We start from the raw sequence: 62,123 nt of genomic DNA, 5'->3' as shown, positions 1-62,123 counted from the left end.
AGGTGTTGCTGTAGAGAAGCAGAGCTACAGCTAGAGGGAGGTGTTGCTGCAGAGGGAAGCAGAGCTACAGCTAGAGGGAGGTGTTGCTGCAGAGGGAAGCAGAGCTACAGCTAGAGGGAGGTGTTGCTGCAGAGGGAAGCAGAGCTACAGCTAGAGGGAGGTGTTGCTGCAGAGGGAAGCAGAGCTACAGCTAGAGGGAGGTGACTGTGACTGTTTTACACAATTGAACCAAGAGCTGGAATATACTGTTTAAAACACTAGATACTGAAACTAAAAGGAAATCTAGTTATACTATATATTAAAGTTAACAAATGTAACATTTCGTAGTCACATTTGGATTTGTGATCACAGCTCTAGAGAAATGCAAAAATCTAATGGGACATACAGACTGATAGACTGTTGGATGGACAGACAGACTCCATATATCCCATATTATGATATCCTCAATCATTTCTGCTGAAGAATATCTTAACCAAGTTTCAATAAAAATGTAAAGAACATAAAAATAACTCACCATTCAAAGGGAGAGGACAATACTTATCCAAGATTGAGGATTTCAGGGACAGAGTCTCGTTCTCTTGTTTGCATTCTGATAGTGATGTATTGAGTCTGCTGCAGTTGCTCTGCAGTTCTGAATGGGTTTCATTGAGTCTGCTGTATTGACTGGTCAAGATGTAGTGCTTCGATTCCAACTGACCATAAAATAAAGAAACATTTCTCAGTTGGACGATATATTTTTCTTGGTCTTCTTTAGGAGATTTTAAATCTGAAATAAAAAAATGCAAAAATGTTTTTACATGGCAATCGATTCCTCAAGCAGGGAGTTCAAATCTGATTAGATGTAAACGGCATAAAAAAGTGTGCTGCTAAACTGAAGGACCTTGTCCTTCTCTCCTTCAATATGTGTTCTTCAGTGTCTTTCATATCCAATGGTGCAATAGATAGAACATTGTTTTTCGGGCAGGTGATGAGAGAATCCATTGTCAGGTGCCGAGTCAAATGACCCAGCTTTGAACTTGACCTTTGAACTGCGGTACAAGTACTAGGCTGTATAAACTGGAAAACTAACTGTATTATAAATCATTATCTGGACACAATAGATTACCTATGAAGTAGATATGTTATCTATGTAAACGAGAAGTACCAAACAGTCCTGTTTGGGAAGTGGTAATGCTGCTGTCATGTAAATCAGTAACTGTGCTCAAATTCTCACTTCCTCTTTGATAACTCTGCTGCACTGAATATAATGAATTGATATTTAAAAAGTAATAATACGTTGTTTCCATGTTCATGCATACTTTGCTTTTTTAGATATAAGATGTAGCGGGTATTTAGGTGGGGCTATGTATTTTGCTTTTTACAATAGAATCGCCGTTTTAAATGTGCTGACGTCATAGATTTCTCCAAAGCTGCTCCTTCTCTGGTCCAGCCTTGCAATCTGCTTCCGTGTTGTGCCTGTGCTTTATTAACCTGCGTACCTGTTGCCTCGGCAACCGCTAATACTGCTCTGCTATTGGCTCAACTGCAGGAAGCCTACTGAAGCTCGGCCTATCAACTTTGACCCGATGCATTTAAAACTGGAGAAAGAAAAGAGGGGCTAGGGGCTAGGGGCTAGGGGCTAGGGGCTAGGGGCTAGGGGCTAGGGGCTAGGGGCTAGGGGCTTTCACAATCCCTTTCTGTTTCGTGCTGAAACAATGCTACTCTAACTAGCCGGCATCCAGCGGAGTATCGCCTTGTGAGCCGCAGCACCGCACCCCAGTGCTGTTTGGTTACCGGTAGCCCTGTCTTGCGAGACGAGTACTAATGTCAGTTTGTTTGTTTTTTACAGTACTGCTTGCTCTGCGGAGCGCTTACTAGCTGCTGCAGGGTTGCACTGAATTGTACTGTATGGTTTGGCTTTAAATTGTTTTAGTCTGTACGGTAGACGGTCTATAAAACACCACCCCCTTGGTATACTATGTGCTACTGCCCTTTGTATTTTAAACTGATATACCAGACGCTGTGTATTTATTGTGGGTATTGTGTAACAGACTTTATAACAGATATTAAACTCTTAAATACGTTTTCTAGATAAATGTTATTTCTAAACTACTGGGTTTGCTTAATATATATTTTAGAATCAACGTTGTTAGATTGCACGTTTGGGATTTGATTTGTATTTTACTTTTGATTTGAGTATTCCAATAGAGATTCGTGTGCAGGTTGTTATTTTGATTTGACCCTGTGTTGGATTGTTATGTTTGCTTTCATTTGATTTGTGTACCATAGTTGCATTGAGTTTCATATTTATTATGCATGTGTGTGTGGTTTTATTTCTATTTAGTTGCAATTAGAAATTTCTCCACTCCTGTATAACTTTTGATGTTTAGTTGAATGACTGCTAATACAATATTGATACCCAGATTAACTTTATACTGAATATTTGTAAATCCAATAAGAACTCTTTAACTGGCTAACCCGTTACACAAGTTCCAAAAATAACTTTTGGGTACTTCTATAGACAAACCTGCTCATGCTACCACCTTTATTTAGCGACCACCTGCTCTAAGTGACCACTTTAAATTCCTCCCAATGATATCTGTGCTTTTATTTAACTGTATTAAGCGACCACAATTATCTTACCCAGCAACTGACTCAAACCTGTATTAAGCACCGTTACACAGGGCTAGTGTTTAAGAAAATGATGGTTTTAAATGATATGTCCTAAATTCGAAGGAATACGGTAACCATTTTAGGGTCTTTTATCTGTAATCAGTAAAACAGCGCTCTCTTGTAAAGGAAGAGAGAACGTGGAGAAACGAAAGGTCCTCGCTAAATGACAGAATTAAAGTTATTAAACTTGTAAAGACAGTAAGTGCCAGAAAAACTGCTGACAAATTCAGGGTTTTATTTTTGTTCACGTGACCGTGTTTTGAGCCGATTCAATATGTTAATTAAACTGTTAATTACTAAACAAAGTCGCTTCTTTTTACCTCGATGTCCTGATTGACTTGCTGATTCTGTTTCAATCATGATTCGAACACAAGAGCAAGCAATGACATTAATCACTTCCAGATGCTACTGTAACTTGCATTTCATTCTCGCAGTTGCCTGGGAACTAGGTAGCTTCCAATGTGTCCGTTTTGTGTTGTGTTGTTCTTTCCCGCTAATTTAACAGAATGTTCTCATAATTAGGATGTAGCGACTTAAGACTTAAAGGCAAACCGTTAAAAGGAAAATAAACACAGAAAAATTCAAGCCATACTTATAAGAGTATGAAAACAATGTGCGCGGTAATCAAAAACGATTATTATTATTATTATTATTATTAGTTTATTTAGCAGACGCCTTTATCCAAGGCGACTTACAGACAGAGTGTGTGAACTATGCATCAGCTGCAGAGTCACTTACAATTACGTCTCACCCGAAAGACGGATCACAAGGAGGTTAAGTGATTTGCTCAGGGTCACACAATGAGGCAGTGGCTGAGGTGAGATTTGAACCGGGGACCTCTTGGTTACAAGCCCTTTTCTTTAACCACTGGACCACACAGCCTCAACGATCTTATGCTTATGCTGGCGTTGGTTTGAGGACGCAATGAATCAACACCTGCCTGAGGCAGATTGAAATTTGCAAAGGATTTAAAACATTTTGTGTGACCTCAGACAGGCAATCATTCATTACTTTCACAAAATAATCTGTTTTGTAAATGCATGATCTAAATGAATGTTATTAAATGACATACCTCATTTTATTCATATTACATCTTCTGACTTTTACAGTGTATGTAAGACACACATAATTACAGGAAAGCATGTCAGAGACCAATAGAAAAATCATAAGTTATGGGCCCTCTTTTAAGAGACCAACTGTGTTAAGAGATCACTATTAGACTGTCCCTTGAGTGGTCTCTTAATACAGGTTTGACTATATATATATATATATATATATATATATATATATATATATATATATATATAATGTAGCATGCACAGAATTAAAAATGCTGCTTTTTTTTTATCAGTTCTTATTAGGATGGTACTGCACGTTAGTTTATATATCATAACCCTGGTTCCCTGAAATAGAAATGTTATCCATTACCGATTGGGATATACCTCTGTGTAGCCTGATTATCATGAGCAGGTGATGAGGCAATTACACAGTACCACTGCAATGTGGTGAGGCAATTACACAGTACCACTGCAATGTGGTGAGGCAATTACACAGTACCACTGCAATGTGAAGAGGCAATTACACAGTACCACTGCAATGTGAAGAGGCAATTACACAGTACCACTGCAATGTGATGAGGCAATTACACAGTACCACTCCAATGTGATGAGGCAATTACACAGTACCACTGCAATGTGGTGAGGCAATTACACAGTACCACTCCAATGTGATGAGGCAATTACACAGTACCACTCCAATGTGATGAGGCAATTACACAGTACCACTGCAATGTGATGAGGCAATTACACAGTACCACTCCAATGTGATGAGGCAATTACACAGTACCACTCCAATGTGAAGAGGCAATTACACAGTACCACTGCAATGTGGTGAGGCAATTACACAGTACCACTGCAGTGTGATGAGGCAATTACACAGTACCACTCCAATGTGAAGAGGCAATTACACAGTACCACTGCAATGTGACGAGGCAATTACACAGTACCACTCCAATGTGATGAGGCAATTACACAGTACCACTGCAATGTGGTGAGGCAATTACACAGTACCACTCCAATGTGATGAGGCAATTACACAGTACCACTGCAATGTGAAGAGGCAATTACACAGTACCAATCCAATGTGAAGAGGCAATTACACAGTACCACTGCAATGTGGTGAGGCAATTACACAGTGCCACTGCAATGTGGTGAGGCAATTATACAGTACCACTGCAGTGTGATGAGGCAATTATACAGTACCACTCCAATGTGAAGAGGCAATTACACAGTACCACTCCAATGTGAAGAGGCAATTACACAGTACCACTGCAATGTGACGAGGCAATTACACAGTACCACTGCAATGTGACGAGGCAATTACACAGTACCACTGCAATGTGGTGAGGAAATTACACAGTACCGCTGCAATGTGAAGAGGCAATTACACAGTACCACTCCAATGTGGTGAGGCAATTACACAGTACCGCTGCAATGTGAAGAGGCAATTACACAGTACCACTGCAATGTGATGAGGCAATTACACAGTACCACTCCAATGTGAAGAGTCAATTACACAGTACCACTGCAATGTGACGAGGCAATTACACAGTACCACTCCAATGTGGTGAGGCAATTACACAGTACCGCTGCAATGTGAAGAGGCAATTACACAGTACCACTGCAATGTGATGAGGCAATTACACAGTACCACTCCAATGTGAAGAGGCAATTACACAGTACCACTGCAATGTGGTGAGGCAATTACACAGTACCACTCCAATGTGAAGAGGCAATTACACAGTACCACTGCAATATGGTGAGGCAATTACACAGTACCACTGCAATATGGTGAGGCAATTACACAGTACCACTGCAATGTGAAGAGGCAATTACACAGTACCACTGCAATGTGAAGAGGCAATTACACAGTACCACTGCAATATGGTGAGGCAATTACACAGTACCAATCCAATGTGAAGAGGCAATTACACAGTACCACTGCAATGTGAAGAGGCAATTACACAGTACCACTGCAATGTGGTGAGGCAATTACACAGTACCACTGCAATGTGAAGAGGCAATTACACAGTACCACTGCAATATGGTGAGGCAATTACACAGTACCAATCCAATGTGAAGAGGCAATTACACAGTACCACTGCAATGTGAAGAGGCAATTACACAGTACCAATCCAATGTGAAGAGGCAATTACACAGTACCACTGCAATGTGAAGAGGCAATTACACAGTACCACTGCAATGTGAAGAGGCAATTACACAGTACCAATCCAATGTGAAGAGGCAATTACACAGTACCACTGCAATGTGGTGAGGCAATTACACAGTGCCACTGCAATGTGGTGAGGCAATTATACAGTACCACTGCAGTGTGATGAGGCAATTATACAGTACCACTCCAATGTGAAGAGGCAATTACACAGTACCACTCCAATGTGAAGAGGCAATTACACAGTACCACTGCAATGTGACGAGGCAATTACACAGTACCACTGCAATGTGACGAGGCAATTACACAGTACCACTGCAATGTGGTGAGGAAATTACACAGTACCGCTGCAATGTGAAGAGGCAATTACACAGTACCACTCCAATGTGGTGAGGCAATTACACAGTACCGCTGCAATGTGAAGAGGCAATTACACAGTACCACTGCAATGTGATGAGGCAATTACACAGTACCACTCCAATGTGAAGAGTCAATTACACAGTACCACTGCAATGTGACGAGGCAATTACACAGTACCACTCCAATGTGGTGAGGCAATTACACAGTACCGCTGCAATGTGAAGAGGCTATTACACAGTACCACTGCAATGTGATGAGGCAATTACACAGTACCACTCCAATGTGAAGAGGCAATTACACAGTACCACTGCAATGTGGTGAGGCAATTACACAGTACCACTCCAATGTGAAGAGGCAATTACACAGTACCACTGCAATATGGTGAGGCAATTACACAGTACCACTGCAATATGGTGAGGCAATTACACAGTACCACTGCAATGTGAAGAGGCAATTACACAGTACCACTGCAATGTGAAGAGGCAATTACACAGTACCACTGCAATATGGTGAGGCAATTACACAGTACCAATCCAATGTGAAGAGGCAATTACACAGTACCACTGCAATGTGAAGAGGCAATTACACAGTACCACTGCAATGTGATGAGGCAATTACACAGTACCACTGCAATGTGATGAGGCAATTACACAGTACCACTGCAATGTGGTGAGGCAATTACACAGTACCAGTGCAATATGATGAGGCAATTACACAGTACCAATCCAATGTGATGAGGCAATTACACAGTACCAATCCAATGTGAAGAGGCAATTACACAGTACCACTGCAATGTGGTGAGGCAATTACACAGTACCACTGCAATATGGTGAGGCAATTACACAGTACCAATCCAATGTGAAGAGGCAATTACACAGTACCACTGCAATGTGAAGAGGCAATTACACAGTACCACTGCAATGTGGTGAGGCAATTACACAGTACCACTGCAATATGGTGAGGCAATTACACAGTACCAATCCAATGTGAAGAGGCAATTACACAGTACCACTGCAATGTGAAGAGGCAATTACACAGTACCACTGCAATGTGGTGAGGCAATTACACAGTACCACTGCAATATGGTGAGGCAATTACACAGTACCACTGCAATGTAAAGAGGCAATTACACAGTACCACTGCAATGTGAAGAGGCAATTACACAGTACCACTGCAATGTGGTGAGGCAATTACACAGTACCACTGCAATATGGTGAGGCAATTACACAGTACCAATCCAATGTGAAGAGGCAATTACACAGTACCGCTGCAATGTGAAGAGGCAATTACACAGTACCACTGCAATGTGATGAGGCAATTACACAGTACCACTCCAATGTGAAGAGGCAATTACACAGTACCAATCCAATGTGAAGAGGCAATTAAACAGTACCAATCCAATGTGAAGAGGCAATTACACAGTACCACTGCAATATGGTGAGGCAATTACACAGTACCAATCCAATGTGAAGAGGCAATTACACAGTACCACTGCAATGTGAAGAGGCAATTACACAGTACCACTGCAATGTGGTGAGGCAATTACACAGTACCACTGCAATATGGTGAGGCAATTACACAGTACCACTCCAATGTGAAGAGGCAATTACACAGTACCACTGCAATGTGAAGAGGCAATTACACAGTACCACTGCAATGTGATGAGGAAATTACACAGTACCACTCCAATGTGAAGAGGCAATTACACAGTACCACTGCAATGTGAAGAGGCAATTACACAGTACCACTGCAATATGGTGAGGCAATTACACAGTACCACTCCAATGTGAAGAGGCAATTACACAGTACCACTGCAATGTGAAGAGGCAATTACACAGTACCACTGCAATGTGATGAGGAAATTACACAGTACCACTCCAATGTGAAGAGGCAATTACACAGTACCACTGCAATGTGAAGAGGCAATTACACAGTACCACTGCAATGTGGTGAGGCAATTACACAGTACCACTGCAATATGGTGAGGCAATTACACAGTACCAATCCAATGTGAAGAGGCAATTACACAGTACCGCTGCAATGTGAAGAGGCAATTACACAGTACCACTGCAATGTGATGAGGCAATTACACAGTACCACTCCAATGTGAAGAGGCAATTACACAGTACCACTGCAATGTGGTGAGGCAATTACACAGTACCACTGCAATGTGGTGAGGCAATTACACAGTACCACTCCAATGTGAAGAGGCAATTACACAGTACCGCTGCAATGTGAAGAGGCAATTACACAGTACCACTCCAATGTGATGAGGCAATTACACAGTACCACTGCAATGTGGTGAGGCAATTACACAGTACCACTGCAGTGTGGTGAGGCAATTACACAGTACCACTGCAATATGGTGAGGCAATTACACAGTACCAATCCAATGTGAAGAGGCAATTACACAGTACCGCTGCAATGTGAAGAGGCAATTACACAGTACCACTGCAATGTGATGAGGCAATTACACAGTACCACTCCAATGTGAAGAGGCAATTACACAGTACCACTGCAATGTGGTGAGGCAATTACACAGTACCACTGCAATATGGTGAGGCAATTACACAGTACCAATCCAATGTGAAGAGGCAATTACTCAGTACCGCTGCAATGTGAAGAGGCAATTACACAGTACCACTGCAATGTGATGAGGCAATTACACAGTACCACTCCAATGTGAAGAGGCAATTGCACAGTACCACTGCAATGTGATGAGGCAATTACACAGTACCACTCCAATGTGAAGAGGCAATTGCACAGTACCACTGCAATGTGGTGAGGCAATTACACAGTACCACTCCAATGTGATGAGGCAATTACACAGTACCACTGCAATATGGTGAGGCAATTACACAGTACCACTGCAATATGGTGAGGCAATTACACAGTACCACTGCAATGTGAAGAGGCAATTACACAGTACCACTGCAATGTGGTGAGGCAATTACACAGTACCACTGCAATGTGAAGAGGCAATTACACAGTACCACTGCAATGTGAAAAGGCAATTACACAGTACCACTGCAATGTGAAAAGGCAATTACACAGTACCACTGCAATGTGAAGAGGCAATTACACAGTACCACTCCAATGTGAAGAGGCAATTACACAGTACCACTGCAATGTGGTGAGGCAATTACACAGTACCACTGCAATATGGTGAGGCAATTACACAGTACCACTGCAATGTGAAGAGGCAATTATTATTATTATTATTATTATTTATTTCTTAGCAGACGCCCTTATCCAGGGCGACTTACAATTGTTACAAGATATCACATTATTTTTACATACAATTACATTATTTTTTTACATACAATTACCCATTTATACAGTTGGGTTTTTACTGGAACAATCTAGGTAAAGTACCTTGCTCAAGGGTACAGCAGCAGCGTCCCCCACTGGGGATTGAACCCACAACCCTCCGGTCAGGAGTCCAGAGCCCTAACCACTACTCCACACTGCTGCCCTAACCACTACTCCACACTGCAATATGGTGAGGCAATTAAAAGGGCAAAATATTACAACAGCACTCACATCCAAACCTGGGTTCAACACAGACAACACAGCAGTGTTTGAATACTCACGGTAGACAGTGAGGGAGATGATTGCAGCCAGTAAGAGACAGCACAGGATGAGGAAGACCAGTGCAAGCTGTCTGTATGAAGAGGCTTTGCCAGCAGCACTCACAGGCAGGGTGGGGTCTGAGGAGAGAGAACACAGCTCAGGATACACACACTCAATCAACAGGTAGAGGAAAGATTTCCACGTGTTCTAGTTTTGGTGTTTTACTGCCCCTCGTGTGGTTGTGATTTTTGCAATGATTCAGAGCGGTTCTTGCTTGCTGTTTAGTACTTTGTGGTGTGTCGGGTCAGGCTGTGTGCTGACAATAAGAGACGCGTCATTTCAAAGAGTTTCAGCAGCTCAGTCCCTGTTCAAGAGACACTTTATATCATCTGCATTTCATATTTATTAATATCCTATCATGTATGTTCTGTGTGATTGTTTGTAGCTGTTTCTGCTCAGGCCATGAATTGCTGTGCTTATACCAGCTCCATTATAGCAGTGTTGCTGTCTGGGTAGGGCAGTGCAACACTAATATGCTTCCCCATCTTCCCCACAGTCACTTGCTGGCATCGATATTATGCCAGGCAAATATTGATCTAGCAGGAACAGCAATAGAGAATCATACAATTAGATACTAAACAGGTCAGAAATTAGATGCAAATGTATAATTGTTGATATAAAGAAGTACTGATTTCCAAAGAGCCCATGCTAGGATCAAGTGAGTTCCAATCTCACAATCTGCTTGTTTGATCTGTAGAAATAATTAGATTATATATTATTGGGTTTTATTTAACTTGATGAGTTCCAATTAAAATATTATTGGCACGTAATGATCAAGGAATTAACATACACGTTACCCTAAAACATCACTCTTATCTTCCTGTCATACATTGTTAACTATTTAGCAAGTTTTCTTTAAAAAGCACTTCACATACAAATATTTGAAGGAGACTAACTTTATAGTTTATTCATCAAGGTCCCCTGTTCTAAATGATCTAAACAGAAACAACAGAGAATGATGGAGAACACACATAATAGGATATTCCCTTATAAAAGTTTACCATGGTACATTTGCAGGGTCATTGTGCAGTTTCCCCCATGGTTATACTATGCATTCACCATGGCTTACCCTGGTTTGTCATGTTTTGATCACATAAGAAATAAAACATAAAAATGTAGATGATATTAATTATCCCTCCTACTTTAACAAAACTATATTTTCCCTCAAGATTAAGGTGCTGAAAAAAGTACTGGAATAAATATAGCACATGTGAAGCAATATGTATTTCTTTAGCTTCTATTACTTGAAAAAAAAACCTTTCAGTGAATGGCTAAACTTTTAGCAGTAGTAAAGTGAAGTGGGACACGTTTAAATGTGACCCCTGGTACTTACCCCCTTGTTGTGCACCTGCTCTCTTGCCCTGGGGTTGGTTTACTGTGGAGTAGACATCCTCCGAGGGTTTCTGCAGCCCAGTGTAAATGCTGTCCATCTCCATTACTAGTGCTGTAGAGAAGTGAGCTAGAGAGGAAGTTCTGACTGTTATAGTAACAGTACAGACTCTGCAGGGCTGGGCAGGGGTTAGAGGAACTGGGGTTTCACAGTCTGTGTGATGCAGTGTTACTGCTGCCCATCTGTGACTGGGTACTCCCCGCCCCTGTGCTTATTTCATGTTTTGTGTTGGTTTGTATTTGTTGTATTATTATTATTTAAATGTACTGTTTTGTATGTAAAAAACATGTTTTTTTATTGTTAATTGTTTTGCAGCATGGCTGGGGTTAAACTTCCCCATTCATGCTAAACTCATGCAGAATGTGACTCTCCAGATTGATTAATTATTACTAATTTGGAGATGGTCACATGTATACAAACCCGCAGCTTTGGCTGAACATGGTTGGTGTGTTCAGGGAGAAAAAGAAAAACTGAAACGAAAATAACAATTGCTACTCGTGCTGGTGTCAAGCTTGTTTTATTTAGGGTTTGGTCAGTGTTTGTTTAGTGTGTGTTTGTTTTGGCCGCCATGCCTATTTGTTTCTGTGGAGTGTTTTGTTCAACCTTTTTATTTATTAAACACACGCAAGCCGTGCAGTCATACCCTGCAGTACTGTCTGTGTGTGCAGCTTCTTCCAGGTCTGACGTCACCACCAGCCAGCCTGTTCACACCATCTCTGTAGCTATTGTGCTGTATGAGGAGTGAGCTACAGAGGACTCAGATAGGGGTTTAAAAGGTATTGCAAGTGGAATCTCTCTGCCATTCACTTTCAATAGGGGATCCAAATCCTCTTATCCTGCGATTCTAACAGGACACAGCACAGTTTGGATAAACAAACATCACAAGGGGTCCCATTGGTATAACATTGTGGTCTTGCTGCTTGTACAGTGCTTGAACCCGGTATAATTGAGAAACAACCCACACACTCACACATTGAGGAAGGACTGCAATAAAACAAGCAGGAGTCCTTTAAAGAGATCCACACTTTATTATTATATAAAACATAGCAATGTTGATGGCAGTTACAATGAGAGAGAGTTTATACCAGATCACTCCGGTCTCACAAGCATTCAAGGAAAAACAAAAATTGGTAATTTTTAAATAAAGCTAAAACAAAGTGGCTTGGAAGGCATTGGTTAGCTCTGTATTAAATGTAAAGTTCAGAGTATGATACCGAGAGTATGATCTGTTTATATTTCAGCCTGTCTGCAGCACGAGGGTAACCAGGTGTAGATAATATTTAACCAGCGGGGATCGCTGAGATAGTTTCACAAACCCTTCTGACTGGCACAGAGCACAGTGTATCACCACAGCTCTGCAGGGAAGCTGCTCTGACTCTTTCAAATGGACAGACAGCGGGCTAGTTCAGCAGCCTCTCATTCATGCCTTTCACCTTCCTCTGGAGGAGTCCTGGGCTCCAGTCTTTTCACTTTCTGAACACTGGCACTGCAGCCTTCAATTCAGATTGAATGGTGTTGGGGTGTCGAGTGGTGAATGTAGCAGGGAGGACGCAGGACAACAGAACGACAATACAAACAAGGAAGTTGGGAACAGAACTTTTATAAATAACTATATACAACAGGAAATAAAGATAACAATTGGCAGGTGAAACACAATGCTGCCACAGAGGATCTACAAATCTTTTATTTTCCCTTTCTTACGTAACACTTGTGCAGTTTAATACAGTTTCATACAGTTTAACATCAACAAAATAAATACAATAGACAACTTTTTTCCATAATTTAAATGCGCTTTCTTTTCAGTTACTGTTTACAAGAATACAATATTTTAAATAATCTTTCATTTTCTTGTTATATACAGTACTGTGCAAAAGTTTTAGGCAGATGTGAAAAAATGCTGTAAAGTAATGCTTTCAAAAATAGATAAGTTAATAGTTTATATTTATCAATTAACAAAATGCAAAGTGAGTGAACAGAAGAAAAATCTACATCAAATCAATATTTGGTGTGACCACCCTTTGTCTTCAAAACAGCATCAATTCTTCTAGGTACACTTGCACACAGTTTTTGAAGGAACTCGACAAGTAGGTTGGCCCAAACATCTTGGAGAACTAACCACAGTTCTTCTGTGGATTTAGGCAGCCTCAGTTGCTTCTCTCTCTTCATGTAATCCCAGACAGACTCGATGATGTTGAGATCAGGGCTCTGTGGGGGCCATACCATCACTTCCAGGACTCCTTGTTCTTCTTTACGCTGAAGATAGTTCTTAATGACTTTCGCTGTATGTTTGGGGCCGTTGTCATGCTGCAGATTAAATTTGGGGCCAATCAGATGCCTCCCTGATGGTACTGCATGATGGATAAGTATCTGCCTGTACTTCTCAGCATTGAGGAGACCATTAATTCTGACCAAATTTCCAACTCCATTTGCAGAAATGCAGCCCCAAACTTGCAAGGAACCTCCACCATGCTTCACTGTTGCCTGCAGACACTCATTCATGTACCGCTCTCCAGCCCTTCGCCGAACAAACTGCCTTCTGCTACAGCCAAATATTTCAAATTTTGACTCATCAGTCCAGAGCACCTGCTGCCATTTTTCTGCACCCCAGTTCCTGTGTTTTCATGCATAGTTGAGTCGCTTGGCCTTGTTTCCACGTCGGAGGTATGGCTTTTTGGCCGCAAGTCTTCCATGAAGGCCACTTCTGACCAGACTTCTCCGGACAGTAGATGGGCGTACCAGGATCCCACTGTTTTCTGCCAATTCTGAGCTGATGGCACTGCTGGACATCTTCCGATTGCAAAGGGAAGTAAGCATGATGTGTCTTTTATCTGCTGCAGTAAGTTTCCTTGGCCAACCACTGCGTCTCCGGTCCTCAACGTTGCCCGTTTCTTTGTGCTTCTTCAAAAGAGCTTGGACAGCCCATCTGGAAACCCCTGTCTGCCTTGAAATTTCTGCCTGGGAGAGACCTTGCTGATGCAGTATAACTACCTTGTGTCTTGTTGCTGTGCTCAGTCTTGCCATGGTGTATGACTTTTGACAGTAAACTGTCTTCAGCAACCTCACCTTGTTAGCTGAGTTTGGCTGTTCCTCACCCAGTTTTATTCCTCCTACACAGCTGTTTCTGTTTAAGTTAATGATTGTGTTTCAACCTACATATTGAATTGATGATCATTAGCACCTGTTTGGTATAATTGTTTAATCATACACCTGACTATATGCCTACAAAATCCCTGACTTTGTGCAAGTGTACCTAGAAGAATTGATGCTGTTTTGAAGGCAAAGGGTGGTCACACTAAATATGGATTTGATTTAGATTTTTCTTCTGTTCACTCACTTTGCATTTAGTTAATTGATAAATATAATCTATTAACATGTCTATTTTTGAAAGCATTCTTACTTTACAGCATTTTTTCACACCTGCCTAAAACTTTTGCACAGTACTGTGTGTATATATATATATATATATATATATATATATATATATATATATATAGTAACAAACCAGGAGAGTGCTCCCGTGTGTGACTCTCCTTTTGCTTCCACCGACTGGCACAGACACAAGGAATGTTCAGGTAAGTAATTCTTTATTTACAATATTTACACAAGTTACCACTTTCTCTGTGTTGAGTAAAGCCCTGTACGGGTCACTAACTGGCTCACTTCTTCGCCCCTCACTAACCGATTCAGAACTACCGAGTCCAGCAGGCCGAGGCCTTTGCAAGTCCTTTCCCTGTGGAGTATTCCTGCTACACACGTAAGTATGGAACCGGTGCCCTCTGCTGGAGTCTCTCGGCCACACAGGCAAGAATCACGCAGCCTCCCTCTGCTGGAGTCTGGCTGCAACACAGGTAAGAAGAAGGAACGCCCTCTGCCGGAATGTCTCTGTAACACAGGTCAGGACAACGCAGACTCCCTCTGCTGGAGCCTTGTCGTAACGCAGGTAGGAACACAAAGACACCCTCTGCTGGAATGCCTCTGTAACACAGGTCAGGGTAACGCAGACTCCCTCTGCTGGAACTGGCTGAAACACAGACAAGAACAGAGAGATTCTCCTCCCCCTGTTGGAGTATCCTTGAACACAGGTGATAGGTAAGAACAACGTGGACACCCACAGCTGGAGTATCGCTGCAAGACTGGTAATAATCCACAAGAATGCAAATGGAATTGTATCCTGGTTGTGGGGGTGAACCCCTGCAACCAATGTCCCAGTGCTTCACAGGAACACGGGGGTGTCCCAGAGTTCAAACACAATATCCTTGTTTGTTTACACCACCTGTGGAAACTGTAGTTCCTGTCTGTACAATAAAAGCCACGTCCAAAACTCCAGACCGTTGCCTCCGTTCTTATTATTTCAGTTCGCTAATTGTGCTGCGTCTTCATGCGCGCTTCCCTCTGAGTCCTGAGACAAACATACATCCATATACAAACGGCAGTTGTGACGGTCCCCAACCGTCACGGAAACTGCGGAATTGTTTTAAATTCGTCACCGGTAGACAGCGTCTCTTGTCCGGTATTTCATAAAAATAAATTAAACTTTAACAAAACAAAAGACTACCTCACAAAGAGGATAAACGCCCACAGTAAAACAATATCCAGCTTTACTCAAACGAAATCAAACGTTCGCTTTACCTTCCAATAACTCGTAATGAAATTTCAATTCTCTGAGCCCTGTTCAGCAGTACACACCGGCGGTGCTCCCCACGATCACCCCCTGCTGTACCGCTCCACTTCCCTTTATACCCAGAAACCCCGCCTTCCCTATTAAAGCTAAGGTTCCTGGGTTGTATAGTTTTTCAAATGGCGTCGCCATTTCTTAAAGGCGACGCCGCTCTTTCTACAATATATATATATAGATAGATAGATAGATAGATAATGTTTAATCAGCAGTACATGTATAATGGGGCAACATATTAAGTTTTTGTTTTTTTTAAAGTAAATGCACACTCGTATATTACATCTACACTATTACTTGTATTTGCAGTTGAACCTCTGCAAGCCTGTTCTCCATTCTTACACAGTACTTGTGCAGTTTAATACTTTTAATGGACAACTTTGTTTCCAATTTTCTTTCTTGTCATATTTTTTTATGTTTAATAAGCAGTACAAGTATACTTGTGAAAAATATACAGTTCAGTTTACAAAGAACATGCGCAGTTAGATCTATTTTGTTAATTTATTTCAAGTATGGGGTTTATTTTAAATACTAAGGCATTGGTTGATGTTTGAACTGCTGGCTCCCTTAAAAATGCAGTCTTGCCTGCCTTCACTTCCCCTGCATCCTAACAAAATATGCAAAATATCCATTTTTTAACATTGTCAAACTTAATCCAGGGAAAATCATTCAGCCACTGTTGGTTGAACTTGCATGTTCTTTTTCTGCTGTCCGTCGACTGTGAACAGGTTGCCTCTAACTGAGCTCTTTTCAAAGTTTTCTGCTCACTCATCTTCTGACAAGTCCTCATTGCTCATTTTTTGTAGCAGCTGACATATCTGAATTTTGTTCACCTTCATCATGGTTTTCTTTTGAAACCTCTCCAACCGCATGAAAATAATTTGTTATTTTCCTTATCTTGTTTGAGACAGAAAAGACACCTTACCAAATGACAGGTTTTCTAACTGTCTGGAAACTAATAGCGATCACTTTGATAAATACCAGGCATTTGGCAGGGTATGGGATTTGTAGTTTTTAATGTGTGATTAACAGTGGGCACCAATAAATTACATTCTCAGAGTACATTATGAGTGAGCCATCAGAGTTTAGATCTGTGAGGTTTTTTTTTCACATTTATTTTTTAGTCAACCTTTAGGAATTTCTAGTCACACACGTTGTTGTGTCTTAATTTTAAAGATAATGTAAGTTTTTAGGAAAAACCTCAACAGAGTCCAGAGATTGCAGAAATATCATAAAAGAACCTTCTCCTTACTTAGCCAAGTCAAGACTGCGCTGCAAGCGCGGGACCCTCATATATAATCAGCCTGTGAACCAATCACAACACGTCTCACTCTGATTACGTAAGCCATAAAGGAATAACATATTAACACCCTTTATGCTATTTTGTATTTAACTTGTGGAGTACAATACACCACACACATACTCAAAAATTAAAATGTATGTTCACTCAAGCAATTTTTTAGTCCCATTTGAGACCAAATTATACACTGTAGAGCCCTGCTTTATGCATTATTTAACATCACATAAACAGTAACCATACATAACAGGGATCCCCCTGCCCCACATGAAAGTGTGCGCTGCCACACCCTTGATATCAGGACCTGTGTTACGCGTGTGCCGCTTTCACATCAGGGAGGCCACTGCAAGACCTGCTCCCGGGTCAGCAGACACAACTTACACCTGAAATACGGTAAGTGCAATTTCGAGTTCTTTAATTATTTTAAAACGTTAATATTATTCAATTATTTCACACGGCTTTTGTATACAGGAAACCGAGTAATTACTTTGTGCTGCACTAATCTTGTGTATCTAGGTGTCTCCTGGAATAATCCTGGGACCAGACGCTCTCTCAATTGTTGTTGCTATATGTCTGAGCGATGTGTCAGTTCCACTGGCTCCAGGTTCACCCTCTGACAGAAAATCTTGCTCCTCAATGGCTAGCACAAAGAGTTGCAGGCTCTCAGTCTCAGGGTGAGGCCTCCATTGTTTAAGCAGATTCATATGGACGGTCTGGTTGGATTTTGTACGATCAGGCATGGATATCTGGTAAGTCAGTGCACAATCACTGAATATGGTAAATCTTTTATCAACCCAACTGTGACAAAAAATGCCTGTCCTTGTATGACTATGTACACATCGGCAGTAGGACACATTTTCTCATCTCCATGTATACATCTTATCATAATTTGTGATCTCCCATTCCACCAATCCCTAGGATCCAATTTTTCCTGCACTAATGTTTTATTATTATTATTATTATTATTATTATTATTATTATTATTAAACGTGCACACCAGAACTTGCATTCACTGCCTCTGAGTCTCTTCCTGGTTACAACAGCTTTGCCTGTGACTTCATCCTTGCCACAGTCCTTGACAGAACGCTGGTGGGGCTGAATCCATTTCTTGAACAGTTGTTTTAGCCGCGCGTACAGCTCTCTGGGAGTTTCACTTGGCCGTGCCACTTGGCTCAGAACCGCTGTCCATAAGTCTCAGAGTTTATCTCATACTTAGACAAAATAGCCTCCTCACCTTCTCATAGTCCATGGTGTCATTAATGCCCATACGCACTGCAAGCTTGTCCAGTTAACAGTGGAACCAACCGGATCGCCCAGTCCTCCTCTGGCCACCCACATGCATTTGACATTCTCTCAAATGAGGTCATCATTCTCTGTAGCTTCTGCAGTTCTGGTTGTTTCCATGCAGCGGTCTGTTCCCTTCTACTCACATGTGCTGAAGCCGGACGCCTTAGATGGCTGTCATCCCCGTCATCTGTTGTGCAAGCGACCCGCTGCTTTGACTAACCTCACTGTGGCGGAGTGTCCCGCCCCTTTGTTTATTATTTATTTATTTATTATGATTTATGCTTATTACGGCGAAAGACAATTTTGTTATTTGTTATTGTTTTTATGTTTAAAAACCTCGTGAGGATGCGTGACTGATCAGCTAGCGATTTATTTAACTAGCTGACAGTCACGCATCCTTACTAAACTCGTGCAGACTATGGCTGAGGGGTATTAATGAATTAATGGCTAGTTAACCCCTCGGCCAGAATATAAAAGCCTCCAGCTGTCCGCGCTAAAGCGGAGAGTGTACAGAGGAGAGTACGAGAGAGAGAGAGAGAGAGAGAGAGAGAGAGAGAGAGAGAGAGAGAGAGAGAGAGAGAGAGAGATTTAAAAGTGAAACAACTGCTAAGCGTGCTGGTTTTCACCAGCATGAGACTTATTTGTTTATTTGTTTGGCCAACGTGCCCTTTTGTTTGTTTTGTTTAAACCTTTTGTTTTTGTTTATTATATAATAAAAGAAGCTGAACGCCGTAGCGTTTCAGCTCTCATCCGCTACTTCCTGAGTCTGTGTTTCTGGTCTGACGTCATCACTGAAGCCATCCTGTTCACACTCACTCTGCAGCTGTTTGGACTGGTGTTGCATCGCCCTCTCCATTTGTGACCCCTGATCCTTGTTTCTTCTTATTGTTCTTTCTTTACAGTAAAAATCACAAACCACTGTTTCTTCTAATTCAATTCCAGCTGTCCCTAGACTTTTTTGCTATTTTCAGATTGAGTTTGCTCTCCTTTGCTTCACTGGATCGGAATGCCAAGGAGGCTCCATGTTTATTTTAGAGAGCCTACCTCTTGATAAGAGAGAGGCTCCAGACTTTCAGCATGCTAGCATGATGTTCCAGTAATGAACCCTCTACACAGACTCCATCCACTTCCACTAATAATATTGTTACTGGTTACAAAGAATATTTTAAACAATAATACAGATGATTAATAACAGGGTATGTCATATTATTGTAAACTAACATAAAGAATATAGCATAATCCATTTATAAGTAGGGTACTTCAATAATTTTAGATTCTCCCATTTATGTCATGCAAGTCAGCCCTGCTTCCAGCTGGATTCAGCTTCTCTCTCTGGTTCAGCTCTGAGTGGTTCTGTGAAGGCCACGACAGGACGAGATAGCCATCTTTTCACATCACAGGTATGAGGGACAATAGCCTTTACTTGATACCTGCAAGATATCTGGACACGTCTAGCAGGGATACCTTCTTTGCATTCCAGCTTACCCAATGTGCCTGTCTTACAGTATGATCAGTTCCACACCCCACACATTCGACTCGTCTTACATTATCTGGATCAATATTGAGATACGAGAATGACACACCTTCAGGACCATCATATTGAAATAGCATTCGACAATGCTTAATAATATGGCTACAAGCAGGGCAGGGTTTAGACCCTGTCATTGATGACTCACCCCTACATTTGTCACATCCAGTTTACCAGAGCCCTACTCCTAGTTCCTTTATTCAGAGTCATTATTTCACCAGCAACAATAGAACTGGATTGACAGCTATTTTCTTGATGCATTTCATGCTGCTCACAAAGGGTAACCTAAAGAGGGATTCCCTTCATCCAGAACACAGGTGTGGGCCAGAACTCAGTATTTTTCATATCATAGTAATGCTGTATATATATTTATATTCAAACTATGCAGGTTACAGGTTGTTTCTGCCAGCTGGTGCACAGATAGCCATTCAATTATATTACACAACAACACTATGATTACGTTCTTAACCCAACATGGTGTCCACGATAGTAGTAATAGTACTATAGCTTATGTCAAAAGGCTAATTTATGACCCTTTTGACCTTTTTTTGACCTTATAGGTATTAATTTATGAATATATAATGAGGGGGCGTGGATTTATGAATTTATGAATATATAATGAGGGGGGCGGGGATTTTATATTGGTATTGATATATATATATATATATATATATATATATATATATATATATATATATATATATATATATATATATATATATATATATATAAAACAGACCCTTTGTATTTTACAAGTGCTTATAAACATTAAATATTTATAAATGTAAAAGAGTATGAAAATAAAATAATTCGAACCCCCTCTGACAATTGAGTCAAAAGGATCTTAAGACCTTCGCCTTAACCACTCGGCCACAACAGTTTTTCTTAAAACATTAATAAATAAAAAAATAAGTATTAAGCTTACCGGGGGTTTCAGAGAATCAAGGTGGTATGGTGTTTGAGCAAAAGGTTGAACAGATGGAGACTACGATGGGTTTTTGTTTTTTTTAAAGGGGCATGTCTGGGCATGTTTTTCAGACCTTATAAAAAGGAGGAAAATATTAGGGCAGTTTATTAGAGTGTTACACAAGATGTCTCATACCGTTGTTAGTTGCTGCTCAGAGAAAGTGGATCTTGAGGATCGGAAAATGTCTGAACTTATAAAAGCCTTTAAAAAAATGCACATTAGCCCTTCCACAGATGCAAAAGAAACCACGGCTTGTAAAAAAGTTTCAAGAGAGAGTCCAAGCAAGGGACCTTCAAGCATTCTTCCCCAAGGATCGTCTGTGTACTGTACAACCTCCTCTGTGGACTGAACTGAAAACAAACATCAATGAGAGAGAGGGGCGGATGTATTAGGGTAACTCTGAAAACGCCCCTAGGGGCGGCGCCTCAAGGACAACCCATTCAAGGATCCCTGATAGGCCATCTCAAAGGAGCCCCCACGGTGCCTGAGGCGTCAACACCCTCATAGGCCGAAACCTAATCTTGGGGAGCATACTAAAGGGTCTCCCCACATGTCCTTTTGATTGAAGGAGTCTGACATCATGGCTTCTGCAAACTTTAGATACTTCTCTGAAAATGCCATTCTTGAACCTTGCGATCTTGAGATGGATTGGACCAGTGAAGAAATGACCCAGCTTATAAAAGACTTTGAAAATGTCCCGCTCCTCAACCCTGCAGAGTCTGATGACGTTGATGGGGGCTTAGGCATCTCTTTTGAAAAAGTATTAAAGATCTCTATGGGTCTCGTGGCTTCTCTATTGGAAGTGATCATTGACCGTGATATGGTGAAAAATTGCCGTGGTTGCGAAATTGACCACCCGAGCCAGCTGAGACACAGCTGCCTTTTTGAAGCGGCCCCCAATTATTTTGATCAACATTTTGAAGAAATACTAGAAAAAATACACGTCCCGTGGCTGAAACTTCTGGTGGCTAAAGCTCTAGCTTGTTTCAATTTTCATCCATCTTTGACAAAACTTCAGAAACTGGTGGAAGATATTTTAACAGAGCTAAGACCAGAACACAGCATTAGACGTAAACTGATTCATCTACAAGAAACCCTGGATGACAAGACCCGAGACATTGTTAACAAAATAACCAAAGCTTTCTACCATCGCAGTTTTACAAACCCGCGCGCTCCATTAGCATATTACGGGGCCTGTGACTTTGAAAATGGGGAACGTCCAGACTCCAGCAAAACTGAGGAAAACCATGGAGGGGCTGCTGTTTGAGTTATTAGCTGAGAAAGTGGCTTGCAAGAGACTCTTTCAAAACCTGATCCCCGTAAATGTAAAAATGTTCAGCAATTTAAAAAGTGTAACTGATTTAATCCGTAAAGATATTGATACTAAAGAATGGTCAGAGTTGGTAAATACCCATGTAAAACACTGTAAACCCTTAAATGCATTTTTAATGAATATATTACCTAAAATGTTTGATGAAATAGAAGATTGCAAATGTACACATATCATTGTTTTGTATGCTTATGTGACTGATGTATGTTTTTATAACATGGCCCGGTTTTTAAGAGATGAAGATATATCGACAGTTGTGCAAAATGTCGTGGATTATTTAGTGACTAATCATGAATGTTTGTGTAAAAACTTTATAGCTCTTCTAAAATGTCCTAATCTTCTTGATAAACTGTGAATAAAACTTTTGAACTTCCCACATGTCTCTGAAGTGTTATGATAACCTTTGAATAAAAACTTTTTGAAAGTCATATTGTTCTCAGTTGTGTTATTTTGGTTAAAGATGACACACCAGCGTATGAAAAAAATATACTACGATCCCTCAAATCCTGGAGGTTTAGGGGGTTTACAGACTCTTCAAAGAGCTCTGAGGTCTGATGGGCCTAAAGTCTCTGAGAGGGTTTTAACTGACTTTTTATCAGAGCAAGACTCATATACGTTGCATAAGCCCACTAAAATAAACTTTAAAAGAAACACCGTATTTGTATCTAATATCGACACACAGTGGCAAGCTGATTTAGTGGATATGTCTAGCTTGTCAAAAGAAAATGGAGGTTATAAGTACATGTTAACATGTATAGATATCTTATCCAAATATGCATGGGTCTTACCTTTGAAAAATAAGTCATCTAAGACGGTGACAGAGGCGTTCAAGAGGATCATCAGCGCTGGTAGGAAACCTAAAAAACTACAAACTGATAAAGGGGCCGAATTTCTAAACAAAGCATTTCAAAACATGCTAAAAAAACATAATATTCTACACTTTACCACGGGGAATGAACTAAAAGCATCTATTGTTGAGAGATACAACAGGACTCTTAAAACAAGAATGTGGAAATATTTCACCGCTTTTAACACGCATAAGTATATGGATAAACTACAAGAAATGGTACAGGCATATAACAACTCCTTCCACCGTAGTATTCAAATGAAACCTTCAGAAGTTAATGAAGATAATTCATTTAAAGTGTTTAAAACTTTATACTCTAAGAAGAAAAGCCCTAAACATATAAAGTTTAAGTTTGCCGCTGGTGACAGCGTAAGAATTTCAAAGTTAAGAGCTCCCTTTATAAAAGGCTATGAACAGACGTTTACATCAGAGATTTTTACTATAACAGAATGTATACCAAGATTTCCACCGGTGTATAAACTATGTGATTATGATGGAGAGCCTATAATGGGCACTTTTTATGAACCAGAATTACAGAAAATAAATGTTAAGACTGATAGGCTGTTTAGGATAGAGAAGATAGTTGCCGAGAAAAAGGAAAATGGCAAAAAGTCTTATCTCATAAAATGGGCCGGTTGGCCTGAAAAATTTAACAGTTGGGTCGCAGAGCATCAGGTTGTGGATCTAAAGAGTTAACAAGTACAGAGTGTATTTAATTACACTTAAAACATTATTCAAGATGTCTCAAGACTCTTTTTATGTAACTCTGCCTAGTAACGCTTCACAGGAGGTTTTCCCTAAAAACGCTATATCCAATTTTACTATCAAATTGGTTAAAACATTGAATCTACCGGGAAAATGGGAAGTTTGCTTAGCAGAGATTCAATATCCCCATACCTGGGATAATATAAGCCTTAAAGACAGCACTTTTATTACTTATGATATAGAAAAAACGGTAAAACGTGATTATACTATACCAAAAGGATATTATGAGACCCTTCAGGATGTAATAACAGCTATGAACGATGCCATGCTCGGAAAAGGACTAGATCAGAAAGGTGACAAAACTCCCGATGAACAATATAAAAATGATTTGAAATTAGTCTATAAACCTATAGAAAGACGAATTTATATAAAAAGTACTACACCGTATATGTTTTATGCCAAAGAACATCTCGGACAAATGTTGGGGTTTCGTGAGACTATAAAGGGTGAAACTATTGAACTATTGGGCTCTATTGAGGCTAAAGTGTATAGTGCTCATTTGAGGACTCTCTACCCAGCCGATATCAGAGCAGGATTTTATACCCTGTATGTCTATACTGATATCATTACACATCAAGCCGTTGGAGATAGTTACGTGCCTCTTCTAAGATGCGTTCCTATTAAAGGCAAAAACAACGATATAATCACGGTAACTTACGACAGACCTCATTACGTGCCCCTCAGCAAGACCAACTTTGACACGTTAACTATACAAATTAAGACGGATCAAAACAAGTTAGTGCCATTCCGTTTTGGGAAGGTTGTAGTGAAGTTGCATTTCCGACCTGTAAAGCCTCTTTTTTACACATAATTGAAAATGGGCCCTAATGGATATGTCAATCCTTATATTAATTATTACAAAAATCAAGCTGGTAATGGATTGCCTGGATTTTCTGGGGCTCCAGTAAAGTACGGGGCGGGTATAGGAGGTATTTTTAGAAGTCTTTTCAGAAAAGCTTTACCGTTACTTAGAAGGGGTTTTGAAATAGTTAAACCTCATTTTAAATCAGCAGCTAAAAATATTGTTAGTGACGTAGTGTCAAATGTCCTAACAAGTCATAACCCTCATAGCCATAACAAGAGCCAGTCAGGGGAGGGATTGATGGTGATGTCCCGAGGATACAAGAGAAAACGTGGCAAACCCCCAGGATCTCGCTATCATCCGCACAAAAAGGCTAAACCAGCTACATTGAGGTCATTTAGTATCGGTAACCGGAGAAGGAGTAAGAAACCAAAGACCCTCAGAACAGCGAAAAAGAGAAACATCTTTTAAATCATGACGTTGGTACATCATATGTCTCAAGAATGTGTGAAATCAGAATTGGATCTGTTTACTATACCTTATACCCAGACAAGTATTGAAAAAAACCTTTATGTGGAAATTCCCCCCCTGTCTGCCTTGTCTGACACGGCACCCATCGAATTTTACATAGCGGGAAATGGGGAAGATTATCTTGATTTGAATAATACTCTTTTAAGACTTTCATGCAAAATTACTAGGGCTGATGGCTCCGATTTAGTTGGAGGCAGTATAGTTGGTATTATCAATTACCCTGTAGCTACCATGTTTTCACAAGTGGATGTAACTTTAGGAAATCGCTTAATCAGTCAAAGCAGTAATACTTATCCTTACAGGAGCATTATAGAAGCAATGCTAAACTTTAGTAAGGACACTCTAGAATCACAGTTCACTGCCGGCTTGTTTTACAAAGATACCCCAGGACATATGGATGAGACTGATCCTGCAGGGGCTAATGAAGGTCTAGTTAAACGGCATGCGTTTACCAGAATGAGTCATACTGTTGAACTTTTAGGACCTCTGCATGCGGATATATTTTTTCAAGAGAAACTCATGCTGAATGGGATTGACCTGAAAATTAAAATGGTGAGGGCCAATGACACTTTTTGTTTAATGTCTGATGCTGCAGAAGAGTTCAAACTTAAAATTTTAGAAGCCTCTCTCTATATTAAAAAAGTAAAAGTGTCCCCTGAGGTCAGAATTGCCCAAGCTCAGGCCTTGATGACCTCTAATGCCCGATATCCTATTGATAGAGTGTCTATGAAAGTTTTTAGTATTCCTAGAGGGAGTAGGGTATGTAATCAGGAGAATTTGTTTCTGGGGCAGTTACCAAAGTTTGTGGTTATTGGTTTAACAGATAATGACGCATTTAGTGGTTCCTACGCTAAAAACCCATTTAACTTTAAACACTATGCTGGGAACTTTATAGCTATGTACGTCGATGGTGAACAAGTCCCCTCAAAACCTTTACAACCCTACTATACAGCAAGACACAACCCAGTCAGGGAATATTACAGTCTAATACAAGCCACGGGTAGACATCTCAAAGACAAACCGCTGATAATTGATAGGTCAGACTTTATTAGAGGCTATACGCTCTATGCATTTGATTTGACCCCTGATCAAGAATGTGGAGATCATTTTTCCTTAGTGAAAAATGGTAATATGCGCCTTGAAATGCGTTTTGCCAATGCTCTGCCAGAGACGGTGAATATGATTGTATATGCTGTTTTTGAGAACGTGATTGAGGTTTCCCACCAAAGAGCTGTTCTCTTTGATTACTGAAAAGTTTGATACAACATTGATCCTTTTAAAAATGAATACCACTCAGCTTACAGCGCTGCTATCCAACAACCCATTGACTGCAAAGTATTTTTATGGGGTTCTAGCTAGTGATCAACTACCTAAAGGAAAAATAAAAAAACTGCCGGCGATACTCATTGTCAACACGGACCCCCAGAATTCTCCGGGAGAACACTGGCTAGGGATTTATCTAAAAGAAGAGGGACAGGGAGAGTTTTTTTATTCTTACGGTAACCCTCCAGATTTTATTTATTTTCCTAAGACTATCTCAAACTTTTTAGACAACAACGTCAAACAAACAGTGTACAATAATCAGCCTCTACAAGGGCTTATGACCACAACATGCGGCCACCACTGTGTTTTCTTTGTACATCATCGATCCAAAGGACTTACTTACCCTGAGGTTATGGCTCTCTACAGCTCTGATTTAAACAAAAATGATCTGATGGTGTCCCAATTTATACATTGTATGTCTAACCCTAAAAAACAGAATTGTATAAATATATTTTCATGCGTGCAGTGTGTCAAGACTCATCATGATTTTAAAAAATGTTATGAATGTTAATCTTCAAAAAACTTATGACATTGTAAATGGTGAATAAATATTTTTATTGCTGTAATATATATATTTATATATATATATATCAGACATTGTTTATATAACATTTGCATGAATATACAACAAAATGTATCAGACAATGTTTACACAGCATTTGCATGAATATACAACAAAATGTATCAGACAATGTTTACACAGCATATGCATACAACAAAATGTACAGATATGTAAACTCAATAAAATCAGTAACATCTTAATAACTTTCCCATAACTGCTGCCTTTTTTTCTGCTTCTTATGCATAGGGGTCTCTAAGGGTCGTTTTTTATAAGCTTCTATGAGTTGTCGTGTTTGAGAATTAGGTACTGTAGAATAGGGGACATTTATTACAGACAAACCTTTGATGAATTCGGCCCATCCTACAGGTAACCTATGTTCAGGGATATGGGTATGCCCCGTTGCAGCCCTGATTAAATCAACCATATGCGACCCTCTAATGTTCTTGCCCCTAAGAATGAATTCCCCTTGATCATTCCATGAGGTAACCAAAGCATTCTGAGACATAGCGTTTAAAATAAAATTAGCATTTTTCTTAGATCTGGAGGGAACACTACTCATAACTGCAGTCACTATCTTAGATTCAGATTCTGCTGCCGGTTGGGTCGTTTCCTCAGAGGGGGGTGTAATTAATGTAAGGGTATTAAACTCTTTTTCACTCTGTTTAAGCAGGGTTAGATATCTCTGTAAGGAGTTGGTGTATAGCTTAACTTTCTCATGGTCACTGATGTCGCTTCTAAGTAGAATGCTTTTCATTTCAGAGTCAAGTCGGCTTTCAACGGCTTTTTTAATAGGCTCGGGGTGCTGGGGCTCAGGCTGCCGAAGTCTGTCGAGTTGATGCTGGGGTATCAGAAACATTTTCTGGGAGTGAGTCATTTTTACAAATTAACTTTGAGGCGATAAGAGTCCTGATAAAAAAGGCAATGCAATCCTTATTAAAGCAGCGATAAAACCACCACTCTGATTCACAGTTTTTTTCTTCTTTTTAATTGAATGCTTCTTATTGCATAGGCTCTTTATAACACGCCGCTGCTTTTTGAGAGTGTTTAACTGACTCGAAGTTAAGGGGATGTGACCCTTTAAGGCATTTAAGGCAATTTCCACAATCGATTTGATAAAATTGTCTGAAGCGTTTCGTAAAATTGCTCTTCTCTGATGAGCAGAGCTACGAACTATGCTCTTTAAGAGATGGAGGTTACGTTTTATTCTAGCCGACATGATGCGCGGTTGCTGAGTCTAGATAAATAAAAGTTTTAGAGCGATAGCCGGCCGCTTATAGGTGTTTTGATTTGGTATTTCTCATGATGTAAGCAACTGGCAAATCAGGAGTAAATAAACCAGTTCTTAGACGATATGCTTCGGGGGTTTGGGCCTTTAAGTCTATTAAAAGATAACCATAGGGTTTTTTTGTCGCATCTTCAAACGCTTCTAAGAAAAACTTGGAGTTCCCGGGGTACATCTGACGGGCTAGTGTGTTGATTTGAAATTTATCTCGAGGGTTTTTAAACAGAATAATGTAATTGGCATTCAAGTTTATGGTGCGACTCATTTTTCCTTGAAAAAACAAATTTTGAACCAAATACAGTACGCATAAATTCCTATGATGAACGTATTTTGTAAAAGCTTTCTGTATTTCATCATTTTCGCTAGCTGCTTCCATCAAGTCATCTATAATGAGTAAATTGATTTTGTTAGGAGGCATTAAATTATCATCGGTTAATGAATCTGGTATGCCTTCAATAAATTTGATATTTTTAAATTTAAGGGCCAATTCATTGTATAATCCCTGCCAACAGCTATAACTCCAAATGATATTCTCAGGGGTTTTGGAAAAGATCTGTTGAGAGTTTTCTAAAAGCTGCTTCACAAAATAACTTTTGCCTGAATTGGAGGGTCCCGATATTATAGCTGCAAAAGGCACGGATAGTCTAATATCAAAACCTTCTTCAGAATCCATAAGGAATCGATGTGAAATCAGAACGCAAGACTCGCTTATTGTAGACTATTTGAAAGGTTTTCTGGAGTGGTTTGTTTTCCAATTGAAATTCTTTTTTATTACGGTGAATCTGGGAGCCGCGAATCATGATATGCTCAGCGGGGGTGTTTCTATCATGATTCACAAAGTTTTGTACAAGGTCTTTTAACGAAGCGAGGTTAATTAATTTGGAATTCTCATAGTTTAGGGTAATCCCCTTTACTTTGAGACATGTTTTTCCGCTGTTTGTAACGTATCCATATGTTTTAGGGCCCCCTGACACAAACTCTGTAATGTAGTTCTGGACGCCAAGCCTGGGGCCTGCTGACAAAGATTACAGAGTCCGTATCATGATACAGACACCTATCCTGCAGCCGATCCAAGAGGTTATAAAGCTCTAGCCTGGCGTACGCTGTTGTAAATGCCGCTATAAATACGTTTACATTACCTGTGGGAGTATAGGTATCAGAAGCGTAACGCCATTGAACCTGAGCCACAGTATCACTTACAAAACAAAAATGCGAAACCTGATATCTTTTTGAAAAGAGATAATGGAAAAACTGGTCAGGATCCTTAACCAAACTTGTAGAGAGTTGGTTAGTTCTCTGGGCAAACTTCCCCCACAAACTATTGAGGGATAGTTTGGAGATTTGTCTTTTAGCAGGATTAACATTGATGTTTTGAGGATCTAATTGAACCCCCTCTTTCTGAAAATATTCAGCAATATAACGCTCTTTACGCTCCTCATCGGTACAATGAGCCGGGTAACCTGAACTTTCCTGTTTCCCCTTGAGATGACTGTTAATGTAACCTGTAAAGAGAGTGTCAGATTTCTGAGGAAAGTGCCAAACTTCGTGTATTTTAGACACTTTGTAACCTTTCTCAAGAGCTTTGACTACCTCTACACTGCACCATGTCCCTGTCAAGGCTCTTTCTCCAGAGGTATGATTACATACCCCAGTCTGGTTTAGTGTTTCCGCGCATGAACGGCATAGGGTAAACATTAATTTACCACTTATGCGGGCAGGCAGTACAGGGAAATAAAGACCCCTAGGAGGCAAAACAGTTAATTTGAACAATCCAAAGTATTGGCTCAAGTCTTGAAAATTATGGTAAATTATGGTAGGATGGTCTACTGGGTACAATTTTGTCTTGTTAACAAAAGGATACAAGCTAGTGAAATCAAAGTATTCCACCCTTTCATTTTCCTGGGCCACATAATGTAATGTAATGGCATTTGTACGACCCCCAAACAGAGCCTCGCGAGGACTGATGCGTTCTGGAAAATCAGAACTAACCAGAAAATCGTGCACTTTAGGCTGTTTTTTCAGTGTGTTCCATTCATGTTCCCAAATAACTCTGACTTCCAACCCGTAAACCTTTTGCAATGTTTCAATCTTTTCATCAAAGTGATGACGCATCGTACCACACGATACTTTGCTTAAGGGGTTTACATCGGTCGAATCATAGCACAAGGGACAGCCATGAAAAAAACACCCTGCAAATTCAAAAGCCGTACGCTTACCATTAATCACAGCATAACCGTCCAAGAAAAAGGGGCCTATTTTAAACTCTCCGTAGTTTAAAGCATGTTGAATGAAAACATTTTCAGTTTCTGCTACATACATTAACCATTGTATCGAGGCATTTGAAAAGCTTTTTTGCTGGGCACTGTAATTGTCGGGAGGAATGATAGCTATTGTGTCTTTAGGCAGGAATTTACTTCTATACATAGCCATGCACAGTGAAGCAATAGTTGTACATTGGAAGGGGTCTATCTGACCTATTGCATAAACCTCGGTACGAAATTTGATACATGCCTCTCTCAAAATTTCAACATCATTTTTGCAGTAGAACGCCATTTCGTCTCTGAAATTAAAAACACCATTCTTATTCGAATCATCCCATTTGTAAAAGTCCTCACGATCTTTAGACATCATTTGCTGAACACCATAGTAGCGTGGTTCAGGATATGGGCCGATATAATTCTGGTTTTCAGCAGTATTGAAAAAATGAGGAAAATATCCTTTTCTGGCTTCAAACCCCATAGCGGCAGGCAGGGCACTTAACTTCATAGGCAAAAAGTTAAAGGAATCAATGTAACGCATCTTAAAAGCCTCGTCTGTAAAACACATCAACTTGCTACCCTGAGCTATGATATTTGGGTTAATTCCATTGGTTACTAAATAATTCATCAGTAAATAACTGTCATAAGACTTTGCATTGTGTGCCAAGAAAGTATAGCCTGCATAACAAGGTCTACGATACCGCTCAAAAAACTTTTTCACACATTCCTCGCCCTCCCAAAACCATGATTCACCACCCATATGCATGCAGTACAAATAATTAGGAATGTGCACACCAGCTTCCTGCCGACATTCAAAATCATAAAACACATATTTGTCTGTGGGTTCCTTAGGTTTAAGCGTTTGAATGAAGCATTTATGATCACTGTGAGGTAACAACACGGCTTTACATAGCTTACAGTATGGAGTAAGACATTTATGAGTCAGGGGCTTTGTAGGGTCACATTTATAGAGAGAATAGCACCTTGTACAAAGTTTTAAAATGTCACACATAGAAACCTGTTTTTCACTGTTGGCTTTATCTCGGAGAATCTTATGCTCATCATAACAGAGCTGGGATCGACAATAACGATTGCAGTCGTTACATTTTACCTTTACAGAGGACTCGCTGTTACAGGCTGGGGAAAAACACACATTACAGTGTCCTTCACAGCGATGTCCAGATCGATTACTGTAGGCTGTGTAACAGTAATTACACAGATAGGCTGCACCCAGAAAACCTTTCAAGTTAACAATACCATAGAAATGATTCTCATGAAGAAACAGAAATACAGTTTTGTTTTTTGCTCGAGTATCTGTTTGGTGTTTCAGGAACACGTCCTTTTGAGGACATCTGTACCACACCACAATTTTAACATCTAGGGCCTGTTCAAATTTATCTATGTCTGCAAACGAAACCATTTGATGTTCACTTAATCCCACACTCTGTTGAAGTTTTAAAGCCTCAGCCATACACGTATCATTGGCCTCCCTAAATTCAGGAAATAACAAGCTCAGAACGCTGTAGGCAAAACATAATTGATTGTCTCTGTTGTAACATATAATCAGATGCTTGGCTTTTTTTCTAATAAGCTCACTTTTCATTAAGGTCTGCAAACCTCTCCTAACACCACCTCCTTCTGGACACCTTACAACCTGGACAATCAACATCAAAGAGTCATCAGCCAAAATTTCACTATGACTTTGAAGGAGAGCTTCAATCTGACTGAGAAAATCGTCTAGACTTAAATTGTCTCCAGTCATTTTTACATACACTGGTATATCTAAGGATCCTGCTCGTAATTCAAGCTGAACAACGTCTGCAGGTCTTAGCGTTCTAGAAACCTCACTCAACATATTCTCTAACGTTTCATGCAGCACAGTAAAAACTTCAGCGTAGGAATCCAGATCATACATATGTGTAAAGTTAAGAGATTGCTTCAATTCGAAATTGTTAAACATAGGTCGTTGTCTATGCTGTACACCTTCCCCCCCAATTCTATCACCGCCGCTATTGCTATGGGGGACCTGTATACCAGAAGGACCAGCCACTTGATCATCATGTATTACACCACCCCCCGGGACTTTTATGCTAAAAGAATCATCAAGGCAACCCCCTTCGTTTAAGCCTCCCCCTATTTGTTTTTCCATATCACCTACACCCTCTATAGTACCATGATTCTCTCTAGACATTTCATGCAAAAGCATATCCAAAGAGTCAAAATTGATCTGAGTCAATTTAGCATCATTAACAAACCCATGGCACGGGGAATTATTATTGTCTGTATTAGTGGAGTTGTCATTTATCGGGGGAGTATCTGTAGAAATTTCATCAATCAGAGCCCTGATTGACGGTAAAATATCTGCGTTATAATTTAAATCATTTAGTAGTTTGTCTAGATAGTCAAAATTCTCAAAACCATTTAAATTTTGGGGGTGAACAGTGTGTGGTATGCCACCGGGGGCTGGAGACATACTATGTGTATGGGAACCTACTGAGGGAACAGAATTTAAGGTATTTCGGGGGACGATTATAGAATTAAACACAGAATTTGACACAGTTTGACTCGGATCAATTGAAACCTTTTTATTTTTGTGAACACCAATCACAGCATCATCATTGTCAGAATCATCAACAGTAATTTCAATGTGTTTCCTTTTACATGTTTTTTTGCGATGGGGTTCCATTGTAACTCTACAAATACACTGCTACTGTTTTAAGAAACCCAGCGTTTTCAATAGGGTAATTAATGTTTGTATATTCTGAGCCACTTCTGGGTCAGAAACTAGGGCCCTTATAGCAGGATGTCTGTAAATGATCTGCTCTATAGTCAGATGTACATGTTTCAATAGCTCTACGCTGTGATACCTAGCAGTAGTTGAAGTTGAGGGGAGCGTAGGTTTTAGCCTTTGTGATACTTTGGAGACTGTGGGGCTGCCTCTTGATTGTAGCGAAGTATGAAACCTTTCGGAAATTTTACGCGGCCTTTTAGACTTTGGGTCTCTGCTGAAGGATGTGTCGTCCTCGGAAGATTCGCTTTCCACAAGAAGTGTACGTCTAGTGGGCCGTTCTAAATGAAAATATGCCAAAATATACAATCAGACCAAAAATACCTTAACAGATGTTTAAAATATTTAACATACTTTTAAAAAAAAAAAAAAAACTTCATTTTAAATACACTTACTTTTGAGAGGTCTTTTTGCAGATTTTTGAGGTTTATTGGGAGGCTCCAAGGGGGTATACGCATGTATAACCTGGCCCTCCTCCGAAGTACAGGCCACGTCGTTCCTTTCGGCTTTTTCAGGATCTTCTAAAATAATATAAACGGTTGAATATGAATGTTTTAACCTAAAAATAATTAATATTATGAAAAAACGATCAAACATATTTTATTAATCTAAAAAAACAATACGGTTCATACTTTTAGACAATTCGGAGTCTGACGCTAGATCACTGAAAGATGTCATGAAGTACTGTTCCAGATGTTCAGAATCTTCAATATATTCTGCTTCTAAAAAACAGAATGAATCAGATATGTTTTAAAAGGAAATCATAATAAAATAAACAATGTCTAACATGTAATATCATTCAATCACTATATATATATATATATATATATATATATATATATCAAATACATTTATGTATTTGTTATTAATAAAACATAAACAGACTAATATGTCTACTATTTTACTCACTTTTATGCGTTTCTGCTATCACTGAGAAATTATTTAAAAAGTCCTCAGGCACGACTAAATCGCGTGGTATCTCAAGGGATATGCTATGGCCCGGGATCGTATCTGCAATTTAAAAGGAGGTATTTAGTTAGACCATAAAAAAAAAACAAAAAAAAAACCCTCGCGATATTTTGGTTTAACAGATGAAAAAACTCACCATTCTGATTCTCCAAAAACCAAGTTGGGGACAATGGAACGAAAGTAGGTGAGAGGGGAACGACCGTAGGAGGCTGTTCAATTACTTCCTCCTGGTGTGAAATTAAATGTTCTTCAGGAAGTTCCTGGATATCTATTAAATATGAAAATATATAATTTTAAATAAATAAATAAATAAATAATAATATTCATGACCACATAAAATAAAACACATGCCTTAATTCACCGTGTTAAAGTGTGTATTTATAGTGTTCATATATCAGTTACACGCCTCATCTTAACTCTTAAAATAAAACCAGCATCCCAGACACGCGGCACCGTGTTCAATCATAAGCAGAAATAAACTGGGTCTCAAACATTTTACAGCCATTAAACAGACCACTCACCCTTAAAAAATACCGGATACCTTGCATCACAGACACACAACACCGTGTTTAGGCCGTAATAACTGTGTCTCAAACATTTTTTACAATACATCTAACTTTTTACCGCCATTAAACAGATCAAACAAGCAAACAACAGGGTACATTGCATCACAGACATACCACATATTGTTCGTTCATAAGCAGAAATAAACTGGGTCTCAAACATTTTACAGCCATTAAACAGACCACTCACCCTTAAAAAATACCGGATACCTTGCATCACAGACACACAACACCGTGTTTAGGCCGTAATAACTGTGTCTCAAACATTTTTTACAATACATCTAACTTTTTACCGCCATTAAACAGATCAAAACAAGCAAACAACAGGGTACGTTGCCTCACAGACACACAACATATTGTTCGTTCATAAACAGAAATTAAACGCGTATCAAACATTTTACAGCCATTAAACAGACCACTCACCCTTAAAAAATACCGGATACCTTGCATCACAGACACACAACACCGTGTTTAGGCCGTAATAACTGTGTCTCAAACATTTTTTACAATACATCTAACTTTTTACCGCCATTAAACAGATCAAACAAGCAAACAACAGGGTACGTTGCATCACAGACATACCACATATTGTTTGTTCATAAGCAGAAATAAACTGGGTCTCAAACATTTTACAGCCATTAAACAGACCACTCACCCTTAAAAAATACCGGATACCTTGCATCACAGACACACAACACCGTGTTTAGGCCGTAATAACTGTGTCTCAAACATTTTTTACAATACATCTAACTTTTTACCGCCATTAAACAGATCAAAACAAGCAAACAACAGGGTACGTTGCCTCACAGACACACAACATATTGTTCGTTCATAAACAGAAATTAAACCGCGTATCAAACATTTTTTACACAGAGTTAAAACAGCATTTAAACATTAAACATAGGACATACCATTTAGAACTTCATTGTTGTGGGTTGAATCTCCGTCCATTTATGAAGTGGGTCTTTACGGGATAAGGTTTCTTGAGAGGAATCGTCCTTTCCAGAAGTGTAAATCTTAGCTCTGTACGTGGACGATTTATACTCTCAAGATCAGCGGCAAATGCCTTTGTACCCACATGGGGCCGGATCAGGCCGGATCAGGAAAACCTATCAGGGGAGATAAACACGACATCTGAACAGAACCTAGACTAGCTGGCGCTTCAAATCTACCCACCCCACCTCTCTAAAGCAGTTATTCCAAAAACACACGTCATATTCTCGATATTATGCTGAAATTATGTTTTATTATGCTTAAATCACGTTTTTATGGGTATGCCGTTAATAAACAAGAATTGGTGAAGCATATACATATACTTGTATGCTTTATAGTTAAACGCGGGCTTAGTTTTTTCTATACTCAGTATTACATGCAAAAAATATTCTCATTCGTTTTGTAAATGATTTTATACAATCTGTTTTATAACACGAATCATTTTAGATACACTTAAAGGAGCATTACAACAGGTTAGGGTCTATATTCGCAGTTTTTTTTATTTTTTTTTTTAAAACATAACGTTGTACTATGCTCACACATAGTTTTAAATCTAAAACCGTAAAAGCATGTTAATGACTTGCACCATCGTCAGATTAGTTTGACCGTGTATGAAAAGCTACTGGAGATTATCTTGATGGGAGGCTATTCAAAAACGGGCATTGATAAAACACTTAAATAGGTTCTCTTATTTTATTTTGCAATATAACACCGATTTTTCTCTTATTTTATTTTGTAATCGTTATGCCCCAAACTATATCCAGTTTGAAATACCATGAGGCTTTTTGCCCCTAGCAGACTAACCGACGCCGCGGTGATCACCGATCCATGTTTCTCAGCGGGGTGTCATCCTCTAACATACGCTATCTGTACTTTTAATACACAGCGGCGCCAATCTGTTCCTAACGTGTAAAATTGAATAAAAAATATTTATCCCCTATATGTATCTATATATATATGTATCTATATATATATATATATATATATATATATATATATATATATATATATATATATATATATATAGATATAGATATATTCACATTGAGATAACATCGTGCTTTCCAACATCAGCAAACATTCCGCCATCCTAAGTCTGATATGTTAAAGAACTAGACTCAGGGGTGCCACGATTCTCACCTCACAAATGAATTTCGGTTTTTCAGCCACGCAAAATACCCTACAAAAACCATAGCACATATTCCTTAAGACATGTTAAACTCTGATTTATTCATTTACATATGTGTTTAATTTTCCTTCATTTGTTTCCTGCAGTATCATTACATTTTGTTTTTATTCAGTTATATTGAATTCCATAAGTTTTACGGGTCCGGCGCGAATAACCAAGCTTTGCAATAGCATATATTATACATGGTTGTTTGTTTATAGTTGAACGTAGGCTTAGTTAAATCTACTTTCTTTACGTGGTAATACATGCGTAAAATGTTCATGCAATATATTTTAAATACGTCTTTCATTTGAGCATTTTTAATTTTACTAGCGTCAGGATAAAAATGCTCTCATTTTATCTTTTTAAAAAACAAGCAAACAAACAAACAAACACGCATAAACAGTTTTTATTTATAGAATTGATTCCCGGTTTTAATCTTAACAGAAATATGCACTTTTAATCTTAACAGAAGTATAAAGTCTGTATATTCATTTGAAATAGTCATCGCAGTGTCTACTATGCTGAGACCAAACCTTAAGGCATTACAAATCACACATTTCAAAAGCCTTCTCTGCAGGGGACCTTCCTCTAACAAATAGGTATCGGTGCTTTTTAATACATCGAGACACCTGTCTGTTCATAGCGGGTGGTTATGTGTCTGTGAGTGTCTGTGTCTGCGGGGGTTGGGGGAGGCCCCCGTGCCTGTGCTCATGTGCGCGTGCATGTAAGTGTACCTATAGGACGGTGTGCGCATGTTCTAAGCCAAAGGATCCGCCCCCTATTTAAGTCACAGAGCGAGTTTGCAGTCATTCTTCTGCTAAAGTTTGATGAGTGCGGTTGGTTGCTGTTGTCTGCGAGGGAGAGAATTCACACTGTACTTAAGCGTTTGTCCTGGGGAGTTTTTATTGAAAACGGTAAGAGACAGAGAGAGAGAGAGAGAAAGAGCTTTTTTTCAGAACTTGTCCTCGGGTAGATTTTGTTTTGTTTTTTGTTCTTTTATAAATATTTAATTTAATATCTAATTTATTTTGTTTTAGCGATACACTTTCAAAACGACTAATGCTCAGTTGTTCTGTGATTTATGTGTGTAATGTTTAAACGCATTTTAAATATAAATTGTTTTTCTTTATGCTTTTAATACCTTCTTTTTAAACGTTCTCTTTTCATTAAGTGTCTTATGTAAAAAATACTAAGACTAATGTTGTCTGCACCAAGCATAAGTTAACATATGCATTTATATCAAACTTGGGGTAACCCACTATGTACTCTGGTAGATTTTGTTTTGTTTTTGTTCTTTTATAAATATTTAATTTAATATCCGTTTTATTTTGTTTAACGATACACTTTTAAAACGACTAACGCTCAAGTTGTGTAGTTATTTATGTATGTAATAAATTGTTTTCTGCATTTTTCTATTGCTTTTGTGATACGCTGTTTTAAACTTTCTCCTGTTTCATCTATTGGATTCTGTATGTGTAAATATCTTTTGCTTTTAACTGTGCCTAGTAAAAAATATGTATACGCCAAACATATCAAAATGTAAAATCACAGCACCTCGTACTCAGATTTCTGTGTGTGTGTGTGTGTAAAGTTTAAATGCTTTTAAAATATAAATTGTTTTTTCTTTATGCTTTTAATACCCTCTTTTAGACTTTCTCTTTTCATTTTTAGTGTCTAATGTAAAAAATACTAAGACTTCAATGTTGTCTGCACCAAGCATAAGTTAACATAAGCATTTATATAAAACTTGGGTTCCCCCTATCCCCTTATTACATGAATAACATATTAAACACTGATTTTTGTACATATCTTATAAAAGACGTGCAATAAGTTTATAGGCAAATATAAGCCTATATTCAATAAGCATATATGTCTTGTAACAACCATAAAATCCCCACCCCCTCATTATATATTCATAAATTCATAAATCCAGGCCCCTCATTATATATTCATAAATTCATAAATCCACGCCCCCTCATTATATATTCATAAATTCATACCTATAAGGTCAAAAAAAGGTCAAAAGGGTCATAAATTAGCCTTTTGACATAAGCTATAGTACTATTACTACTCACGATATCTTGACTGACAGCGGCCTCTCCTCCATTCTTGAACATTAAGTCTGTGTTGCATCGTGTTCAGTGTATTGGAAAAGCAATTGAAATGGACCACATTGTGCAATCGCTGTGTATAATAATAATACAAATCACAACTATATACTGCTAGATTTGTAATATTTCCAGGTTACATTAATTAAAGTTATTGCTGCACGTTTGCAGAGCCGTTAAAGCACAAATCAAATAAAATGAATCCCTTGATGTACAGTTACTGTGTTTGTTTCATGTAAAAAGGACACCTCTTTAAATTTCTCATTTGTTGTTCCCTATCCAGCTCCCTCATGCAAGAGATTACAAGTGAAGAGAAGGAGACCCTTTTTAACAGCTGCACCCTGACACTTACTGGTGAGCCCTTATGAATACTGTGTCAAATCAATTGCTTTATCAGTCACTAGTTAGTTCATTTGACATCATGCTGGGTAGAATTCATTTTCTGATTTTCAATTCTTAACTGCCTTTTTTGCTTATAAGTTGATAAAATGAAAGTTTTCAAAACTATGAGAATGTTCAACAGGAATTCAGTTATTTATTTTTATATCAATACAAATATAAAATGCATTTATATGGGGAGTCCCATATCTGAATATCCTTAAACTACATGATATACACACACAGGAATCACAGAATCTACTTTAATACAGGAAATAGCAAATTATCAAGGAATAAATAATAAACAAGCATTGGAAAATAATAAACCTTAAAAATATCTTAGAATTAAAAAAAATAAATAAAATCCACCATGATTAATAAACAATATACAACTTCAATCACCTTCAGTCAAATTGCTCCATTGTAGCACAGACCCCCTGAAACACAGGTTAGAGATGATGAACTCTACAGCAGGAACTGGTGCCTCAGTTACTACAGCCGTGCCACTACCAGCCACAAGAGGGAGCCAGTCACCACTAGATCATTCCCAGTCCAGTCAGTGTGCAGTCCCTCTTGAATATCAGATTCAGATTAAACATGCTGTAGCAATTAATTAATCAGGGCTAATACTCTCCAAAAATATATATATATATTCTTCATTGTGATTTATCAGTGCTTGTATTTCTTGTCAAACTGGTTGTGTTCTTGCAGGGCTGGTCACATGACTCTACTCTGCACAGAACGCGCTCTTCTCTGAGAAAAACACAGGCTGCGTTCACGATACGCACACTTTGCTAAGTCTGCGGAAAACCTGTCCAAATTCATCGTCTGCGTGAACTCAGCCGGAAAAGACGTCCTCAGGTCACGCATCCACGGGTTTAAAAGTCTGCACAGCCGCGCAGCTTCTCGAGAGGTCCTGTGCTGGAGCAGCCGCGGCTCAAAACAATAGACGAGCGCTGGCTGACAAAGAAGTGTGTAGGCAAGCAGATACAATCCTCACTCCATGTGCTACTGCCACCGAGTCAGAGGGTGTGAATCGCCTTCGAGTCATGGCATTTATTATATTTTGAATGATTTCTACATAAACGCAGTTTCGTCAGGGGACAATTTTTTGGTACAGCAGGAAATTACGTCAGAGAAAAAGGCAACAGTTTTTTTTAAAGATAATTAAAGCCTGCAGTAAGAATACTGGTATGGTTGAATGCTCGGGAGAGATATGATTATTTTAATAATCAAACATACAAAAATAAACTTAACAATACATCCAAAAAAAGAGTTGAAACGTGTTCAACACAGTGGCAAGCAAAGCATTAGTAAACTTTCATACCTATCAATATTCACTTTAAGGGTTCCTGAGTGGCGCGCCTGGTAAAGGGTAGCAGTGTGGAGTAGTGGTGAGGGCTCTGAGCTCTGGACTCTTGACTGGAGGGTTGTGGGTTTAATCCCAGGTGGGGGACACTGCTGCTGTACGCTTGAGCAAGGTACTTTACCTAGATTACTTCAGTAAAAAAAACAAACTGTATAAGTGGATATTTTTTTTTGTTTGTTTGTTTTTTTACATACAATTAATATCTGTATAATGCATAATGTGATATCTTGTAACAATTGTAAGTTGCCCTGGATAAGGGTGTCTGCTAAGAAATAAATAATAATAAAATAATAATAAAGGCTGGACCGCATGCTGTGCAGGGTGAGTCATACACTGTGTTTTTCACTTTCCTTACTATTATATGGTATTATTGCACTTTTCCCATGGTTATATTATGCATTTACCAGAGCTTGCCCTGGCTTGCCATGTTTAATATGCTTTAGCATACTCTCTGTGCTTTACAATGCTTGCCTATGCTTTCCCATGCTTTCACTGTGCTTCATTACACTTTGCTGTGCTTTTACTATGGGAAGCGTTTCTAATGGATGTTTGTAATTGTTCTGTTCCTCCAATACTGAGTTATTATCATTGTTCTCTAGATCTGTTTTTATAAATGATTGCAAACGTCAGGGGGAATATAAAAACAATAATCACGATGGCATTTGAAACACAAACTCTTTATAAAAGATCTGGTTTGATTTAATGTGTATTTTTTATATATTTCATAAAAACACTTAAGATACCACAGTTTAATAAAGTGAAATGTAAGTAACTTGTGGGATTCATTTTGTAGCTTGTTTGCTATCTAAATAGAGAGAAAAAGTGAAACAGAGCCACACTGGTTTTATATATTAATTATCAATGCTGTGGTTTCACAGATCCTTCTATTTGACTGTTGTGTGCACGGTGCATCAAACCAGGTATAGAGAGAATCTGCCAAGGGTGTCGAGTATGCAAGACGTGCACAATCCTCTCCGGACGAGTCCCCACCTCTCTTCCAGTCATCAGGCTCATTACCGTGCCAATATCTGAAAGAGATGAGGAGCAATGCCAGTCAGTATCACACGTCAGCAGAAAACGACTAGGTTGTTTGCTGCTGTATCTTTTTAATCCTCAGCAGTGATTTCAGAATGAGATTGAAGCTCTTACTTTGCCTTGTCATTGAGAGGAGTGCCGTCCACCCAGAGCCAAACTCCTTCAGTAACAGCATCAGTCAGGCCGATCCAGTGGGAATTCCATCCAGTCTAGGCTTTAGCTTTATCCAATAAGAATCTCTACACAGAAAACAAACTCCCTTTAGCAACAGTTTACTATTAGTTACAATGGAGCTGTAACATCATGAGGCAAAGAGGGGTGTCTTTTTAAAGAAAGAGAGACCCTTACTGTACTTAAAAGAAAGAAATTAAGAAATACATGAAAAGCAATTTTTCCTGACAGTTTGTTTTCTGCAAAATTATTTTTAAACTTGAATATTTGCAATACTGTACCTGCTCTGCCTCGCTCTCTATAATCACCAGGTCTGCTCCCATTGACACACAGCTAGCCCGGCTGGAGTTCCAGTCCATTGTATCAGTTGAGAAGTAGTAGCACTTTCCATTGAACTGCATCCACTTCTCTGGACAGGGTTTACAACCCCTCTCAATGAGAGAAAGAAGCAGTACATGTTAAACAGAAACACCTGGAGATCTGAAGAAGGGGGCTGCACCTACAACACAGGGCTAGATTCTCATCATTAGCATTAGCATGATTTTATCACAAGGATACTACATCTCCACTCCAACTAGTATTGGGACATATGAGTAAATGAGGGGGGGTGCATTATTTGTCCCTGTGGGAGGGTGTGGGAATTCACTGACATGGGAGACAGAAGGTTTTAATTGAAACACCTCTCTGGTGCCCAGTTTTATTATTCTTTTCTTTCCTTTATTAACCACCAGGTGGCACTGGTTCTTCTATCCCCAATACCAACGATGGTAAAGGCGTTGCACTTGTATCAGGCAGCACGCGCAGGTGCTGAGAAATAAAAATGAAAACAAAAGGTGAAAGAAAAAGGGAAAATAAAACACAGTAATAAAAACTACAAACAAAAGGTGCTGCTTATGCAGCGTCCCCCACCACCGCTAAACCGGTCAGCTCGGGTCTCCAACCTACGCTCTGTCTTCCTCAGCCATGCTGGCGTCCAGTTATCTTGCTGCAGCTGCTGGCGTTCTTGCCTTGGTTTATTTACCTCGCTTCCGAACCCAGCGTCACTGGGTTTACCCTGCAATCGCCAGCCCGCATGAATAACAGAGCGTAGTTCTTATAGGTGGAGCGAGCCCCCAAGGCCCGCCTCTCAACCACTCAGAGAGAGGGAAAGACAACACACCCTCACCCAACTTCTCTGTGTCACTGCCATGATTGGCAGGCAGGTCCCACGGGGCTCCCAAGCTCCTCCTGCAGGATCATGTATGCGTCAGACAGCCAGCACAGATCTGGCCCTGTTACAGTCCCCCTGTTTAACTTCATTACTCAGAGCCCTTGCTTGCTTCCTTACATGTTCCCCATGTTCCATGAATGCAGAACTAGGGATGGGGCAGAGGTGACTGCACTGACAGCCAAGACTGATACCCCATTGAGTACCCCACCCCCAGTCGATGCTGTGCTCTTCAAACCAGTCAAACCTGACCCATCTGGATCCATGGAGAGAGACACAGATACAGTAGATAGGTGAATATAATCTCTCTCTCTCAGGATTGTGGGATTGTGGGAGGGGCTTGCGAGCTGAGAGCGTGGTGTTTGAATAGTGTAGGTCTGTTTTACAGCCTTTTATTACTATTTTACATGCTTTCTAGTTTAAAGAGATTTGACATCCTTTTATTTAAACTTTTTTTTTATTTCTTTGTTGCTTTTTTAATTATCATTATTTGTATTACTTATTTATTAATTTATTGGTTTGGCCGGTTGGAGGTTTAGTTTGTGTCGCCCCGGGATGGGTTCTCACTCCGGCGGGATGGAAGCACTAACACAGAGACACGGATTCAGGCATTTCTGACAGCGGGGTCGCGCTTCAGGACGTGCTGCTATCTGTGGGTAGGATTACTGGTTTTAATAACATCAAGTCCGCTTCTAGGATGAATAAGGCCATTATTGTGTTATTAAATCAAGAAGCACTAGTGTGGCGGAGTCCCTCGGAGTGGAGCTGCCGGCCATGAAGTAGGGGGGGGAGGTCAGGAGACCAGTTCCCCCCGCAGCAATTTCGCTGCAGGAGAACGGGTGGCCGAAGCCCCACGGAGGGGAGTTGATGGCCATGAAGAAGGGGGGGAGGTCTGGAGACCACCCCCAAAATTTCCTTGGCCGGAGGAGCCGGCCTGTGCGCGGTCCACCAGGACGCTACGGCTGTTTGGGTGGGAGGAGGACATCCCACCTTTGGCCCGTTGCTGCCCCTGTTCCTGGGCCGGGACTGCTAGCCGGGACTTTGAGAACTAAGGGGGGAGGTGGCCGAAAAGGCCATGTGTGCTGCGCACAAGGGGGGGGGGGCATGTGTGGCGCGGTGTCTCGCCCCTATATATATATTTATTATTATTTGTATTTTTGTTTGCGGCGCAGATAAAAGCGCAGCGTATTTGTTATTGTTTTTATATTTTAAAAACCCCGTGAGGATGCGTGACTGATCAGCTAGTGATTTATTTAGCTAGTTGACAGTCACATATCCTTATTAAACTCGTGCAGACGGTGACCATCTCCCCAGTTAATTCATTGATTAATTGTTGCTAATCGGGAGATGGTCACTGTATATAAACCTGCAGCTCTCTACCCTCGGCGGAGAGTGTATTAGGCGTGAGAGCGGAGAGAGCGAGGAGAGAGAAAACAAAACCAAAACCAAACAACTGCTCAACTTTATTTGTTTGACTAACACGCCGTTTTGTTTTGTACTGTCTTGCTTGTTTAAATCTTTTGTTTATTTATTTATTATTAAATAAAAGCACTGAACGCCGTAGCGTTCAGTTTCACCCACCGCCATTCCTTGTTTTGGTTCCTATTTTTGGTCCGTGACGTCACCACTCACACACCACTCAACAGTGCTCGGTCACAACTAGTAAACAGAATTGTTGAAGAAGGTTTCAGTATTAATGGTGCTTTCGTAACTGCAATGCCCCTATCAACCCCGCTAAAAAAGGTTATCTTCTCAAATATTCCTCCTTTTATCCCCAATGCTATGATAGAACGTGAGCTAGCGAGATACGGCAAAATAATGCCCCCCCCTCAGAATGATTCCGCTAGGCTGCAAAAACCCAGAAATGAAACATGTCCTGTCCATTCAAAGACAGGTGTTTGTGATTCTGCACAACCCAGGGCAGGATTTAAGTGTAGCCTGGAGATTTGTGGTGATGGGCAAGGAGTGAATTATTTTTGCAACTTCAGACACAATGAAATGTTTTCACTGCGGTGAAGAGGGTCACATGAAACACACCAGCCCTAAACTCAAGAGGGAGGCTGCTGTGGAGGGCAGCGCCGATGAAGGACAGGGGGCTGGTCAGGCTGAGGGTGTTTGGGGAGCGCAGGTGGAGGAGTCGGTGAAGAGACCTGTGCCTGCATCCAGAGCTAAGAGGAGTCTTGCCGCAGTGCAGCCGCCCACAGAGACTGAGCCAAGCCTTGTCTGTGGGAGAAGACGAGGAGGAGGAAGGAAAGCTCTCTGACATCTCGCTGCCTTACGACATCCCGGCCAGCCAGCCCAGAAATAAAAAGTTGTACCCGCTATAGATGTTCAGCAGATATATGGATGAAACTGAAGGTAAAAGGGGAGTTGAGCTTTCAACTTTCTTCCCAGATTTGAAACTGTTTTTAATTTTGGCTAATGTAGTTTTAAGAAAAGCAACAGTAGTTGAGTTTGATAGAGAAAAGAGATTGTTTGAAAAAGTTTGTGAGCACTGCTAGAAAAATGGTGGGTGAATCAAAAAGCTTTTAAATTGATCAAGTCACGTGTATAGCTTTTAGCCTTGTTTTCTGTTATTTATTGTCGTGTTTTTATTATTCATCCTCCATGGAGAAGTGGCTGCCATGATGTTAATAACAGAGCCCAGTTGTTTGATTTTATTGAGTCAAAAAAGGTGAATTGTATTTTACTGCAAGAGACTCACTCTGACAGCAGTAATGAAGCACACTGGCTGTCAGAGTGGAAGGGAAAGGTGATTTTAAGTCACTGCTGGGGTGGTAGTTTTATTTTCACCGGGGCTGGGAGCAGAGATTGTGTCTGCGGAGTAGGTCGTGCAAGGGAGGCTTTAAAAGTTGAAATGAAATTAAATGAGGGTTTCATTGATCTTTGTAGTATTTATGATCCTAATTTGGGCAGAGAACAGATTGTATTTTTTAAGTCTTAATCAGATTTTAGGAAAGTGTGACCCAGAACATTTTATACTGGTGGGTGGGGATTTGAATTGTACTTTAGATTTTAATTTAGACAGAAATCATGATGAACCCAATCCCCAATCTGTCAGAGAGCTGGCTGGCGTGCTGACAATATTCAATCTAGCTGACATCTGGAGGAACTTGCACAACACCTCTAAACAGTACGCTTGGATTAAAATAAGTAATGGTGAAATATCTGGAGCACGGCTGGACCGTGTATACACTCAAAAGCACCGCCTCAATAGAATCATTAACAGCAGTATTCACCCCACGTCCCTGTCTGATCATCACTTCATCACCAGTTTTCTGCTTACCCACTGCACAGCACACTAAATCTTACTGGCACTTTAATATGAAACTATTACAAGACACTCAGTTCACAGATTTTTTTTTACAATGTTCTGGGACAACTGGAGAAGAGAGAAAGAGGCGATTCTCCAGTTTGAGGCAGTGGTGGGATGTGGGGAAAACCCAAATTAAGATTTTCTGCCAGTAATATACCAGAACGTCACTGGAGAAATGAATGCAGAGGTCAGCCATTTGGCGATTGAGATTTTAGAGATTGAGAGAGCGCTGGGTGGCCAGAGCATGGAGGGGACATATCGCAGCCTGAAAGAGAGGAAACAGCGCCTGGTCAAGGGGTCGCTGGTGAGAGCAAGATTCATTGAACTAAGAGACATGGACGCCCCACAGCCTTCTTCTGCTGGGAGAAGAAGGTATCTGAACACAAGCAGATGCTGTTACTGAGGCTGCCCGGGGGAGAGAGGTCTCCAGCCCTGCGGAGCTTCGTAGGGCCGCGGTGGACTTTTACTCCGAGCTGTATCAGGCTGAGAACTGCGACCAGGAGTAGACGGAGTGGCTATTGAAGGGTCTCCCTAGCCTGAGTGAGGGGGAGCGCTGCGGCCTGGACATGCCTGTCTCATTTGGGGAGCTCACGACCTCCGTCACACAGTTCTCCAACAGCACAGCACCTGGGCTGGACGGGCTTCCGGTTGAGTTTAATAAGCATTTTTGGAAATGTCTGGGTAGTGATCTGCACAGGTGCTGAAGGAGTGTGTGGTGGAGGGAGAGCTACCCCTGAGCTGCCGCAGGACAGTACTGACTTTGTTATCCAAAAAAGGAGGCCTCTGTGAGCTGAAGAACTATGTCGCTGTTGTGCTGTGATTCCAAAATCCTCTCCAAAACTCTGGCCAGTAGTCTTAGAGAATGCTTGAGCCCCATGGTGCACAGAGACCAGACGTACTGTGTGCCGGGGCGCTCTATATTTGATAATTTGTTTTAAATCGGAGACCGTTTCTAATTTTTTTTATCTAGATTTTGGGCTGATGTCACTTGACCAGGAGAAGGCTTTCGACAGGGTGGACCATGGTGTTTGGTTTCGGTCCTGTTTTTATGTCTTACATCAAAATTGTATACTCTGATATTTTTAGCTTTAAGATTAATAGCAGTCTAAGCCAGATTTCCCAGTGGAGAGAGGGAACAGACAGGGCTGCTCTCTGTCGGGGATGCTCTATTCAATATCTTTTAGAATGGAACCATTGGTTGAGGCCAGCAGTGCTGTACCTGCCCCGAGATGAATGGGGGCAGGGGCTGATTGACATCTCCTCCCAGGTAGCTGCTTTCAGACTGCAGGCAGCCCAGAGTCTGCTGTACTCTCCCAAACTGAGCTGGAAAGGCCTAGCTCTGTCTCTCCTGAGGTGGGCTGGAGAGCTCATCTTAGACAGGGAGCTGTTTTTGATGACCCCCAGCAAAGTAAATAACACAGGGTTGGAAAGTTTTTATAAGAAATGCCTGGAGGTTAGTAAAGGTTTTAAGGACAGAATGCACTAATTGTGTTTTCAAAAAGCCTCTATTTTTTAATGACATTTTTAAATGTGGTGTTTTTAATTCCAAACAGCTTTTTTCAGTGTTTTTAGAGGCCAGAGTCACCACCCTGCGTCACCTAATAGACTGGACTGAGTGGCGATGGAAGAGCGGGGCTGAGCTGACTGCAGCACTGGGCCTGCTCTCAGTACGATTCATGGAGAGGGTTCTGGGAGAGAGCAAAGCCTCCCTTGAGCCCTGCTGTGTCGGAGTTCGTGGCACAGTGCCACTCGGAGAGACAGGCCCTGGAGCATGAGTCAGTTTCACCCTCGGTGCTGCTCTCCCCCGCGATGCTGGAGGAGGAGGAGGAGGGGGGTGAGCAGTCCGGGATGCTGTTATCACTGGACAGAGAGTCAGACCTGCAATTCCACTCTGCATTGAAGAGGCAGCTGTACAGCACAGTTGTCAAAGCATGCCATTACACCAAGTTAAGAGACCTGACTGACACCTACCGGTGGGGTGAGTCTGCGTTGACGTCCTGGAAGGTGCTGTACAAGCTGCCCCTGTCTGATTAACATTACATGAGAGTAGATGTTAAAACTTCATGCTGATTTGAACTCGACTCTCACCAAGATAAGCGCCAACTAAGATGTAGCTTTACAGTAAACTAATGTGATCCATCTGCATCTCCATCCATTTGTGTTTCTTTCCATATGATGATACAGATATCTTTCTGCCTGGTGTTGATGGCTTATGTGTAATGCTGGCTCCAGGGATCAGCTTATTTTGCCTCCCCAGCAACCACAGTGCGGCCTCCCCAGCACATCAGCATGACAACCGTCTGGATTGAGCTAAGTAGGGTACATCTCTGGGATCTTTAAGTGGGCACCTTCCGTCCTCGGTGTTTCGTCGACCAGCCCACGACACCTCAAGAGGGGCTTAACAGTGATTCTGGCATCCCAGCATCACCACCCTCTGTCCCCCACTCAACTCAGCCCAGCTTACTTAGCCGTACATCAGTGTTGCTTTCTTTCTATTGCGCTTGAGATCCCCAGCTAGAATCTTTCCGTCACAACCAGAGCCAGTTGCTGCTCTTTTCTGCTGCTTCAAATAAGTTCTTCACTGTGCGACACAACTCTTGGCCACTGAACCTGACATCTCTGAGAAATTAGGTTGTATAGTGTGCCACAAATCCTCGACAACCCACCTCCGCTGGGTAAACCCAAACTCTCCATCCTCACTGTTCCGCTTCAGTGGCTAGTTGAGCATACCGCAGTTTCTTCCTCTCATACGCCTCATCCACAGCATCCTCCCATGGCACTGTTAACTCTACCAGGTGAACAAGGCGTGCTGATCCAGACCACAAGACAATGTCTGGTTGAAGGTTAGTGGTGGTAATCTCGGGTGGAAAAATAAGCCGTTTACCAACATCTGCCAGCATTTAGCAGCTTCCAGTTGTCCTGGGCGAGGCTTGGCTTTTACACCTTTTCTTGGCTGTTGCTCTCCTGGAAGGAGGAATATTGTCACAATATTGTGTAATGCTTTGATGGAACTGGTTGCAACTTATTGGTCATGTTACGCTTGTCTTCCAATTGTAAGGACAAACATCGCAGCACCTGGTCATGGCGCCAAGTAAACCGTCCTTGGCTAAGACCCACCTTACATCCTGTCAAAATGTGCCTTAATGTTGCAGGTGATGAACACAAAGGACATGAGGGATCCTCACCCACGCAGAGGTTTAGGTTCTGTGGTGATGGGAGAACATTATATGTTGATCTGATGAGGAAACTGATCCTGCTCTGTTCCATTGTCCATAAGTCTTGCCAGCCGATCTTGCGTTGTTCCACACTCTCCCATCTCATCCATTCTTCCTGCTTGGCCTGGGAAATGGCCTTTACGCACCTCATCCTCTCCTCCTGCTTTTGCACCTTGTTGACTACCAGATTCCTCCGTTGAGCTGGGGCTGCCTTGTGCCATGTAGGAGGAGCTGAACTGAGACCAAGGCCCACTCTTCCATGCTAAACTTGCCCCATGATATCACCGATTCGAAGGGCAGCCTTTGCATCTTTCTCATCTTTCTTTGCCGCTGCTGTCCTGGAGGGTGCTGTACACGCTGCCCTTGCCTAAGCACTTTGGGGACCTGCAGTGGCACATCCTGCATGGCATCATGGCCACGAACCGCTAGCTGAGCCGGGTTGAGGGAGCGGTGCACCTTCTGCCCCGCCGTGAAACAGTGTTTCACAGACTGCCCACGACTCCGGCCTGCTGACGAACCTCGGGGTGCTTTTTACTAAAGCGCTGTTCATTTTTAGTATTAAGTATTCTTACATATGCCGCCATCGGTGTGCCCTGGTCAACTTTCTTCAAGGTCAAGCGAAGCTAACCATTTTGAAATCCCACAAGAACAGAATGTCCTGCACTGGTATAGATGATGCTTTGTGTGTTTTTAGAGTCCTGGTTGCAACCAGAATAAAAGCTGATTTATTTTATTACAGTATGGTTCAAGATGTGGGTGCATTGAGGAGGGAGTGTGTGGGGTGGGTGAAGATGGCAATTTAATTTTAAATTTTTAAAAAGATCATGTAATTCTATCACTGCTGCTGCCGTCTGTGTTTTATCATTGCTGCTGCTGTTTTATGGTGTAGAATGTGTTGATTTTCAAAATTCAATCTCTGTGTTGTGTGATTTGTATGCTGTGTATGACAACTCTACACAGTCCAATGCACTTCCTGCAAAGCTCTCTCTCTCTCTCTCTCTCTCTCTCTCTCTCTCTCTCTCTGATGATGGGATTGTATAGAATTCACAACTCACCCTTTGAAGAGCCTTCTTTGAGAGGACAGTATTTATCCAAGATTGATGATTTGACAGAAAGCTCAGTATTGTTCTTTTTCAATTCTGAATTTTCTTTTTGGAGTGTGTTTTTCTCATCTACTAGCTGGCTCTGATTTTGTAAGAGCTTGCTATAGTTACTCTGCAGCTCAGAATGAGTTTCATTGAGCCTGCTATAATTACTCTGCAGATTAATGTGAGATCCAGAGAACTTGCTATAGTTACTCTGCAGCTCAGAATGATTCTTGTTGAGGTTGCTGTAGTCACTGCTCAAGTCCTGGAGCTGATTCAGTAATGATGAATAATTTGTGGACAGGCTGGTGTATTTCTCAGGGTCTTCTTTAGTTCTTAAATCTAAGAAAAACAAACACGCAAACAGATAAGCGTGAATTACAGTTTTGTCCAGTCGAATGCACTCAACCAGCTTGTTCTGTACATGTTTAAAGCTGATTAATCAGTTCAGTAAATCTGACTCTGAAATGCAGTGATATTCACTGTCCATGCTTCACATACTGGTCATGGGAAACTGGTATCTGAATGCTCTTTTCACAAGCCCATTTATGTGAATACAAGTTTGATATTCATGACACTTTCCTTGAGTTTCATTGAAGAAGCCAACATCAGTTTAGAACAGTTTCATGGACTTTAAAATGTATTGAATCAACCAAAGAAGAATAAAACTGAATGTCAAACTTTATTGAATTAATCAACTTGGACTTTTAAAAAGCAAAACTTTTAATCAGTTGTTTGTGAAATGGTCCCATTGTGAGGTGATGATTACGTTAGAGAATACCACACAAGCGATTTGAAACCCTGCTAACAAACAGCAGTGTGTGAATACTCACGATAGACAGCGAGGGCGATGATGGCAGCCAGTAAGAGACAGCACAGGATGAGGAGGACCAGTGCAGGCTGTCTGTATGAAGAGGCTTTGCCAGCAGCACTCACAGGCGGGGTGGGGTCTGAGGAGAGAGAACACAGCTCAGGATACAGTACACAGTATACTAAAGAAACTTTCTGGAGTTATAACTTCAAACACTCAGTCAAAGATACACTTCAGTATAATAGGGCAGCAGTGTGGAGTAGCGGTTAGGGCTCTGGACTCTTGACCGGAGGGTTGTTGGTTCAATCCCAGGTGGGGGATACTGCTGCTGCATCCTTAAGCAAGGTACTTTACCTAGATTGCTCCAGTAAAAACCCAACTGTATAAATGGGTAATTGTATGTAAAAAATAATGTGATATCTTGTAACAATTGTAAGTCGTCCTGGATAACAGCGTCTGCTAAGAAATAAATAATAATTATAATAATAATAATTAGAGGCTAGGAGCTGCTGTCAATGTCAAGCTCGATGTCAAACTTGAGGAGCTCTTTAAAACAGTCCAGCACTGCGAGCCCTGTTCACAAAGCTGCAGCTCAGGAGCTAGTTAACAGGTGTTTCAACAGGGTTTGTGGATAAATACAGCAAGGCTGTTCTGCTGTTGGCTTAAAAGGAAACTTGATTCACAGTATGCGTTCACTAGATTACACTATCTACAATACAGACACTCTGCTGATCCAGTCTGTGTGGGTAAAGGGAACCTGGCAGCTAGAACTGAAGAGCTGGCCCTGAATTCAGGTCAAAGCACCTTAACACCCAGACTAAAGGGAATAAACCATGGCTGAGTATTGACAATAAGAAGCACTCTGAATGATTCCAGACATCATGAAAAGGTAAGGGAGAATGTAATGTAACATGATGACACTGACAGCAGTGCTATCCATGGGCTCACCCGCTCTGCGGCTGGGGTCTGTCTGCTGCTGCTGCTGGGAGCTTGGAGCTTCTGCAAACTTCACTGTAGCATAGGTGACATCGTCTTCCCTTCCTGGGAGTGAAGACAAACAAAACACAGGAGAAGTGAACATCTGATCTGACCATTTTACTAGCGGAGCATCAGATAGTAGACTCTTATTAACAATGCTTTAAAATCAAGTTCAACTTAAAGCAGCGCTAAACAAGGCTTTATCAAATCAATTCCCTTACCTCTTACTGGCTTTAAATTATTACTGCCCAGCCTTTAAAGGATAGCTAACCAATGACTGAAAATCCATTCTCTTAGAGAAAGTGAAAATAAAGAAGCCTGTAAAACTAGCTGGTCTACAGAAGAATGAGAAGAAAGTTACATGAGGGGGAAGAAAATATTTAAAGCCTACAATTTTTAATGAATAAAACTGAAGAGCCAGAATAGTTGTGTGATTCGTATGCTGTGTATGACAGCTCTGCACAGTCCAGTGCACTTCCTGCAGAGCTCTCTCTCTCTCTCTCTCGAGGATTGTGGGATTGTGGGAGGAGCCAGGTGGTGAGTGGAGCGCGGGAGTTGTGAGTCTAAACTTTTGCAATTATTTATTTATATATATTTATATTTTTGTGTTTTATGTAATATTTGTTTGTTTGTTTATCTGTCTATCGTAATAGTTTTAGTATATTTGTGAGTCGTTGTTGTTTGTGTAGCTGGTCGTAGATCAGCAGAAACGCGCTATGGCGTGTAGTTCGGGGGGAGGGGGGGTACTGACTCGCCGGCACGGCTGCCGCTGTGTGCCTGATATCGGGGTGTCAGTGGAGGAATGCCTGGTAGCGGTAGGAGAGGTTGTGGGCTTTAATAAAATAAAATCAGCATCAAGGATGAATAAAGCTCTAGTCATCTTTTTAACTGATGTGGATTTGGTAAATAAGCTGGTGGAGGAGGGGTTTAGTGTGCAGGGGTCTTTTATTGAAGTTTCACCTTTAGTAACACCCGTAACCAAAGTAATACTGTCTAATGTCCCTCCCTTCTTAAAAAACGAGTTACTGGAAAGAGAGTTATCAAGATACGGAAAATTAATGTATCCCATTAAAACGATTCCTCTGGGGTGTAAAAATCCCAGTGTAAAACATGTTTTGTCTTTTAGAAGACAGGCGTTCATTTTACAGCATGATCCTAATTTAACTATTGAAGTAGCGTGGAATTTTAATGTCGAGGGGACGAATTGTGTTGTTTTTGCCAGTTCAGATATAATGAGGTGTTTTAAATGTGGCGCTCAGGGACATCAAAGAAAGCAGTGTCCCAGAAACAGGGATCGGGCTGAAACAGAGCAGGATAATGGAGCTCCTGGCGGGGAGGAGGTTGGGGGCGATCGGGGAGAGCGGGAGGATGAGCAGCCCCCGGAGCCAGCAGAGCCCGGGTCAGCGGAGCCAGCAGAGCCCGGGTCAGCGGAGCCAGCAGAGCCCGGGTTAGCAGAATCAGCAGAGCCCGGGACAGTAAAGCCTGGGTCAGCAGAACCAGCAGAGCCCGGGTCAGCGGAGTCCGAGTCAGCGGAGCCCGAGTCAGCGGTACCTGAAGCAGAGTTGATACAACTGAAAAGACACAGCCAAGCGAAAACAGCTTCGGGGCAAGAGGCTGGGCAAACTGATGAAGTGGTGGCGAAAAAAAAGAAAAAGAAAAACAAGCACTCTGAGGAAGGAGAGCCAAGGCAGGACTCTGGGTCTGTATCTGTGAGCAGCGGAGAGAAGACTCAGCCTCCCGGCGTGAAAGTTGAGGAGAGCGGAGGCGATCCACAACCGATGCCTGAGGAGGAACTGACGTCTTCCCCGGAGGCTGTGCCACCTTTCCCTGAAGAAGGAGGCAGAAGCACAGATCTCCCCCAGTCTGGCTACAAGACAGGGGGCACTGAAGCTGAAGCTGTGGCTGTGGAGAGCAGCGAGGCCGCTGAAGAGGACGGGGCGGATGGCGAACAAGATGAGGGTATGTACGAGTCGGATGACGAGGGGCTCTCTGATTCCTCGTTAATCTCGGACGTCCCTGACAGCCAACCCGTCAGGAGAAAACTCTATACACTGCAGTACATTAACAACTTTCTCGACAGTACCAAAGGTAAGAGGGGAGTGGACATTAAAAGTTTTTTTCCCGATTTAAAATTGTTTTTACATTCTGCGCATATAGTCTCCAGGAAGTCAACGCTTGAGGAGCTAGATCAGCAGAAGAGGTACCGTTTAAAAAAAGTAGTACAGACTGTAAAGAAAATGATGGTACGATCAAAAACTTTATTTTAAAATGGATTTTTTTAAAAAAAGGAACATTTTATTTTTTAGTGTTTGTTTTAACTTGATGGTCTTAAATATTTTATCCGCCATGGAAAAGTGTACTTTTATTTCTTTTAACATTAATGGTTGTAGACAGTCTTTTAAAAGAGCACAGTTATTTGAATTTTTAAAGCAGAAAAGGGCTGGGGTTGTGATGGTGCAGGAGACGCATATTGAACAGGAGAGTGAGGCGGTCTGGCTGTCAGAGTGGGGCGGTCAGGGTGTGTTCAGTCACGGCTCAAGCACCAGCGCGGGAGTAGCGGTGCTTTTTAAATCAGACCTGCCTGTTAGTGTACAGCACGTAGAAGAGATTGAGAAGGGGCGGCTTTTAAAAGTAGAGACACAAATAGCTGGTTTTAACTTTACTTTTATAAATATTTATGCACCAAATATGGGAAGAGACAGAATTTTATTGTTTAACAAGTTGAAACAAACCATTTTAAAATGTAGTAATAATGACGTATTAGTGGTTGCGGGTGATTTTAACTGCACTATAGATTTTACCAAAGATAGGAATACTGAAGAGCCACATCCTCAATCCTCCAGAGAGCTGACTGCAGTTTTACAGTCCGGTGACCTGGTTGACCTATGGAGGTGTCTGCACCCTCAAGCCTGACAGTACACCTGGTCCCAGTCCCGTAACAACTACACATCTAGAGCACGACTGGATCAGTTTTATTCATTTCGTTGACACCTCAATTTTTTTGTAGGGGCAAGCATTATTCCTAACAGACCTATCGGACCACCACTGCCTGTTAGTTAGTGTACTTATTCCAACTGAAGGACACAAATCTTCTTATTGGCATTTCAACATTCAATTATTAAAAGACTGTAAATTTGGAAATGTTTTTAAAGAGTTTTGGAAAGTTTGGCAAAATCAAAAAAACAATTATCAAGATTTAAGGCAGTGGTGGGACATTGGGAAAAAACAAATTCGAATTTTTTGTCAGCAGTACACCCTGGAGGCTACCAGGTCACTGGACAAGGCAGTCAGGGAGTTAGAGAGAGACATTCTAAACATAGAGAATAATGGGGATCTCTCTAATGAGCAAACCTTTCAAAAGATAAAAGAGAAAAGACATGTGCTGGGCAGCTTGCTGGAGGAGAAGGTGAAGGGGGCGTTGGTGCGTTCTCGGTTCGTGGCGCTGAGGGACATGGATGCACCCACTTCCTTCTTCTTTGGCCTGGAGAAGAAGAGAGCATACAGCCAGCAGCTGAGGTGTGTGCAGACGCCCTGCGGCAGAGAACTACATAGCAGAGAGGAGATCAGTGAGGCGGCGGTGCAGTTCTACAAGCAGCTGTTCACAAAAGAACAGTGTGATCAAGATGACACAGAGACCCTGCTCCAGGATCTACCCAGCCTGAGCAAAGAGGAGCAGGGTGGACTGGATAAAGAGCTGACCTTTGAGGAACTGACCATTGCGATGACACAGCTCTCCAGCGGGAAGGCGCCTGGGATAGATGGCCTCCCCGCCGAGTTTTTCAAACATTTCTGGACAGAGATCGGGGAGGACTTCTTCCAGGTGCTGAAGGAGAGTCTGGAGAGAAAAGAACTGCCTCTCAGCTGCCGCAGGGCAGTGATCACACTGCTGCCTAAGAAAGGAGACCTCTGCCTTTTAAAGAACTGGAGACCTGTTTCGCTGTTATGTGCCGATTCGAAAATAATTTCCAAGTGTATCGCAAATAGGGTTAAGAAATGTATAGGTACTGTAATACATAAGGATCAAACATATTGTATCCCAGGAAGAATTATTTTTGATAACCTGTTTTTAATTAGAGATTTTTTAACCCTGAGTGAAACATGTCATTTTAATGTGGGATTGGTCTCCCTTGATCAGGAGAAGGCTTTTGATAGGGTCGACCACACCTACCTTGTGAAAGTCCTGAGAGCCTTCGGGTTTGGCCCTGTTTTTATTTCTTACATAGAGCTTTTATACTCAAATGTTTTTAGTGTTTTAAAGATTAATAACGGGTTGAGCAAACCTTTCTCGGTGAGCAGGGGCATTAGACAGGGCTGCTCTCTGTCTGGCATGCTGTATTCATTGTCTATAGAGCCACTGTTGCATCTTCTGAGGGGCAGGTTGTCTGGCTGGGCGGTGCCTGCCTCACCCGTCCCTGTCTCTGTGAAAGTATCAGCTTACGCTGATGATGTGAATGTGTTTGTGTGCAGTGATGGGGACGTCCAGGTCCTGGAGGAGAGCTTAGCAGTGTTTCAGAGAGCATCTTCAGCACGGATAAACTGGGAAAAATGCAACACCTTTCTGTCAGGCAGCTGGCAGGAGGGGGGTCCCCCCATGCTGCCTCAGGCCCTGCAGTGGGATCGGACTGGGATTAAGGTGCTGGGGGTGTTCTTTGGGACAGAGCTTTTCATGCAGAGGAATTGGGAGGGCCTGGTGGATAAGGTGAAGGGGCGACTGCTCAGCTGGCAGGGGCTGCTGGCTCAGCTGTCATTCAAGGGGAGGGTCCTCGTCATCAATAATTTGGTGGCCTCTATGTTATGGCACAAGCTGGTGTGCTTGGACCCTCCATGGGAAATGGTAGAGGAAATTCAGAGAGTACTGCTGGATTTCTTCTGGAGCGGGAGACATTGGTTGAGGCCGGCAGTCCTGTACCTCCCCACTGATGAAGGGGGGCAAGGCCTGGTCAGCATTGCCAGCAGGGTGGCAGCTTTCAGACTGCAGGCAGTGAAGAGGCTCCTGTACGCAGAGGAAGGGGCTCACTGGAGAGAGATAGCTTTTTATTTTCTGAGACGAGTTGGAGGAATGGGGTTAGATCGCAGCTTGTTTTTAATTGATGTCTCCAGGTTAGACAAGACAGGTCTCCCCTCTTTTTATGTGAATGTTTTTAAAGTGTGGCAGACAGTAAGCGTGGAGAGGGAGGAGGGGTCGGTGACAGGCCAGTCTCTACTGGAGGAACCCCTCTTTTTTAATCCCCTTTTTCCCATTCAGTTTTTTCAGTCGGGGGCACTGTGTACCAGTTTTGTTAGGGCTGGTGTAACCCGACTGGCTCACCTGATCGTGTCAGGGCCCCCCGGTTGGATCTCAGCAGCTCAGCTGGCTAGGCGGCTGGGCTGGCACTCGGAGAGGCTGGCTGAGAAGATGATTCATGAGTTGAAGAACTCTCTCTCACCAAAGCTCAAGGAGGCTTTGGGGGAGGGAATAGCTGGGGGGCCTGATCAGGGAGGGGACCCCTTTTTTCCCACAGTTTTTTTATCCCCAGGTTTAGGTGAGGAAGAGGGTAGGGATGGAGAGAGAATAAGGAAAATGGAGGGAGTTAAAAATATAGCACTCCAAGAAGCAGAGGGGAAAAAACTATACAAGCTGCATGTTAAAACAGTCCAGTCCAGCCACCTAAAAGGGACTGTGGACACAAAATGGAGAAGCCATTTGCAGGTAGCAGAAGAGAGACAGCCAGTATGGAGGGTGCTGTACAAACTGCCTTTAAGCAAGAGAGCAGGGGACCTGCAGTGGAGGATCCTGCACTGTGCCGTGTCTACCGGAAGGTTCCTCCACAGAGTGGACCCCAGCATCAGTGCTGAGTGCTGCTTCTGTGGGGAGGAGGAGACCGTGTTCCACACATTCACTGACTGTATCAGGCTGGGGTCGCTCTTTCATCTCTTGCAGGGGCTCCTGCAGATCCTTGGGGTGATTTTCAGTAAAGATACTTTTATTTTTGGGTTCCCCTATAGTTTTAAAAATAGGGATAGGTGTGTTTTAATTAATTTTATTTTAGGGCAGGCAAAATTGGCCATTTTAAAATCTAGGAAAAATAAGATTTTAGAGGCAGGGCTAGCAGATGCTGCCAGATTATTTCGTATTTTAGTTGTCAGCCGGGTAATGGTGGATTTTAACTTTAAGTCAGTAACCTGGAGGGCTTTCAGGAGAGGTGGTGTGTGGGAGACACCTTGTGCTCGTTGAGTGAGGAGGGAGAGCTGCTGTTCATCTTCTAGTTTGAATTTATTTTTGTTTTATTGTTTTTACAGTGTTTTTATCACTTTACTATGAATCTGTTTTTACAGGAAAACACTGTTTAGTTTTTTTAATTTTGGCTTTTTTGTGTTTTATTTATATTTTATGATCCTTTTATTTGGTTAAAATCTGTTTTTAAAGGAGAACATGATGTTGTTTTTTAGGATTTTATGCTGGGGAGGTTTCGGCTGTTCCCAGGAGCCAGCAAGTATCTTAATCGTGTTTTACCTTATTATTATTGTTATTGAATGGATTTTAATTGGAATGGTTTAATAAAGGATCTTAAAAGTCAAAGTCAGTCTCTCTCTCTCTCTCTCTCTCTCTCTCTCTCTCTCTCTCTCTCTCTCTCTCTCTCTCTCTCTCTCTCTCTCTCTCTCTCTCTCTCTCTCTCTCTCTCTCTCTCTCTCTCTCTGGATTGTGGGATTGTGGGAAGTGCTTGTGAGCTGAGAGCGGTGTGTTTGAATAGTGCAGGTCTGTTCTTACAGTCTTGGTTTTACTATTTTTACACGCTTAATTAAAAGGAATTTTATAAGTTTCTTTTAAATATATATTTATATCATCTACATTTTTTATTTATTTATCTATTTATTTATTTGTTTATTTGTTTATTTATATTTCTATTTATCTATCTGTTGGCCTTGCCGTTTGGGAGGCTAAGTTAGTTTGTGTAGCCCGAAATGGGCTCACACTCCGGCGGTATACAGGGACTGACACGGAGACATGGGTTCAGGTGTGTGTCCGACAATGAAGTTTCCGTGGAGGACGTACTGTTATCGGTCGGTAAGTCAATTGGTTTTAACAATATAAAATCTGATTCACGTATGAATAAGGCCATTGTTGTGTTTTTAAGTCAAGAAACATTGGTAAATAAGATTGTAGAGGAAGGATTTTCTGTCAATGGTGCTTTTATTTCTGCTTTACCTTTTTCAACTCCTCTAAGGAAAGTGGTTTTATCAAATGTCCCCCCTTTTATTCCAAATGCAGTGATTGAAAGAGAATTGCCAAGATACGGTAAAATCATGTCCCCCGATTAGAATGATAACCCTAACCCTGCCCTAAGCTCAGATCAGCGGCTGCGGCGGAGGGCAGCGCTGAAAGGCAGGGGGCTGGTCAGGCTGAGGGTGTTCGGGGAGCACAGGTGGAGGAGTCGGCGGAGACGCCCGTGCCTGCGCCCCGAGTTAAGAAGAGGATTGCTGCGGAGGAGCAGTCTACAGTAGCGGATCCTCCTACAGAGTCAACCGTACAGGAACCCACTGCCGATCCTGAGGGGAGCTTTACTGCTGTGATAAAAAAAAGAAAATGCAGAAAAGATCTGAAGCAGTGGTCGTGGGGGAGTCTATCTGGGGCCCTGTGGCGGCTCACAAAGGTAGCGGCGAGCCTCAACTCGTTGCTCCTGGGGAGCCGAGCCACGGCTCGCTGGTTGGTGGTGATGCGGGGTCTCAGCCCAACGCTGCCGCTGTCGGAGAGTTGGGGCCGGGGGAGAGCGGCGGCGACGGCGGTGATCAGGCCGTGGCTGCGGAGCTCCCCCGCACAGGGAAGGAGGCTAGTGGCAGCGCTGGACTAGCATCCAGTGACGCCATAGCCCTGCCCTCAGCAGAGTCCTCACGGCCGGAGGAAGATTCGGCCGAGGAATGGGAGGCGTTCGCGGGAGAAGACGAGGATGAGGAAGGAGAGCTCTCTGACACCTCGATGCTCTCCGACATCCATGTCAGTCAGCCCAAAAAAAAGAAACTGTATTCGCTTGATCAGTTTATTAATTTTATGGATTGCACAAAGGGTAAAAGGGGATTTGAAATTCCACTTTTCTTTCCTGACTTGAAATTGTTTTTAGCCTCTGCTAATGTACTGTTAAGAAAAGCGAGTTTAGAGGAATTTGACAGGAAAAAGAGGTTTTGTTTGAAAAAGTTTGTAAGCACTGCAAGAAAAATGGTTGAGCAATCAAAAGGTTTTTAATGGATCAATTCAATTTTAAAGCTTTTACCCTTGTTTTTTGTATTTATTTATTGCTATTTTATTTTTCTTCTTTTATGCATAAGTTTTTAGTGAGTTCTTTTCATATAAATGGTTGCCGTGATGATTTTAAGAGAGCCCAATTTTTTAATTTTATTGAGATTAAAAAAGCCAATTTTATTCTATTGCAGGAGACCCACTCTGACAGCAGCAATGAAGCGCACTGGCTGTCAGAGTGGAAGGGGAAGGTGATTTTAAGTCACGGCTCTAATGTTAGTGCGGGGCTCGCAGTTTTATTCTCTCCGGGGCTGGGAGTAGACGTTGTGTCTATAGAGGAAGTTGTACAAGGGAGGCTTTTAAAAATTGAATTAAAATTAAATGGTGTTTTTATTGATCTTTTTAATATCTATGCTCCTAATTTGTATAATGACAGGATTTTATTTTTTAAAAAACTCTACCAGGTTTTAGAGAAGTGTCATCCAGAGCATTTTATTTGGTGGGAGATGATTTTAACTGTACCCTGGATTTTAATTATGACAGAAATCATGATGAACCCAATCCCCAATCTGCGAGAGAGCTGGCTGGCGTGCTGACAAAATTTGATTTAGTTGACATCTGGAGAAATGTACATAATCGATCTAAACAATATACTTGGATTAAATTAAATAATGGTCAACTGTCTGGAGCACGGTTAGATAGATTTTACACCCAAAAGCACCACCTTAATAGAATTATTGGCAGCAGTATTCATCCCACGTCTCTATCTGATCATCACCTCATCACAGCTGTTTTGTGTTTACCCACTGCACAGCACTCCAAATCCTATTGGCACTTTAATATTAAATTATTACAAGACACACAGTTTAAGGAGACATTCAAACTATTTTGGAATAACTGGAGAAAAGAAAAGAGATGTTTTTCTAATTTGAGACAGTGGTGGGATGTGGGGAAAATCCAAATTAAAATATTCTGTCAGCAATTCACCCAGAACGTCACTAGTGAGTTGAATGCAGTGGCCAGCCAGCTAGAGAATGAGA

At 41.2% G+C, this 62,123-nt stretch overlaps 1 protein-coding gene across 4 annotated transcripts; it reads right to left on the bottom strand.

Annotated features, from left to right (window-relative positions):
• Window positions 1-27,156: 27,156 nt before the first annotated feature.
• LOC117415449 (uncharacterized) lies at window positions 27,157-52,027 on the bottom strand. Of its 4 annotated transcripts, XM_058993981.1 has the most exons (12): window positions 51,916-52,027; window positions 42,541-51,424; window positions 42,203-42,327; window positions 41,012-42,081; window positions 40,087-40,121; window positions 39,274-39,382; window positions 35,946-36,143; window positions 34,608-34,739; window positions 34,412-34,513; window positions 34,135-34,224; window positions 33,898-34,023; window positions 27,157-33,783 (listed from the first exon to the last, which is right to left on the bottom strand). In XM_058993981.1, exon 12 carries the CDS (start codon window positions 33,398-33,400, stop codon window positions 29,414-29,416), a length of 3,987 nt encoding a protein of 1,328 aa, XP_058849964.1. In that variant the 5' UTR covers window positions 33,401-33,783; window positions 33,898-34,023; window positions 34,135-34,224; window positions 34,412-34,513; window positions 34,608-34,739; window positions 35,946-36,143; window positions 39,274-39,382; window positions 40,087-40,121; window positions 41,012-42,081; window positions 42,203-42,327; window positions 42,541-51,424; window positions 51,916-52,027; the 3' UTR covers window positions 27,157-29,413. The 4 variants fall into 4 exon arrangements, with proteins under 4 accessions (XP_058849964.1, XP_058849965.1, XP_058849966.1 ...); XM_058993982.1 differs by lacking the exon at window positions 40,087-40,121; XM_058993983.1 differs by lacking the exons at window positions 39,274-39,382; window positions 40,087-40,121.
• Window positions 52,028-62,123: the final 10,096 nt, after the last annotated feature.

The sequence above is a fragment of the Acipenser ruthenus genome, chromosome 20 (assembly GCF_902713425.1).
Source record: "Acipenser ruthenus chromosome 20, fAciRut3.2 maternal haplotype, whole genome shotgun sequence".
NCBI lineage: Eukaryota > Metazoa > Chordata > Actinopteri > Acipenseriformes > Acipenseridae > Acipenser > Acipenser ruthenus.
Note: the sequence above shows the minus strand (reverse complement) of the source record. Positions and strands in the feature narration are given on the sequence as shown.

Excerpts from the sequence above, each read along its gene's own strand:
- LOC117415449 (XM_058993981.1), bottom strand. The coding sequence starts at position 33,400 with ATGGAACCCCATCGCAAAAAAACATGTAAAAGGAAACACATTGAAATT.